This window comes from Dicentrarchus labrax, unplaced genomic scaffold (assembly GCF_905237075.1).
Source record: "Dicentrarchus labrax unplaced genomic scaffold, dlabrax2021, whole genome shotgun sequence".
Lineage (NCBI taxonomy): Eukaryota > Metazoa > Chordata > Actinopteri > Moronidae > Dicentrarchus > Dicentrarchus labrax.
The window spans coordinates 13,848,111-13,920,199 of NW_026136703.1; the positions used below are offsets into that span (position 1 = coordinate 13,848,111).

General features: G+C 41.2%; 3 protein-coding genes across 4 annotated transcripts; 1 reads left to right on the forward strand and 2 right to left on the reverse strand.

The window, feature by feature from the left end:
- Positions 1–3,918: 3,918 nt before the first annotated feature.
- Positions 3,919–34,199, reverse strand: rnf144aa (ring finger protein 144aa). Its single transcript, XM_051382464.1, has 8 exons — positions 33,618–34,199; positions 17,058–17,208; positions 15,964–16,068; positions 14,881–14,941; positions 12,401–12,617; positions 10,643–10,790; positions 10,144–10,233; positions 3,919–8,020 (listed from the first exon to the last, which is right to left on the reverse strand). Exons 2-8 carry the CDS (start codon positions 17,190–17,192, stop codon positions 7,889–7,891), a joined length of 888 nt encoding a protein of 295 aa, XP_051238424.1. The 5' UTR covers positions 17,193–17,208; positions 33,618–34,199; the 3' UTR covers positions 3,919–7,888.
- Positions 34,200–35,554: 1,355 nt separating this feature from the next.
- rsad2 (radical S-adenosyl methionine domain containing 2) lies at positions 35,555–38,893 on the reverse strand. The gene is made up of 6 exons (XM_051382432.1): positions 38,472–38,893; positions 37,372–37,533; positions 37,024–37,253; positions 36,785–36,934; positions 36,269–36,301; positions 35,555–35,954 (listed from the first exon to the last, which is right to left on the reverse strand). The coding sequence occupies exons 1-6, from the start codon at positions 38,821–38,823 to the stop codon at positions 35,790–35,792; spliced, it is 1,092 nt and encodes a 363-aa protein (XP_051238392.1). The 5' UTR covers positions 38,824–38,893; the 3' UTR covers positions 35,555–35,789.
- Positions 38,894–40,045: 1,152 nt separating this feature from the next.
- On the forward strand, positions 40,046–44,214 carry cmpk2 (cytidine monophosphate (UMP-CMP) kinase 2, mitochondrial). 2 transcript variants are annotated; one of them, XM_051382452.1, is made up of 5 exons: positions 40,046–40,747; positions 41,013–41,079; positions 41,527–41,728; positions 41,927–42,160; positions 43,488–44,214. In XM_051382452.1, exons 1-5 carry the CDS (start codon positions 40,160–40,162, stop codon positions 43,606–43,608), a joined length of 1,212 nt encoding a protein of 403 aa, XP_051238412.1. In that variant the 5' UTR covers positions 40,046–40,159; the 3' UTR covers positions 43,609–44,214. The 2 variants fall into 2 exon arrangements, with proteins under 2 accessions (XP_051238412.1, XP_051238405.1); XM_051382445.1 differs by having other exon boundaries at positions 40,048–40,747; positions 41,013–41,127.
- Positions 44,215–72,089: the final 27,875 nt, after the last annotated feature.

The following is a 72,089-nucleotide window of genomic DNA, read 5'->3' on the forward strand; positions in this document are numbered from 1 at the left end:
CAATGTGTTGATTAGGTTTTAGAGGTGCTCTTTGGTGATATTTTTTGTTTTTATTTTACTCTTGGACAGATATGAGCTAGTTCTTTTCCCGAGATTCCAGTTTATGATAAGCATAACTGTCACCCAGCTGTACCATCATTTAAAGGACAGACATGAGAGTGGTATCGATATTTTCATCTAACTCTCAGCAAGAAAGCAAATGTGTTTTTCTAAATGTTAAGCTATTCTTTAAATAGATACAATTTTCATCTTATTGAAGTCCATAGATGCTCTCTGTGTCAGTGTAGCTGTTTGTTAGAAATTAACTTTCTGAAGTCACAATCCAGGCAACTGATTGTTAGAAGAACATCAACAAATAACTTTATTGTTGATTTGACAGGCCAGAGCCTTGTCTCGCTGAACCACAGGAAGCTAATGAGAGCTAATAGGTGTCAGAGGCTTAAGGGACAATGAGCAGTACAACTACATGCTGGGATAAAATAGATCAGAGGCGGGACCCTGTCATCTTATGTCAGTCACCGACTGATGTACGATGGCCCCTGGTCACAATTAGAGTTGTATGTGTGCTGTGTGTGCAAGTATGAGTGAATGCACATGTCTATTATTAACCCTTAACCCCCATCGAGAGCTGGCAGGGAACTCTTAGCTTTTGATGTCAACGTGTGTTTACTCGATTCTTTCCTCAGCAGGGGCAAACGCTGCCCGTCAGCGCGACATGTCAGGACTGAGAAAAGATCGGCATCAATGCTCAGTGGAACAGAAAACAGTATATGGTTGTATATTGCTGTATACTGCACTGCCCTCAGTGACACTTGAGCAAACAAATACAGGATGAATCCCTGATCTGTGTGATCTTAGCTCCTTTGAAATTTTGGGGCAGCCTTCAAAAATGTGCAGAAGTGGATTCAAATTGCAGAATGCTTGGAATGGATCTGCATCATTTCGCCCCTTTCAGTATTTGATGTATCAAAAGTCAGTGTGTGTGTGTGTGTGTGTGTGTGTGTGTGTGTGTGTGTGTGTGTGTGTGTGTCATTATTGACAAACACACTGTGCTGTTTTTACAGCACTCTAGTTCCCTCTTCTGGCAAGCGGATTTACCATTAACATCAAGTAAATCATAATATTACTTACAACATAACTGCTTAATGACCTTATGCTACACCATAGTGCACATGGGAATTCAGAATTCCTGTGGGTACTAAGATGTCTCCCTACTGAATTGTGGTCATGGAAGGATCATCACGGACCATACTAATAAGCTATTTTAAGTAAGATGAAGCAAAAACATTCATCCAATGATATTCTTAGACAGATAATGAGGGAAAGCCTTTGTCTATCCTAGCGTTGAAAAGGGAAAAAAATATCACCACTAACTTAGGGATACTAGTGTAAAACAAACACTTCAGACAACAATGGTAGATTTAACTGTGTTTTTTTTGGAAATGCGTGTTTCCTGTGCAGATTGCTGAATGGCTTCAAGGAGGTAAGATTTTTTTGGCTCTATCAAATGTCACTTTTGGGTCTTACAAAGACAAGACCAGTGGTCCCCAACCTGGGGGCTGAGACAAAGGGTCATGAGATTATTTTAAGGGGATGTGAGCTGATTACTGGTAGGGAATAAATATAATAAAAATATAAAAATATAAAGAAAATATCAAAATTCTGCTACACAATGTTATTTTTATTTTTCAGACCTTTATTTAAATATCTCCTCAAGACATGTGTTAAGACATAGTCAATAGTCTGCTTGGAACAATAGTGTGTGTTCTGCAAAAGAAAGTATAATTTCCACATTAAAATCCTAAAAAAGACTACTACTTCATTACTACCTCTATTACTACTACTACCTCATTAAACATTCCAGACTCTATGAATATGCAAATTTAGTTCATTTCTAAAGATTTCCTGCTGGACAGAAGATGTCTTCTACATCACTGTAAAGTCCATTCTCAGTGTATGTGCACTGGTGGCTTCAAGTTTCTGCATCACACTTCTATAAATTGCAAATTGGACCAGCACTGACTTCCAAACTATTTGTGATATCACAAATCCTGCTGGTAGGCCATGGCCCTTAAAAATCTGATTTTCAATGAGCACAGAGAAACCTTCCACCATCTTTCGAGTGTCAAACTCTGCACTTACATCACTCTGTACAGTGAGTCAAATATCTGTTGGAACAAGAAGAAAAACATATTTTTGAATTTAGTATTTATTTTTGGTGAAATGCTACATAGTTTTATCTCTTCTGATCTCAAAAAAGTACAAAAAACAGTATAATAAGGAGAAATCTGTCTTGATTTAACTTGTCACAGTTTGGAGTCATGCACCCTGTGATGAGGGTTCACAAGTACGTAAATGTTGCTTCATATTATGGGATCACAATCAAGAAAGGGTTGGGAACCACTGACACTGTGTCAAGATATTTTATGCTGCATGGAAGAGATGAGCAGACATCCCCATGCATAGCACTACTAGGTCAGCTCTACCATGCATTCTGCCTGTTAAATAGTTAAGTAAGTTTTCCTATAGTCTCGTGCATTGATGCTGTAGTAAGAGGGCTAAAAGGTTAAGAGGTTGTTGGTTGGTTTGTATGTGCAGAGCAGCAGAGGAGAGGATGCTGATAGGGAGCAGGAGGAGGACTTGGCAGCAAGGTGTTGGAAGGTAAAGCCGGAGCAGTGCAGCCTGATCGGCCTGCAGCCAGCACATGTGTGATAGCAGAACCTTGTGTTCTATACAGAGCAGGTGCAAAGGCCTTGTCTCTACTCTTTTCATCCATCCCCCTGTCAGCTCTGGAGCTTGGCTCTCTGTTTCCTGTTTCTCTGAGGTGCAGCGCTTTGTCCTCCAGGTGATACACTCCCTGTGTCTCTCTGTCCATCTCTCCATTTCCGTCCCCACAACTCCTGCCCCCCCCTCGCCTCCCCCCAGCCTCCCCCAGCCTCCCCTCGCCTCCTCTCTCCCTGTATCACACTTCATTTGCTCCAGATAACACATCAGCTTCAACGCCCATCAACAAACTCTGTCACCATGATGCCCACAGATGGTAACTTCCTGTGGTCCTGCCCAATGATTGGTGGAGAGACTTCCAAACAGAGAACAGCTGGTGAGGGATGATATATCACCGAGCGTTTGCACTTTCATTTTCAGGGTTGTCTTGTTAATGCTCCCAATCCAGCATCTGGCAGGAAGTAGACACAAAGGCAGAGAGAGGGAGAGAACAACCTGTTCTTTGGCAGACCTTAACAAAAGGCCGACACATGTCTGATGAACAGACAGAGCTGCAACAGAACAGACAGAGCTGCCATGAATATGAAGGAAAGCTGCTTGACGCAAGTAGAACAAAGGCTAGAAAGAGGATGTGAACATTTTCTACAATAGGTCATTGTGAAGAGAATAAAATGATGCATACGCCTCCTGAGGATCAAAAACCGACATTAGAAAAAGTTATTGTGTGTCTCAAGCTATTAATCTGGCCATGTAGGAAGGTGAGAACAATGATTAAAAGTCACATATTCTTGTGACTGTGACATCAACAGCCTTTCATTTTTAATCATGTGATGGTACATTGTTTTGCTTGCCTGGTTATGGTTTATTTATCTCCATGTAATGGTTAACACAAGAAAAATTATTTTGTAATCCTTGAAGTATAGACAACTCAAAACTTAAATATATATATTATTTTCTCATATCTTATTTTTTGCAGACTGATTCAGAAATGGTCTCTTGTTTAACTGATTGATGGTTGCTGATGCACATATTCTTGTACTATAGATCCCTGTTCACGGAAAGGAGAACTATACACTTTCAACACCAGAGGGAGCCATTTTACAACCAAATCGGCCACAGGACTTTAATGGTATGTTTGAAATGCAAAATTGTAATATTTCAGTACATTGGGTGTGAATGAATGACAAGAGCAAATTCACAAAAAACAACAACCTTTAATACCCGGTGTCACAGTGTTAGTGGAACTGTAGATATACTGAGATGCAGAGTCTAAGTTGTACAGAACTGATCCAAATATGCCATTTTACAATGCTGATATCTTTGTATCACCCAGGTCAATTAACTTTCAATTATTGACTAAACTAGAGACATTCTTTACCATCTCTAAATAAGTTGTGTGTACAGACAAGATTTCCTCTGACAATAATCCACTTACTGAGTTGACTGAAATTTAACTGACCAATCATGCCTGAACAATTCTTCTCTGAAAACAAGTAATGCGAATACAACAAACTATGATGTAACACAGGTGTATATAAAAATACTCAACAAAAACGTAAGAAATACATGAAGCCAACCTGCTGAATTGAGGAAGGCGAACCAACGCTGTATATCATATGGCTGAACATCAAAACATATTTTAAAAAAAAAGGAAAAAAAAGAAAAAAGACAGCTGGGTGATAGAGGGACAACGCTACCATTCCAAAGATCTTTAGAGGCTACAATATTGTAATATTTAACATGTAGAAGTCAGAGAAAAATCATGCAGCTTCATCTCTTGACACAACAGATTATAAAATATAAATTGCTGCTCGTAACCAAACTTGATCTTTAGGATAGTTGCAAAGTAGATCTTGAGCCTTTGTAAAATAAACGCTACCTTGCTTCCCGTTCAAGGTCCAAATCTTAGAAGCAAGCCCTTTTACTCAGTCAAACTGTCCTATTCCAACACCTGTGCTGATGTTTCATCTGCTGAAGTGATTATATAGTATGCCTTTATATCGAGCCCTGACAAGCCTCTTCTGGTCCTGGTGTAGAAAACAGTTATGCAGTGACTGTAATGTTTGCTGTTTGGCCCTTTTTATGTTTGTTGCATAATACAGTACTACCTGTTCAGTGGTGCCAGCAAACATAAGTTTAAAACAATAAATAAAATGGAAGTGGCCATGATTTTGTTCGACTTTAGTTAATGTATGCCAGCCAAGGCTTTGATGACAGTGATATTTCTGTGTTTAAATGATTATTTTGCCTTATCTAAAATGTATTTTTTATCCTGGTGATATCAGAGCCCTGATACATAACATTTTTAAACCCCTTAAAAAGTACAGATGCAATCTCTCGTATGTATTTACTTTGATGTTGATTTCAGCTGCTAACCTCCTCCATTAAACACAGCAGGCACCATACCACACACGTCACAGATCATATCAAGAAGTAAAACAATAAAACCCATATACAGTGCAGCGTTTACATAAAGAAACATTAAAATATTCTCCAAACCTGTAAAAACTGTTAATACGTTACAAATACGTGGTCAAAACGCACATACAGTAGTCAGCTCTGTTTCCTTATCCCTTCCAGGAAATCTGCTTGGCACGATTGTCATAAAAACAACAAAAGCTTGTGGAATTGAACTATTTTTGGGGAAAGCACCAAACTTCAAAGGTAGAAATTGGACTGGCTGTGGTATCAAATTATCATGCTCATACAGTAGATGAGGTCAGTGAAAGCAACACAGGCTACAGGTAAGGTACTCTAAACTTAAGGCTACTAATAATAAGAATTATCATACTGAGTATCGGAGCTAAATTTAGGACAGGAATGAGTTGCGGATGATTAGCTACTGTTTAGCTTATATTAGCTACTGTTGTTAAGTATTGATAAACCTTTTTTGGTAACTGTAGCCACACTTGAAATGCTACATTAACACTGATATATTACACCAGAAGGGAGGTGAAAGTAAGCAGTGGTAAATGGCTTATTCAAAACATTAGAATGGCTATGCAAGAAAAAAAAAAAGATTTGACAGACCTAACACAGGTAGACAAACTAAAACTAAATGGTTTCACCTTTTGTCCTGTATTAACTTAACATAAACAGTTTTTGTGAAGTTTGAAAAGAAACTTGAGATTCCCCCAAAAATTAAGACATTATCATAAATGAACAATGGCCAAATTCTGTCCTGGTTTCAAGCTCGCAAACTTTAAATATAGCTAAAAGACAGATTAATAACAATATAAATGATGAAAATAAAATGTACTAACGTATGATAGTTTCTCAATAATTCCCTGATTAAATAAAAACCATGATATGCACATGTATGGTGACATTCTGCAGCTTTCACTATATGAACCTACCCATGACACACAGTTGATTCTGACCAATTGATAGCCTTTTAATAATGGTAATGTACAAACTTGCATAGATAAAGTGATATAGTAGAGAGCAGCTTCGTAATTATGTGCCCAGAAAGTGGAACATTCTTTTATATTGACTCTATAGGCTTTTTCTGATGTCCCTGCAAGGAATAGCTGCTTGTTGTTGGAGGTCTAACTACCAACAAAACAAAACATCGACACTCGGACCACTAACATATGCAAGTTTGCAATTTGGGCCAGCGGGTATTCGTTAAGTCTCAAAGAGCGGGAGATCTGATCGGGGTTGAGCTTTAAATCATTTGTGATGATGGTTGGGTGGACGCCGATCAGCACTCCTGCTCCAAAAGGCTTAGGCAATACAAGCCCCAGGTCACACAGAACATCAGTTTAGGACAGTTGTTTTTTTGTTGTTTTTTTACAGTATGGCTATTAACAGTGTGGCATATGGATGACATCATAGAATCATCTGAATATAAAGGGCTTCACTGACTGTCTGTAATGCTCTAAAATGCTGTTAAACATGCTTTCCCTGGGATTATTTGGATTCAACTTTTAACTCTTTTTAATGCACAGGGGGAAATGACTGATTTTGGCTATTCTCAATTTAAGGCTATTCATTTCTATTTGGCTACACCACCACCTGGGGATTGAGAATTACAGGAGTGACATCTCTTTTAGCGTAGTATTAAAATGATTCCACAACATGTGGATACAAAGTCCTCGGATGGACTTTACATTAACTCTGAACTTAAAGGGGAGTACCACTCAATTTGGGTAATTTCTGGATCTATCCTAAAATCTGTAACATCTCTCTCTCTCTCTCTCTCTCTCTCTCTCAAAGATGACTCCAATATATAATGTCTGGATGTGTGTCAAAGAGAATGAGTTAGAGAGATGTAACAATGAAAAAAAAGAACATCTGGGTATAAAACGTAAGCTAAAAGCTGAATAAAACTTCATTGTCACTTGAGCACAGGAAATAAGCGTAGTTTGAGATTTGAGTGGCAATCCCCTTTAATAAGTGTACCTTACAGTTTGGAAAACACTCAAAAGTACAACACATAGACACTACTCTGAGCACAGTTCTATTAAAAGCAACAGGTTATAAAACATTGACATCATCAAGAGGACGTGCTGTACATTGAGTTGAGAGTCACAACAGCCTCCCGTCTCTACCTCAGTCGTGAACATGACATGGAAATCACGTTCTGTGTGCAAATCGAGTGAACACCAAACATGCGTGGTGTAACTCTAATGCTACGGACTGAATCTGTAGAGCTACATTGAGTGTGTGGTGGTGGGGGAAAAAGCTTTTGTTGCGTACGACAAACCGACAAAACAGAGCGATAAAGTAAAAGTTTTTTTCTAAGGTGGCTCCTGCATGATATTGTCCATACAAGAGAAAAGCATTTCTTAACTCGGATTTTTTCTTTGTTTGTAATGAACCGCCAAAAGACCACACCACATGACTGAAGACCACTTGACGTGGCCCAGGCTCCCTCCACGTTCCCAAAACACCAACGTCTCACACACATGGACACAACGGTCCATCGACAAAGTCTGACGTCCTCTGACCTTTGACCCTGCACCTCCTGGGTCGCTTTCTCCTACCACGCCTCTCTCATGCAGAGCAATGGAACCCGAAGCGGCCGGGGCTAGTGCAGGCTTACCCCAAAAAATATGAAGCGCTCAAAGCTGGTGGGAGGAAGAGAACGTAAACAGGGTGAAAAGGAAAAAAAGATGGCCTTTCCTTGAAGCGGCTCTCCGCTCCAGCTCTGATGGCGTGTTTAGGTTGGCAATGGGTCGTCATCGCCTTTGCTGCACTTGCACTTGCAGCAGAGGACGATGGGAGTGGCCAGAAGGAGGAAGGGGGAGGCAACCAGCAGGAGCAGCCCAAAGCCAGCGAAGATCCCCACAACCTGCAGGGAGACATTAGCAAAATGTGGCTTACTTCAGCAGGTAGGGTTACTTGCACCTTTTCCACAATTTCCAAAATAACTTTTATTTATTTATTATATCTATTTACTTTTATTGTGCAACTTGTACAGAACCAAATAAAAGAAATATATGAAAAAGAGGACAGTGGTAATTTAGATCTTAATCTCATGGTTTCACGGACACAAGCCTTGGATCCTTCCAATCGACTGCAATACCACATGTTGGCCTGCAGATGGCCTCAAAACAACAAACCTGTTTCAGCACAGTTGTTTCAAAATGCTTCAGAAAGCTTTGTTTTCCCAGTAACTTGGCAATATAAGGCATGTTTTATTTAAAAGTAAATAACGTATAAATTAAGTTTTCATTCATGCTGCATGGACAGGTAACAATCATTGTGAGAGAGAACACAGGCGTACACAAAACTATGGGAAGAGACAAACCCACGTGATCTAGTGCTATGGAGTATATCAGCACCAATTTGAAAAAGCTACTGTAAATCACAGAACAAAATATTGCCTTGCACAAAGCTTGACAAATAAACTGACTGGGACATTAAGCTTAGCTGTGACAGCCATGTTTGAAGTGGTGTACAAGATACTGGCAACTACCACAAATGATCTTGGCAAGATTTCACAAATGTCTACAGATGTATTGTTTGTTTACTTGGAACTTGAAATCTGGTTGCATTTATGGAGTGAGAGTGTTGCTAGGGATCTCCCAGATCTTGTGTCAGTTTTAAATGTTAAATTGTCAAATCAACTAACACAGAGACTGTCTTGCAAGAAGATTTACTGGTCGCCTGTCCCAGCATCAACAACAGGAGAGCTGTTGATGGCAATTGGTCATTTTTGTCAGTGACTATATGATTTTCTCAACATTAATGTATCTCAACTAATCATGGATTTAAATAAATATGCTGGCATTATGAAGGTAAAACTGAGGTAAAAAAGTTTTAATTTTTAATTTGATCTTCTCTTTCCTGTTATGAGCATGGTAAGTTAGTAGATTTACCACATGGGGGAGCCAGACACCAGCAAGTTCAGAGCCACAAAATGGAATACATAACACGCAGTCACATGCAACAGTGACTTATCATGGCACAATGCTTTTCCTCACGTTTTGAGGGCAAAAAGACAGGATATCACATGCAAACAGGTCTGTGCCTGTTCTTTAAGAACAGATATTACGATTACAGCCAGTATTACAGGCTGGAAACAGGGTGTTGTGCACAATTTGCTCTGATTAACAGACCCTGGTGATGCCTACACGTTTAGGACATGACCTTCCTTCTAACTGATCGTACGACTGTCGTGGAAACAGACCCAATGTTGTCACAGGGAGAGAAGATATTTTAATGCAGGATAGGTTTGCCCTGGTACATCTTGTATTTATGAGGGAGTGAGAGGGAGGCTTTTTGGATGTGAAGGAACGAGGGGGTGAAATGAGGGGAGCAAGAGAGAGACAAAGGCACACAGAGCAGTGAAGCTATAGCTGGCTTCTACCAGCTGAACTGTAATCATATGACTCAGCCTGCCCCACTGGGCAACAGATGCCAGTGTGTATGCTAATGTTGACAAAATAACAAGTATGTTGGACAAGGGGACATACCACCCCATGAATAGATTATTTGGCTAAGATACTGGGGCGAAATCTGGACAACACCTGACACCATTGTAGACTTAAAAGGCATCGTCACATGTGGGAAATTTCATGTCATGTGTAATCCTTCATGTGTAATCCGCCACTTCACATGTTGGAAATGATATGTCGTATCCAATCCTTTATATGTAATCCGTCATTTCATTTGGTTACCTATCAGTAAAGAAGGACCTTGGTTATGTAAAACCTTGTTTTTTTTTAAGTGAAAGGTGTCCTAAAAAAAAATAATAAAAAGCAGGACGCTGACCACCGGACACTCGTCGATGCACGAGGATCAAGCTGTGCTTTTCCTATTGGGCTGTCAAGATAATACAAGCCTGTCACTGAATTTGAGTGTGTAAGCCAGAAAGAGAGAGAGGGACAAAGAGCACGTGTATGGCCACATGCTGCAGTGTGGTTAAAGGGGGGAGCCCTGAGTCAGTGTGAGAGATGGTAGGTTTCTCACCTGTGTTCTGTGCCAGATAACAGACGCCCTGGAGTGGCCCAGTTTGTTTCGACAGGGCCCTTTGTCATAGTGGATCAGGAGAAAGTCATCCTGTCACACACACACACACACACACACACACACACACACACACACAGATAAACATTGACCATTAGCAGTCTGAAAGACACAGGCAGCTGTTTGGAGAAAATTGTTTTTAAATGACCTGTGTGGCGCAGTCGCACTCACAATTAAGATTACATAAGACACCACGTCTCATAAAATCCCCCAAAAACAAATACATCTCATTCCTTTCTTGTCAAGACCAAGGTTAAGCAACAATTTCCTGATAATGAAAGCTATTGCTGTCGCAGGGAGACAAATGTCTACATCCAGGATTATCAAACATTACATTACAATATTAAACTGTAGAGATTTTTATAGCCGATAAAAAAAGACATAATCTTGCTCTATTGCAGTGAATATTAAGGAATAAATAAATAATGAAGACCCAACTCACATCCAGGGACTCCAGACAGTACCAGCAGAAGGCATGTTTGCAGTTTTTGCACATCATCTGCGCGCAGCCCTCGTCCCTCTCGATGTAAACTTTACATTTAGGACAGCGCTTGATTGGTGCGTCATCCTCCTCGTTCTTATAGAAAGAGCTATGAAGAAGAGACACAACCAAACATGACATTAAATCCAAAGTCACTCAACATTCACTTTACAAAAATTGCCGGGGATGAGATTGCTTTAATGCAGCAATCAATATTTACAATCTCTGGCGTAACGGAATTGTGTGAGACGGTGGTTAGCTTCTCCTCTAAAAACCATCAAACTCCCTCCCACACTCTTCATTCTTCCCTCCTATCGGTGTCAGTTTGTCTGTATCCATTTCTCCTGTTTCAGCAAATTGCTGACTGCTGAGATCTGGAGGCGAGCAGGTAGTCGTCATTCTGGGCATTGTCCTCTAGGACAGCAAACAAGCCTGTTAATTTTTGGTGGAGGGGGCATTCAAAAGCGGAGGCTCAGAGTTTCTCCTGTCATCCTCCTCCTCCTCAAAGTAATAATAAATAGTTTAGGGTGTAAAGAAGAATAAGAATTCAGCTTATAGAGACATCCTTCCAGCGAACAAGTGTAGTTCAAACACAGAGGCTCTTTTACGACTAAAAGTCGACCTGTTAATCCTCTCTTCTTCCCTCCACTGTGGCCTCCGAGCTTGGTTCTAAACCTGTGCAGATAGAAGAAGTCTCCGCAGAGCTAATGACATTTCCAGAGTAAGAGGATATCACAAAGAAAGGGGTCAGCTGCACATGTCTCCGGGCAGCCCTCTTCTGCCCTCACAGAAGGATCCTGTATCCTTGAAATGAAGAGTACAACCATACCAGACTGCTCTGGCTGATGCTCAACTGAGCAGTGGCTGCAAAACAGCCAGCCAGACTGGTTGTCAGTCGCGCTGAATGAATCCTGCTGTATATTGACAAGTGGTTCAAAACTGCAGTCAGATGAGCTGAACATGATGTGTGGATTGCTACTCTGGCAATCATATTTCCAGGGATTTCCTTTATAGCAGATTTCCTTCAGAGCATGTTAAAATGCAATAAAATATATTTTTGAAGGTTGAAGTAGTAAAAGCATTCTGTAAATTATTACTGTACTGGATATTTCTGGTGTGTAACACTTTTAATTGATGATGTAATAAAAATAAAGTCATCAATTGATTTACTTGTTAAAAATATCATTCATATTTTAGTTTTAAAAAAATACACATTTTAAGTAGGCTTATAATCAGTTATACAAATAAATGTATATCTACCATTTTTGACCAATTTCAAGGGTTATTTTTATTACGTTTTGAATTCAGTAGTTAATACTAGGGCTGCACCTTATTCTGATCAATTGTTTTCTTGATTATGGTAGATAAAATGCCAGAAAATGCCCATTACAATTCCTGAAAGTCCAAGTTGACATATTCAAATTGTGATCAAGAGTCCAAAACCCAAAGATATTTAGTTCAATATCATAAAAGACCAAGAAAACCAGCAACATATTCACATTTGAGAAGCTAAACCCAGAGAATTTTGGCATTTTAGCCTTAATGGACCACCAGAAGAGTAACATATATGAATGTATTTATTAAATTATGTACGTAGAGGTCTAAATATAGAGACAAGACAAAAACATTCTAACATCTGATTGAGAAATTGAAAATACAAGAATTTCACATGAAATTGTACATTCGATTGTAAAGGGATGAACACACAAAAGGCAGTACCTGTTTTCTCCTGGTAGGAAGGAGGTAATGGGCAGGTTGTTCTCCTGGCAGGCCTGCCCGGGGTGCCAGTTGGCCTTGCAGGCCGAGCAGAACTCGAGGGCACAGACGGCGCACTGAACCAGCTGGGGCAGCGCTGGAGAATCTGCTTCCTTTAGTTGGCACACAGCCTGGCAGGTCGAGGAAGGGCACCATGTCCGGCATGGGTCCAGTAGCACCTCTAATGGAACAAAAGAAGTGCCAGCGTCATGGACAATAGCTGTCTTACAGGGTTAGTTAATCTAAATCAAAAAAACTTTTTTTGAGACAGGTTTTTTTTGCAGTCATAGTAATGGTTTTGCAAAGCTCAAGAATTTGTCAGCTCTAGTATTCCGGTGGTAGCTGATGTCTCTCCAAATCTCAGCACATAAAACCAGAACAATGTGCATAGCTAGATACCACCTGGAGTAAGTAAGAAAATATATCTTTTGTAATTTTAGGGAAGACATTTTAAGGAAGGGATAATCAACTTACAACCTTGCAAACTGGTAAAAGGTTTCCTACACATACATATTTTATATAATTAAAGGCATACTATGCAAGATTTTTACCTTCATATAACAGCTTCGAAGTAATTTCGATGGTAAACGAACCTGTAGTATAGCGAATCATCCCGATAGCAACGCTGGGGAAGGACGCCGCTGGCAGAACCAGCAATGCAAGTCTGAAAGGTGGCGCCCCGCCTAATCTCCCCAGAATCAAAAATTGCTTTATGGCACGACATACATCAGCGACATAAGAAGCAGCCTCAATGGAAGACGTTACCTTGTCAGTAGACATCTTCGGAGTCTATCTTTGCCTGTTCGATGTCCGACGCTTCCATCCTACTGAACATGTACCGGTACACAGGGGGGAGGGGATCAGGCCGTGAGTGCAGAGACGCAGAGCCGTATATAGAGACGGCTCTGGTGAGTGGCATTTACGACAGTTAACGTTAAATACAAGTACTCCGCAGCGACTCTAGGGGTAGCTGTTTGACAAAACCGGAAAACTGCATAGTATGCCTTTAATTTTCAAGGTTCATTTTAGGGCCTTATGTTGGAAAATTGCTTCCATACAATCATTAACTTCTGTCGTCCGTATCAGTGATTGTCCAACTAATTCCCATGACTTGTCCAACCTCAATTTTAATATGTGTGATTATTTTTTCGGTGGTTAGAGACCAGTTTTTGTGTGTTTCGCCAGTTCGGTTCTAAGTTCATACTGAGATGCACTTGCCCTTATATCCTCTTCGTCCTTCCTCTTGCCTCTCTGCCAAGAACTCGGAGCACACATTCCACATGCACTCCTGGCTCAGCCATAGAAATATGGAACGGTTACAGCAACTGTTCTGCCTGACTGGATTGGGACATTGATGAGACGGCTGACTGCCCTTATCCAGGCGGCATCAACAGCTAATTCTGAGCCATTCTGAGGATTTTTATTCATTTACAGGACCCCCCTTGTCTTCCTATACATGTTTTTGCTTTTGCATTCGTATATTTATTTGTGCATGTGAGTTCTGCATGTTCTGTGCACAGTTTGTGCCGTTGTGTAGGTGGAGAATCTGCAGGGCGAGTACCATCAAACAGTAGTTCTCTTGTAGCGAGGGAACTCTAATATTACTGATTAGCATGTCTACGTTGACAGCATGGAGCGAAGCGACACAAACCTGCCATTATCTTTCCCCCACTGATATCCAAGCCTTTTATTAGTAGGTTAACATTTATTCTCCAAACAGTGTAAAACACAGACTGCACACTGAAGCAGAGATAAAAAGGATTTAACTAAAATATCTTGCTATACTAAGAGACCTGCTTCCATCAGAGTCAGACAGTTTACGAGTCTAGAGCTGAACCAATCCAATTAGAATCTCTTTAAACAAAGTCTGGGAGGCTTTCCCTTTCATGCATATTTGATGGGAGCTGGTATTACACTTTGATGAGGATGACAGGGTTGAGTCAGAATACTACAGTACAAATCAGACAAATGTTAGGCCTGAGCACCTGTCATAAGAATATTCCTTGCCTGCATGATTATTTGCAGTCCATGAATGGTACTGAATCCGGAATTTGTGGTGTCAGAAGTCAAATTTGGAACAGTGTTCGATACAGACTTGAAAACAGAGAACCTGAAGACACCTGTCAGTGTTGAAGATTGAAATTTACAGAGCAAACAAGCATTGTTCAAATCTTTTCTATCTGCTTTCTGCAGATACCCCATGGAGTAATTCAATAGCAAAAATGTCCACAGGGGGTGAATGACTGATTCCAGACAGAGTGAGCAGCAGTTCGGCTACACTCGCAAGACAGGACTGTTGTCATCCTTTTGTGTGTCACAGTAAAAGACAGTATCCCTGGAGGACAGGAGGGTCCACGTGTGTCTGTGACACACATTCATTGCCCACACATCACCCACTGAGAAATAACACTGACGTGCTGCGGCTGCTGTTTGCATTGACTCACCTCTTTCAAACTGAAGCTTCTTGTATCTCTGCATCATCTCCGTGGCCACCATGCACTCAATCTACAGGGAGAGAGGAGGAGAGAAGTGGGAGGGAAATAAGCAGGTCATTGTGCATATTTATAGACAGAAGCTGCAAGGAGCAATTACACATTCAGTGTGTGAATTTCATTTCCAGAACAATGTCAAATTCAAATTTATACAAGATCAGAACTTGCCATTTGCTTACCAACAAGGCCAGATAGAAAAAGAGAATCCAATTGCCAGGATGTATTCAAGGTGCATACACAGGGCCAGTCAAGGTTAAATGTACTCATTTATTGGGCAATGAAATGAGGATTCGGGCTTTGTAAAAGAGCAGTCAATTACAAGATGAAGGCATTGCTGTCAGAGCAGACAGGGATGAGGCATGCTCTGCCTGACTGGCAGGAGTAGCTGGGGTTCCATTAAGGGCCTGTGACACTGATTGATTAGAAACATAAGGCCGTGGTGTGCTGAACCGCGCCATGCCCACAGGCCTCCGAGACCAAGTGAGAGAGTGAGTGAGTCCATCAACCAAACTGCCCGGAGGATGTGGAGCGCTTTGCCCTCAGATTGACCTCTGATAGGAAGACAGCCACGCTCAGTGTAATGGAATAAACACACTGGCAGGTGAACTCATCTTGAGTAAAACTAGAGCTGTGAAGGGTGTTAAACTAACTGCAGACATGTTACTTTTTACCAAAAAAAGAACAGCATGGTAGGAGGTTCACGACATTGAAAAGAATCTGTAGTAATTTCGTTTTTTTCCATTTCAAGCACATGCAATACAACTGGTAATACACATGCTAGATGTGTATGTACATACAGTAGCTTGTGTAAGTTCAACGCAAAATTCTGTACACCGCTGTGTGTAAACAAAAAGTGACAAAGTTTCTGGAAATTGCTACAGTGATCCAGAATCAGTCCAACCCAGAGCTGAGACATTTGGACATTATTAGACACGATCCTGTGTGTGCGGAGTAGCAAGGGACCCAGTCGCCACATAAAAGACAAATTCATCTAATGACAATCAAAGTAAAAATCACTTTTCCTTTCATCAATACCTCATTTTCCTGCAAGTGTCCTCTTTTGGGACAGGCAGAGTCTGGACAGCTAATTGCAGTTTCAAGGCCTTCTTTAATCAGGAGTTCCACATACTGCTTCAGGCACTGAGTGAGGAAAAAAAAGAGAGACAGACAGACAGACAGATAAATACAACATTGACCCAGTTCAATAACCAGTCAGTCGGATGAAAAGAAGAAAAACAAACAGACCATGTATCAGAAAAGTTGGTAAACACACAATGATTGTTATCTCGGCCTGTTGCATCAGAAAAAGAGGAAGGAGTGACAGTATTTGTTAAAGAGGTTAAAAATAAAAGCTTCATACGTTTATACTAACAGGCTAAAGGCTAAAATACACCCACTATATACCCGACACCAAATGGCAGACACTATTAGCAGCTAGCTGGTGATGAAAATGGAACATTTAACAGTTAAAGAAAAAGATATTCCCCCTCAGGAGCTGTCAATTTAATAGTGAGCAAAATATAAAAAAAGATATTAAATAGGTGATAGAAAAGCAGCTTAAGCTTGAGAATCTGTGTTTACATTGGGGTTGACCTCTGTGGAATACGCTGTACTAATTGAAGCAGCCGCCACCCAGACTGTGTTCTAGGAAGTAGCTTCTATTTTTAGTGGTCATTCTTGGGCATTGTTTCCTAATCTCTGGACTATATTGGTTAAGATCTGACAGCCAGTGGGTGTGACTTTCCTCCGTCCCAGGCTTTTCACATGGGTCCAGTGTTACACAAGAGGGGTGTGAGATTTGTAATAGATCCTGAAGCCAGTACTGGTTTTAATATAGTAAAAATCCTGTGTGGCTCTTATTAAATTAAAATCTATCTGAAGATCACATTTACTTTGATGTGGGGACAGCTCTGAAATGCTTGCACTGCATATAACAGAAATGTTGGTGACTTCTGCTCTTTGAAGTGTACTGGTAACTTTTTTTTCTGTGTATCTGCTTTGAATATTCCTCAATAAAATGTTTTGATGTTCTATAAATTTGATTTGCGGACCATTTATTTTTTACTTAAGTCATCATTCTGTTGGCAGCTGAAGGAAACTCGTCGCTGTGTGCAGAGTGTCCCGCTCACCAGTGTACAGAAGACACATTGGCACTGTGTGATGGTGGTCATCTGCTCCAGAGGGAACTCTCCAAGGCACAGCTTACATGAGACCAGGGGGTCCACGGCCAGCTCCCAGGTGGGACGGTACCGTGCCGTGGTCATCTTCACCGCCACCGAGCTGAAACACAAGAGGAAGACAGAAAGAAGGGAGGGGAAAATAAGTGAGAAAAGTTAGAATATATATGTGGCTCAGTTTTGTTTGTGTCTGTCATCACATAATAAATCTAGAGTCCAAGATGTGCTTTATTTGTTGTGGCACCATAAGCATGATGGTACGAGCACAGAATGAACAGTCCTGCTGTATGCCAAATGGTACCGGCTCTCTAAATAAGTGGCCCTTGTCAGTTGCGTTCCTTTTTATTCCAGGTCTCATGCATTCTGGCAGAAAAAAAAAAAAAAATATATATAGTTCAAAAGCTCCTGAAATTCCTGTAGCTATCAGATATCTCAGCTCCTTGTGAAATTTTCACTTGGGATGAAATAACACTTTTTTCCCCCTCTTCTATGCGTCATCTTGTCTCCTTTGTGAGAGTCAGAGAGGGTTATTTTAGGCCGTCTCGTCTCACTCTCTCCTTCCCTCTGTAGCTGAGAGCAAAGAGCACCCACTCGGCTGTTTACAGGAAGTGGTCCCGCGCACACAACTTCAACACTGTCAAGCTCTCCCCGTGCTGCTTAGCAACCAGCTGAAGGAGGATTTTTGGAGGTGGGGGGGGGGAGAAGCATGACAGAGGAGAAGAGATGTGGAGAGATCCACTGGTCATGGTACAGTCTGCCTCAATGTGCAGCTGCCTGTTCATAGACATACAAGAGGAGGAGTGGGAGGAAAGGGGTTGAAGAGTTCACATGATCGCTCTATGGACTCTTGTGCTGTCTACATGTGCCACCCAGGGAGGGGAGGGGAGAGAAAGAGAGACAGCCAGTGTGTTCTGGTTTAGCAAAGATATGATATCACTCTACACCGCCCCTCTTAACAACACATTTAATCTTTTAAAAGGAGTAGGAAAAATACTGGCACTTGCATCAACTATGGATGAACAATAAAATTAGACTAAACCAGGCAGTCATGTGATGGGCTGTAGCCTTTGTGCATTAAGAAGGACATGTCTCCATCTCATTTGTTTGATTTAAAAAAGAATATTGGGTCTCCCATCTGTAAGGATGTCTTAGTTTAAAGCTGCTCAGTGGAGCAAGTAGAGGAAGATTCCCAAAGGAGTGAGGATACATGAGAGCATCCTATGTGGAAGTCTATTATTAGAAAGATACTTCATTGGAAATCTGTGAGTGACTGGATACTGCAGCTGATGAAATGAAGTGCATCGCCACACTTCACTACAGTTTTGTCACTACAACTGCAAGCAAAGAAGAAATAGCAACAGAAATGTGAAGGTTTTTTTTTACCTATTTGTCATTTAGGACAAATGTATTGGATGTGTTAAGTCGCGTTTAGCTTCAGAAGCAAGATGGCATCTTCTTTTTAAAACTGTAACATGCATCCTAGCACAGTCAAGGAGAGTCCATTGATTTATTTTTCCTTACAGGCAAATGATTTCATTTAGAATATCTTTAGACGATCTCATTGCTGACTCCCGTCTGGTGTCTTCTTTCAGCAATATACGCATTTTGTCTGCCAGTGTTGTTTCATGTTTATTCCCAATGGAGAGCTCAATCATACTGAGCAAAAACACCATCAGGTAAGATGCAAATATAAAAAAAAGTCAACTAGCACAGGGGAAACTGCTTGTCAAAAAGTAACAATATGCTAAATATTTCATCACATTATTTGCAGAAATAAGATGACAAGAATGTACCGAGCAGCTACAGGCCCATTCTGAGGCAATCCAGCTGTGCACCTGTTATCAGTAAATGTCCATTCAGAGGACGCTCGACCAGGAAAATGTGTCATTTGTTTGCCTCGATTCTTCCTCCTCTGCAACTCTTCCTCGTGTCTTAAGTAGGAGGACAGAGGAGGACAAATAAGAAAAAAGAAATTAGATGAACCTCATGTCTGACTCACTCAAATCACCTGGCCTTCATCCATCTAGCCACCACCCATCACACTGACCAGATCTCTACTATGTAGGTGCCAAGCATGGAAATAAAAGCTCAAATGGCACGACGGAGCTTAAGGTCTTTAACATGACCGTCAGGGGAGTGTGTGGGAAGGTGTGTGCTTTGGTGGTCGAAAACAAAGAGAGAGGACTTCACCACAGAAATAAATAAATCACAGTATGCGGTATGAGTCTACTTTAAATGAGTGATATTTAAGAATTCTAGTTTAAAACATTCAAAAATGAACTGTGAAATCAACAGAATATGAAGAAATAACAGCTTTGATGTTATGTCTCAGACATCTATGTACGTATGTCTGCGTTGCAGCGATAGCTACTGAAGTTAGCATGCTAACCAGCTAGCCCTGGTTCTTCCTGTCTCGTAATACCACACACGACAGTCAGTCACTGAGGCGTCCGGTCCGCACTCAGTCCAACATGACAGGATAAAGAAGTAGCGTTGCACCGAAGGCAAGAAACCACATTTGGCGGCAAGGCAAGAAGTGATAGACATATGAGAAAAACAAGCGTTAACATTAGCCTTCCACTGCTGGAGAAGTGAGAACGGACAAACCAAACACAAACCTAGATAATGCTGTTTGCGTTTTTTCACAGCCATCGCGTTCAATGAAGTGAACTACACCACTACACCGAATGACGCCACTAAATCCTATACACCGGTCATTTAATGTAGCATTATTCTGACAAACTTCACTGGCAATGAGGAAAACATTAAAGTTCAGTTAAGGAACTGTGACACACACTTGGTGCTAAACACTAAAAACTACATCGACGCCTCTGCGGTAGAGTCTCAGAAATGTATAGCTGACAACTTGATTGACAGCGGTTCGAGAAGGACTGAAATTACTCTGTTTCTTTATCTGCCTCCTAGTCTAAGCTGCTGAACTCCATTAGCCCTGTGGCAAAAACCCATGATGGTAAAAAGTAATTCACACTGTCAGAGCCGGACTCTTTAATACATTTGAACCAGTTTCTCTCCTCCGAGACTTTATGTTGGCTGTGCAAATGCTGACAGACTGGGTCGATGGGGACAAATGAAATTGTTTTGTAAGGATGGCCTGAGGAGAGGAGAGGGAGGGAGAGTGACGATGGGAAAATGAATTTCCATGAGAAAAGGTGGTGCAGTGCCATCCCTCTTCTGCATTATTAACTAGATGGCCCATTATCACTGAGAAACACATATACATACAGTGTATTCCAAGCAGTGGGACTGTGCATGCAGGCCTCTCGTTCTCTACGTACGCTACTATACTTCTGGAAAGGTTGGGACTAAAAATCAATAAGTGAGTCAGAAGTCAAACATCCATCCTGAGCAGTGGTCACCGTGTGTCAGTCATCAGGCTGAGGGGGCTCCACTCATAGTTTAAATGGCTACAGCAGCACTCATGCGATAATGACTCCATATCCAAGAAACAAAGATGCATACACACACACACACACACACACACACACACACACACACACACACACACACACACAGTCAGAGACAGAGACATGCATCAACAATCCATTGCGTAACAGGGGGAATGGTCACGGAGGAGCAATTCAAGAGAATTTCTCTGGGGAGCTCGAACCAAAGGAGATTTCTTGCTGCAGTATATATACACGATACCATCCATTAAAGCTTCTTCTACAGCTACATAAAATAATAACATGAATAAAGGTCACTTACAACACACAAAACATAAAGATATACCAAACCACTCATATGGATACACATGCAGGAACAACAGTAAGAGGCAGTAGACTTAGCTTGAGCTCCAAACCCAAAGCTAAATGGCCAGGAAATGTCCTCATTCCTGTGATGTTATCCTTTAGTGAAACTTACAAGACCAAACACACACTTACACACAGACATTGCACAATACTGTTAATTTGTTGATAATGCTCGTTTCAAAGAACCAATATAACATTGGCAAACTTTTGCCAAAGCCAGGTGAAGAGCGAAAACATATTTTTCATCGAGAGAAGCCTTCAGTGCTGTTCTTTGCTCTTCTTTCAATGTAGAAATACTCTCCAGGTCTGACCTAACTGATGCTGGCAGCATCTATGCTAACGTCTTTAGCAGCTGCCATTGTTGTTTTTGAACAGTCACTTCTCACACACGTTGAACCACGCCTGTAGCTCATGCAAAAATGTTAAACCTTCACTGGTTCCAGCTTTTCAAATGTGAAAAATTCATTTTGCCATTTGATATTATTGTAAATTGAATACTTTGTTTTGTTGTGGAGGCTGAAAACCAAGCAATTTGAAAATCTGTGAAATCAAAAAAATAATGAACATTTTAATCAATAACGAGATGGCATGGATACAAGACTTTTTTAACACAGCCCTTCTAGTGTTTTTGCTGTTACTCTGTCAGTGTCCACACTTGTGATCCGGCCCCACTCTTCATTAAAATAATGCAGTTTCCTTGCTTACAAAGAAAACAATAAAATTATAAATTCTCACCTGAATGAACTGAGCACGTTTTCATACGGTATAACATGAAGCCTCACACTGCATAGTGATGCAGATTTTAAGTGCACAGTGCTCTCAAAGCACAAGTGTGTATAATCTATCTCGCCATTAGCTCCTATACAGGAGACAGAACGCTGGAAAAATGTGAGAAAGAGGGGGAAAAAAAGGGATGAAACTATCTTTCGGCTCTCCATTTTCACCTGAGTTGACAGCTTTTACTGTGTGTAATTATATAATGTCACATAAAAGCATTGCGTAAGACTCTATTTATATACCTCACCTATGGCTGATGTGAAAGAAAGCTGTTAACAACTTGATCTGGGGAGCAACCCACACATTTTTCTCTCTCTCGTACACACACACACACGCACAAAGCTGTCCTTCAGCTGATTTACAAGAATGTCAAACAATTAGAGACTAGAGTACGGACTGAGGACCGTGCTGATGATATTCTACCTGAATTCTGGGGACGAGCTAGAACAGTAGATGTTCAGTTGTGTCGTTATCTGCTACAGCAAAATTAATGTAGTGAGCAGCATGATATGATACTAGCTGACTGGAACAAACGTTTTTCCAATCGGATCATCTCATCTAACCTCAAATTTACTCTTGTCAACATTTCTGTCTGGCATACTGCTACAATGATTATGATTTCATTAGCCTTGCAGCTGTAATTGCATTCCACAAACACATATGGATGCTCACAAAACGTGATTTAATTCAAACTGAAGTCCACATATACTGAATCACCAGAAATTTGCAGTTACGTGAAAAAAAGAGAAATCCAAGTTGTTGTCTGCAAGGTGATCAGAGTGAGCACTTAGTGATCCTGCCGTCTGCTCCTCATTCCCCTGTTCTTTCCTTCCTTTCCACCCTGGTCATTTAGTAGGGCCTTTAAGTTTCAATTCAGTCATATCCTCTATGTGTCCACTGCTGCAGAAGAAATGACAGAGAAAGGGGGAGAGAGGGCAGTGGCAATGGGCCAATTCCGTCCATTTTCCAGACTCCCTTGGCTCACCTTTACTGCCTGCGATTACTTCTTGTCACCTTGTTGTGAATGCTCCCACTGGGCAACGGAACAAACAGGCTGAACAGATCACAGAGAAAAAACACACACAAACACGGTCAAGCACATGTGCATGCAGGCAACACATGGATCTACTACCTCAGAATGTAGCCCTCTGATTCTTGATCGTCTGCCATCGGATTAACAATCAATTGATCTGCAAAAGCTTATAATATACAACATTGCGATTTTTCCTCTATGAAAGCTTTATTACAAAAATAACATTATTGTATAATTTAGAGTATTGCTGCAAGGTAAGTTATTAGAAAATGTCTACTCCTGCTCCACTCTGCCTGTTTTTCAATGAAAGGCTGAGCAAAATTCTAAAGATATATATCAATATAACATTTTGCAAAACTTGCAGTGTTTCCTGGACGACATGAATTTAAAGGATGAGAGATAATAAATGCACTTAAAACGAAGCCCAAACTATTTTTATGCTCACAAAATGGCTGTAGGCTACAAATGTACCAAAATGTGATGTGCTGCCTTAATAATAATTTAAGAATGTGTCAGAGTTATTAAATTTAAAGTAATACATTATAGTGTTGTACTGCATTGTAGTAAAATGTATTCGTATTATTCTGTCAGCTGGTGTTTACATTTGTATTATTGCAAATTGTTTTGCTGCATTATTTTATACAAGCTGTTGTGTTCTTTCTTGTGACAGCACAAAAGCGTGGTTGGTAAGTACACAATGTGACCAATGTAGGGTACAAATTACACCAACCTCTATACGAAACTATTATTATTAAATCCTCCGCATCTTAAAGTGAGCACTGCAGTGAACCTACAGTAAACCCTGCTGATGCTCAGTCTTGTTAGAATACAAATAATATGCAACACATAACCTAAACGTTCACCTTTTGATGTACACCTGGAGAATAACTGATGGCAATCAAATTTGAGTCCTAACACAGGATAAAGAGGTTTACAACCTTGACCACAGACACACACATTTGTGTGAAAATAGATCTCCAAAATAATGTTGTCCCATGTTATAGCCTTACAAAAAGGTGTACAGCACATCACCTATTGTTAAATACACAACCACAAATTGTGACACATATTCTGCCCTTGCCTGAATAATAACAGACATCCTCTGTATTATTCATACAGCAATACATGATTCTTCTCAAAGAGTAGGGCAAATGCAAAACCAAGCAGGACTTTCAAAAGGTAACAGATGAGTCACACTAAAAAAATGAATAACCTGTCAGTAGATTATATCTCCATCTGAATTATAACACTGGCACACTATTAAAATACACTCAATGTGGGACATGTCACTACCAACATCTCCTGATGAAAAAATAACATTGATAAATCATGCCAGCATCTATTTTGAGCAGGTTTATTGCAGGCAGGATGTGGGTCATGGGTGTATGTGGGCCATAGGTTGATGTAGATCGCACAGTACTGAAACAACACTTCAACCATAACTTAAGCTCTCACGATTCTCTTGATCAACTATCAACTAATCCACACTCTTGACCCAAAGCACACGCATGGGGACTTTATTTTTGGACAGCTCAATCACTGAATGTGAAAGGTGACATGCCTTTGTAGAGGAACAGCGGTTGGGGACAGTCTCCATCTGTCCTTGACATGGAGGGGGGACAGCTAAGAGGGTAGCTAAGGCCTAGTTTTTCCATGCCCTGAGGAGTTACACAATCACCCAGATGTATTTTGGCATCATGAGTAGTGTGGAGAAGCTGTGTGTGTGTGTGTGTGTGTGTGTGTGTGTGTGTGTGTGTGTGTGTGTGCGTGTGTGCGTGTGCTGCCTGGCAAGTCAAAGTCCATTTGCAGTTTGGGTCAGACAGACGCTGACAGTGGTCATGCCTGGGTATGTGGGGCAAAAAAGCTGTAGTCTCATGTCTCTTTCCATTTTTCTGCTGCAATGCAAGCTAAATATCCTCTCTCTAAGCAGAGTACACAGTTACTGCAAGAACTGTGATTGGTCTGCTTGAGCTGGTTTATATTTGCTTTACTTGCCAGTTTTGCTGATAGCGAAGACAACCCTTAACAGGCTGAAGAACGGCTCAGTGTTGTTTCTTCTGATCTAGGAAACTTAATCTCATCCTTCTCCTCACAACCATTGCTATTGCCTTCCATCAATAAGTAAATGAGTTGAGGTGCATGTGTGAACCACATTGCATTCTAGTGCTGCAGCAGTGCTACAATAATTAGATAAGTCCTGTGCTAAATTATATAAAAAGTCAGTTCATAAACCCTAGAAAACTACAGCATAACCACTACAATACTAGGACAGAGAAGTATAATGTGGCCTCAAGGATCAGTTTATACTCTTATCAGTAATTCACTCCCCTGTGGACAAAAAAATGGCAAATCTGCAGAAGTTACTATGGCCAATCTGTTTTGCAACATTGTCAACAGGTAGAGAAAACTGTGAGCTCTTTAAACACAGCAATGCTATACCACATTTACCACAGTCTGTCAGCAGAGATGACGCAGTGTTGTTTGCCACCTAATCACAGAAACCATAAAGCTGCCCGAAGACAAAAGACAGAAACGCAAGATATTGTGTGAAATTTTAATTAAAAAAATGACTCTTTTCCACACCCCTGTAAGCCTGCTAAGAAGACCCATTTGGCAGTACTTAATGACTGACTAAATATTCATGGGGTTCAGTCATATTTTAAATATTCTGTGTTCCCTCCTTGAAGTTTTAAAAAGTCTACACTGAATAAAAATTCAATGCTTGCCTAACTGGACCCAGAGTTGGGCAACACTTCGCTGACTTCTAAGTTCGTGAAACTCTTCTTCCATTTAGAAGTAGTTTTTTCACTTGAATTAGTTAATTTACACACCCTGGACAATTTCTCAGTAACTGCTGTTCTGATTTCACAACAAAGAAACCACCGTCTGACTCGATGACATATTGGTGAGCTACATGCACAGAGCCAAACATTCAGACTAATGTGCTGCAGCAAGAAGCAACCACAAAGACTTATTGTCTAATGTGACATAGCCAGACTGTACTGATCAAGGCTGACAACATACAGTTCTCTACAACACAAAGAATAATAAAGAACATAAAAAAACAACATAAGACAGCCAGAAGAACGTCCTTATTTGAGATATATGACATCGCATCTTGCCAACTCCAGAAGGCTTTAAGCAGTGACAAAAGGCTTGCTCTCCCCTCCAAAAAGCCATCTAGACTCACATTAGTGTCTCGGAAAGCTAAGTGAAGACGACAGGCGCGCCACATTGAGCCTATTTCTATTGACAGATGCAGAGAGCCCGAGCAAAGGGTCGACTTTGCTGGCAAACTGTTGTCACTCACTGCTTCACAGCTTCAGTCGTTCTGTTTTACATGTAGACCATAACCAGATTACAGTGAATGCGATCTGATTAAACTCTCAGGTCATCGTTGCGGATGTTCTGACAATCTTGAATACCTGGACTGTATTCATAGAGGGTTAATGTTGTTTGTTTTATTTTGTTTATTTCATTGTGAGGGGTTTTGCCAGGTTGTTTTTGTACTTTCGGTGTCATCAGAATTTCTTGTGAATTTCCATCCTAAACAAAATGTGTGAAAACGGCTGCAGTGAAACCTATTTGGTTGTTTATAAATGGTGGATACATAGCTTTACTAAAAGGACAGTTCTACCCCTCCCTAGAAATCTTAATTTTAATCAACATAGTAGGTAAACAAGGTCAGGCCCACCAAGGGCAGCGGCTGAAAACCAACAAACAGGGGCTGCATTCACAGGCTGTCTGAAAGTGACTTAACTGGTGGACATTCTGGCAGCGTTTCTGAAACCAAAAAAAACAGACTCCTTTTGGCTGCTGGCCAAAAAAACGACTATAGACAGACACACTAGTGATTGACAGTTGATTAAAGTCAAGTAGAATGTGTGGCAGCCCACAAAAAAAACTCTTATTAGAGCCAAATACAGCACATGCTGTTATGCTGTAAAGCCACACTGCAATAAAAAAAAAAGTACTATAACTTTATGAATTCATGACTAATTCAAGTATCAAAATCCAGGCATACTTACTCTATGGAGAAAGCTGGTTTATTAAGTTAAATCAGAACACCTGTGTGTACGCTCAGCGTCTCAGCAAGATGAAAGAGAAAGACAGACGAAATGAGGGTTCAACTCTTATGGAATCAATTCATGGACCTAAATATTGATCAAAGAAGTGTCGGTTTTGGTCGGCCTATTGATGATGGAAATACCTGTTATAGCTTTTAATGAAATAATGATTGATCAGTAATAATGTTTAGCAGCTTGCATATTAGTCTGGCTTGTTTGAACTGACCTTGATTATGAGTTATGAGTTATGAGTTCTGTTTAAGCACAAGGCTGCAGACAAACAGTTTTTGAATAAGCACAGGCCTAAATAATACACTGGATACTGGATGGATATACTGTAAAAAATAAAGCTCAAAAGAATAGGTAAATAAAATGCATCATTTAAAAAGCAGATGTCTTTGATTGAAAGTAATGGCATTTGTTCCCACTTTTTTTTGAATTTCCACTTTTATTTGTATAGCACCAATTCATAAAAAAACTTACCTCATGACACTTTTCAAATAGATCAGGTCTAGACCATCATTAATCTCATTAAACTTAAGGATATTTGGACCATATATTATCCTCAACATTTTCAGTGAATATGTATTTGATGCAGTGTATGACCTAGTGTATATATAGTATATTTTTCTAATAAATCAAATCAAAGCAAACATTCTCAATATTACTTTTACTAAGAAAAGTTTACTTTACTTCGGAATAATATCCACCTTGTTAACCTTTTAGTATATATTGGTCTCACTGTGGCTACTGTGAAAAGCACATAGACGCAGATCTTCAGAAAGACATTTATATAAGTAAAGGTCACTTGAAACGGTGCGTTAACACTCAAAGAAATCTATTGCGTGTGCAAATTTTTATAACATGCCATGAGAAGGTTGGACATTCAGTGTGTGATTGACATATCTTCACTTTTAATGTATGGATCCTGCAACACCCCGGGTATAAATCCACTATGCCACTGTGCAACCCTACCTGTTGTAAAGGAACTGAGCAGATCATGACGAGATCTGCAATAAGCTTACACATAACGAGTAAAAAAAACCATATGTGCCATTTCACCTCACTTTAAAAGTAATTGCACAAGTACTGATCCAGTCACTTAAAGGGAGTTCTATCATATCAACACTTACATACTTTCACTGAATTGACTTCAATTAGAACACTACATAGCTGGTACTAAAGTGTGACTGCTGCACGGTGAGGACTGCTGTTACTCCACTGGACAATAGAGTTTTCATGGTCACGGGAGGAGAGAGCCACTCCAACAGAGAGGCACTCAGAGCTTAATCTGCAGGGTACGGTGACACCATCACCAGCAGTGGGCTAAACAATTCACAAGCAATTTCAGTAATCGCCCAGTTAGGGTAACTCACATAAAACAAAAGCGTACAGACTCAAGAATTTGAATGTTTTGTGTGTCATCTCATGATCTCATGCACCCACTTTTGCTTACTTGCTCCTTCACTCTCTCCATGGCCAAGACACTCCCAACATATCATCTTCCTCAGAGGGCTTTCTCACTTCTTATACACCTCATGACGACAGCACATTCAGTCTTTCATTCTGCCCTCCAGCCTTTCATCCTTGCTGTTGGTGAGCTACTGCTTTGTAAAGCTAACCCAGCCTCTTGAGTACCATTGGAAGGAGGAAGCAAAAAAAACTAGGTAACTTAGGAAATGGGAGATGTCCTGTTGTTGGGTTTAGTGCAGATACACAAAGGATGTAAACCCACTAAAAGTGAAGAGAGGAAACACTCCAAAAGCAGATGTCTCCGTGTGACTTCACATATCAAAAGAGTGAAAGAAAGAGAAGTTAGAACAACTTAAAGGAATCGCTATGAGCAGTGCTTGCATTAATCTATTTATCTTTTTCGCTGATGAAATTACATTGCATACACCAAGAAACCATTGCTGGTTGCTTGACCTTATTATAGATTTTACATCCCATACTCAGACATGTTATATTCTTTTCAGGTGCTTCAGGTTTTTAAAGATTTCCAGTCCGGCAGAGTGTAGGTAGAGCTGCCACAAATGAGGCACTCACTGTCAGGGTGGGGGGATAATGGATTATAATACAGGAATCTTAGACAGTAATAAGCATGGGAGGAAAGTGTTATCAGAATTACTGATAAAACTATTATTTTCAGACAACCTGACAGACTGCAGTGTCATTCTTCTTCCTAGGGTCCTGAAACTGGAGGCCAAACTCAAAAAAAGATACTTTATTGATAAAATTTATGATCTACAATAGCTTTATAATCCAGTAATCATTTTTATACATAGTCGTTTTTGTTGGTAGTGGCAGAGTTTCTAATTCTTTTAGATTTAGATTGCCTACCAAAGCAGCAGAAAAATGATGCATTCATGTAATCCAGCACAATTTTATCTCTTTGTTAACAGCCACACTCCTCAACATAGCAGAGCTGTATTAAGTTCCTCATAATGCAAACACACCATTTCCTACTCGTGCTGCTTCATATTAAAAGTCTTCTGACCAAACGTGTGACAGCTTTTATTGTGGAGCAGCCGCAGGAAACACAATGTGCTTGTCACCACGGTTAGCACTAACCACAACTGGTTACCAAACATGTGTCTGCAAAACAAAACTGTTTTCCGGAGAGCAACCACAGTGAGCCGTTTCCAATTCTCAGTAAGAGAACAAAACGTTACTGTGCCCTGCTCGTGTGGAAACCTACTCTGCAGCATTAATCAGATTGCAGTTGCAATCACTTTCGACTGACTTCTTTATTAAGACACCAGAGTTTGTTTAGCCGAGCTGTAAGCAGAAACAGTAGCTGCTCTTCTATTATATTCCTTAGCTGCTCCAGGGTTGTCTGCTGTTGTGTTAAACTGTACTTGCTGTTACCACGGTAACCACTGATGTTGCCAAATCAACCAGGACTGAAATCTTAAGGATTACGGCTTTAAATCTTTTGTTTAGTTTAAGTAAGTAAGTCTTGCTAGGCCGCGGGTTCACCGGGGAGTAAAAAGCCCAGTGCTTGGACCGTTTCTGTGTTCTAGTATTAGTCAGGCCCTTCCAAAAGGGAGACAAAGTACGAGCAAGAAGTTAAGATTTTTGGAGCATATGCCCAAAGAATGAATGCATGCTAAATTGTAAAGTAATCAGATTTCTCCTGGGCACTTTACATAGTCACTTTGCTGTTCATCTGCTGTCTTCCCCCGTGGCATTAGCTCGTGCTTTATGCCGCGCCAGGTTGCACCAGCTTTTGGCTCATCACTGGCACTCCCAGATCCTTGCCTACCTCCTGACTCATCGTACTTCTACTTCAGTTAGTGATTTCCAACATTTCCGAGAATGACTTTCAGTGTACGAGTACGAGCCGGAACACGTTGTATTGTGCTGTTTTTATGTGTAGGTGGAGAGCATCAGTGATTGAGACAGACATAGTATGAGCAAAGGGTTGGTTTATTCCCAGTTGAGCTGAAGTGTGAGTTGTAACCCTTTAATGAACATGAAACATCATTTGTTGTTGGACTATAGTCTACTGAGGCTACCGTGGGTGGAAAAACTGTCTCCTCCAACAAAATATTTCTTCTTGACTTGTTTCCAAATTAGTAACTTTAGAAAGAAGTCTGTGTACTGTGAATGCGTGGGACGGACACCAAAATCAGAATTGCAAATGTTTTAGAAAGCTTTTCTAAATTTTGTTCCACCTGTAAAACTCCATTATAGCTGCACTGGAAATATCTGGACATAATGATGTTGCATTATGTATATTCAGGTAATTTTCTGCATAAGTCAGTAAAATCTACCACCAAATGTATCCAAAGGTGCAGTGACATCTGTTTCTAAAAACATTTTGGCTGTGGTCCTCATTAGGGAGTCAGTATGTATGGATGGTGATAAAGTAGCACAGCTCGAAAGTGACTTGACAGTTGGTATGACACAATACAGAGTTTGTGTCCTATAAGAGCTGAAATAGCTTTTTGTTTCAATGTCCGGAGAAAATGAACACATAATTGTGAGTTTGGAGGCAAGGCCTGAATGTTCGGCTGAAGTTTCTTCTTGTCTAAAATGGCTTGTGCTTGCTGCTTGTTTGTGTGGGACTCACTCAACTTGAGAGGAATTGCTGCAATTTACACATTCCTGAAATGCTAAATCTCGTGAAGTGTCAGACGGTCAGCAGAATCTTTGGTGCATTTATTACATAACAGCGTCTCACTTTACTTGCCCTACCTGTCTGACAGAATGGAGCCTGCGAGAACAGTTCAAAATGCCAGGCAGCCGTTTGGAAGAAGCACGGCACACAGGAGGATCACATAATGCTCTCATAACAATCCCTATCTCATTCCAACACAATCTTAACTGGCTGGATACAAGCCATAACACACAGAGCTAAAGCGCTCTCTGAGCAATGAACATCATTTTCAGGAGCTATTCAGAACTCAAGTGGTCGCATTGTTGATTGTCTGGTGTGAACACTACCCTGCCCTCAACCCCAGCCCCACACACAAACACACACAGTACACCTGGAAAACAGCACCACCCTGAACACTCACACACAACACCCTGCTGAAATGGCATTTAAACTGTTGCATAATCCTTGGCAGCCTGACTGCACAAAGGCAGACTACAACCCCTGGAGTCAGATTACACCAAAATCACTTCTCTAGGCGTGGAAATTGTACTAGAATAAAGAAGTGATTCAACCAACGTACACTGCAGTAGTGTACTGTATATGTGAGACAGCTAAGTCTATTTAGAAATGCCAGTTACCTAACCTCAAAAACACTTACATGTCCTGTGCTCACAGACCCTCCTCAACTCAGTGAAACCACTCTAACAAGACTTAGGTAATGAGGAACTGACTGTAATTGAGTTTTAATCGCAGGTTAAGTGTATTTAAACAAAATGTGTGTCACATTTCTAGATCCACTCCGTCTCAGGTTGACTAATCTCCTTAACATTAGGTGCTGCTGTGTGATCCACAGTAGAGCTGATGAGGTTTATAACTCTTACACAGGCAGATAGCTTCTTCAGGAACTGGAAAATTTGCCTCAGACTGATTCAGGCCTAGAAAACCAAAGCACTTTCTTTGTTTAATCCCCAAACACACTTGTGTGATTGCAACAGAACATAAAGTGACATGCTACACATCGAGGAACAGAAAATATGTATAGTATACAGGAAGGTGGTAATGTTGCAGTTACTACCCTTACTGTATTATTTGTATTCATGCAGTGCTAATAATCCATCTTCAAAGCAAAAAAACACCGATCTGTCAGAGGCCTTGTTTTGCAGTACTGTTTTATGGAAGCTGAGTCAATGTAAAACAAACCCAGGGACAGACTCTTCCCCTGCAATCAGAATATCTGTTAGGTTTACCAAAGTGCCTTATCATCAGCATCATAACATTCAGCAGAGATCTTTTTTTCTAAGCACAGCAGTAATATCTTTCAGTATGTGGCGTGGCCAAGGTCAGGCAGACCCATGAAAGGCTAAGATAAGGCTTTGCTGAGAGATGTGCCTGTGCTGTGTGTGAGGCTAACACAGCATGCTAAAACAATCATAGGCCCTCTATGTCTATATAAAGTGCTCTTCATATATGTGCCTGCATGTGTACACATGTGCTCCTGTGTACACTCCTGTGCGTGTATTTTCTGATCGTGACAGTACTCCCACTGGACTGGAATGGCACGCCAAGTTCTGGGCATCATAACCTCATTCCTTCTCCCTCTTAAGTAAACTCATCTCCACTCTCCTCTGGGAACGGGTTGACAGCTGCAGGTCACTCTGAGGAATGTGTTACTGTTTTGTACGGACCATCTTTCTCTTGTTTTGAACAAACATGCAGCAGCAAGCACAGTGGCTTGTTGCACCATGGGAACAGGCTCTTTCTGGAGAGGAGAATGGAAAAACAACGTGCATCACAACATCGCCTGTGAAATTCCACAAGGAACATTTCCCTTAATGTGTGTCCATGTGGGTGTTTCACTCCCTAGCTCCTGCAATATGGCTCAAAGCATGACACTGGAGAGAGAATCAATAGCACACAATGAGAGGGATCTTAAAAGCCAAGGTTCATAATGGGGTGGACCTCATGTGTGCCTCCCTATATGTTGAATGCATTTCATAAAAGCTTTTTTTTTTTTTTTTTTACATGATGCTGATGACATTTTGGCTTCCTTTGCTGTCATGCAATGTAAAATACAAACACGTTTGCCTACCTGAGAGGAGATGATACAGCGTGATAGATGAGAACACTGTGTACAGATGCATTAGAATTTCATGTACCACACACACACACACCTACCTACCTCACAGCCTTGACCAGCGCTGGCTGCGAGGAATGCTCCGTTTGTCTAGTAGCCTGGTTTCATAGCTATGCCTATAATCTGACTGTACCCTGAGGGGGGACCTGCTGCTTAAAATGGAAATAGCAGGGCACCAAGTGACCTTTCAGAGCTCGGTGGAGCCATCCACTCTGAGCATGTTGTGCTCGGGGAGTTCAGATGCAACACTGTGCAGCTGCTGTATTGGGAAACAAATATGATTTAGGGCTGTGGTAAACAACAATTACAGCAACTCTGATCAAGTGTCAGCAACACACACACACACACACACACACTTAGAGCTACCTGCAGCCAGCTTGGTCACCTATTCACTGCAGCTGTTTACTCCAAAATAGGCCAACAACGAGTTATCACCTCAGACATCACTAACAGTCGGCCGGCTGTGAGCCAAGTAACCTACAAAACATCCTGCTGTCAAAAAGAAAACGAGGAGATGGCGAAAATAAAATGCGACAGCAGTTTATAATAGAGGCTGGGAGATCATACAGCTCATACCGTGTTACACTGAATTACATTAAAAAAAAAAAAAAAAAAGCACAAAACCTTACCTGGCTTTCTGAGATAACGCCGTCTTGATGGTGTAACCTCGGGAAAGGTTGAGAAGATGATCTCCTGAATTGGATTAACGAAGACGCGGCCAACCAGTCAGGCGGAGAAGGAGGAGGAGGAGGAGGAAGAGGATATCTCTGAAGAGATGATGCCCATGTTCATAATTTGCCCCTCCGACAGCGGGGTGGGAACATTTGACCCGCTACTGTCGCCTACAGCGCCTGAGAACAGGCCCCGGTGAAACACTAACAGCCACCATCGGCGAAAACAGCGTAGATAAATAAGCAGAGCGGAGGGGAAGCTGCAGCTGACACTCTTCTATCTGTTTTGCTTGACAGTCGGATTGTTTGTACACCGGAACAGCGCTCTGCTCTCGATTACCGAAGAGTGCGCAACGTCCAGCCGTCAGCCTGGCGCACGAATCCTGCGGCGTTAAAGCGAGAGGCTGTGTGGTTGCAAAAAAAAAAGATCCGAGGGCGGTGTGTTTACCTCTCCGCCGTCCCTGCTGCCGTGCTCGGGAGGAAATCAGCTGCTCCGCACTGGAGAGACGCCATTTGTTCGTCAGAGGCTTTCCCGTCTGCCGTGCTGCGCTGCCGCTTTAAGAAAGAGCTCAGCGCCCCCTACCAAGCGTTTCACAAACAGCGGCGCCCCCTGCTGGCACAATACTGCAATCGCTCGATTCTAACAGTCAGAAACATAATCCCTCCGGCAGTGGTGGAATGCATGTTTACTCAAATATTGTACTTCAAGTCCTTCTCCACTCAAAGCTATGGTTTTCTTCATATTCCTACAGTTGGGTGTTTGAGCTTCGCTGTGCAGAATGATGTATGTGCAGAGTTTGACACGAGAAGGAAAAAGTTTCTCTCACTGAAAATCTGATTTTTCATTCAAAAATAGTTTGGAAGCCAAGCAGACTATTAGTATATGTCTTAATGCATGTCTGGAGGGGATCTTTAAGTTCAGAGGTTAAGTTGGGGTAACTGTACTTTTAGTCTTTTCATGCCACGTTCTTACAATTCACTTCACTACAAATCAGAGGGGAAAATGATCTGAAAGCTTCAGTTATATATTTGCACAAAACCTAAAAGATCGCTAAAGAAATACGTTTTCTTATAAATGAAACCACCCAACAGTATACTCAGGTACAGCTGAAATTATTAGTTGATTAATCAGTTAGCCGTCCATTAGAACATCCATATAAAATGTCAATTTACCAACAAAAGGCAAGGTAGAGCAATATGAATGTATTTATGTTGTCTACCAGGTTGCTAAAACAGTAGAGCAAGTAGAGACTTGCCTTCAACAGTAGAGATAACAGAACCTGTATGTTAAGGTTGGCAAGGATTAAAATATCCACTAAATGGCATGTGTTAATAGCACTTGTTGGGGTGGGTGTCTGATGCCTTGGTGACACACTGAACGAGTAGAGAGAGTAGTTCTCGCTCAACCTGAGGATTACATGGTTAGAATTCTTTTCAGTTGTCAAAGTCATGAATGGCATCTTTACTTTACTGGAAGTCACATGTTGTTACGAGAGCCAGTGTGACCAGTTTACTTACTACTATGCAGAATCTTTTAAATCACGTCACAAAACTTAGGTCTTAGGTTTTCATTGATGGTAGCGCACTGTTTTATTACTAACACGTCTTATGTGGATTACTATTATTGTTTTTATCTTATATTGTTGGATTTCTTAGTCCATTTTATTTTTGAATTAGTTTTACTGATTTAAAAGTGCTGTATAAACAAATATAAATTACATTTAGTTATATTTAAGTTTAAATGAAAGTGATGTATAATGTATCTTTCTTATAACCGTTTATCTTATGCCTGGACCTTCAGGCTGGTCTTCAATCAGCCATATTGGAAGAAAGTGATTTTTCATGATAATGTAGCGTGCTACATGCTGACTAAAACAAAATAAAAACTTTCACAATTTTCACAAATAAGTGTTTTTATTAAAATATATTTGGTCACACAACTGTCTGCAGTGCAAGGAAAGAATAATCTATAAACCAATCTATCAAAACAAGAAAGTGCAAAAATTGTGACTTTAAATTCAACATGTCTTAAGTTATAAAAGTAGCACACACAAATAAAGAAAAAAACACGAGTACTGTACAAATTATGAGTGCAATCTCTCAACAAACATAAATCAATCATCCAGATTTTCACCATTCCAGCTTCATGTCGGCTTTGCTCCACACATATTTGCCTCCTCTCTTTAAAAACATCTTTTCATCAAAGCCACTAAAGCAAATGGCCTCCTTAACACCAACATCGAGGATGGATTTGGACGGGTCCTTTCTTCCATCTCGACAGTCCAAAAAACGCATCTGAAAAACGAAGAAATGGTAAATCTGTAACAAACATGTTTCAAGCAGTTATAAGAAGATGAGCCAAATACCTAAAAACCTGCAAATTTAAATTATCTGAATGATGCCAGACTTAAGCCTTTGAACTCTATTCAAGCTTTCACTATTTAATGACTTCCCATTCTAACTTCCCTAAATTTGACAAAAATAAAAACTAACTTTAGCAAACTTAATGGCCTAGTTACATTAACAATTAAATAAGGAAAACTCATATGGCCTGTGTAAGTAGAAATAAGAGGACTGTGTTTAAATCTTAAACAATATAAGTTACTTACATATTCATCCAGGATCAGGTAGGAATTCCTCATCTGTGAAGACAACCAAGACCAAAAACTTTAACATGGGATTCTCAACATCGTCACACTATTTGCTCCACTTGCAATAAGAAATGTCCTACAAAAAGGTTCCTGCCAAGATGCAGGTTGAATTGGACTCTTGTTTCAGTTCTCGAAGTGCACCCCCGTTATGAGTTTGCTATCCATCCATTTTCCATTCACTTCTATCTGTACAAACTGAGTGCACAGTGATAGGGGCACATTCGGATGACAATTTGGCAAATAACTTTAGCCACAAGTAGTGTTGTGACCACTGTTTATTGTACCCTGGTATTGTAAAATCAGAGGGACTAAAGTGCTAAATGTGGACAGGACAACTACATAATGGGAATATTATGTAGGAATGGACAACAGGGACATTCATTTCCACTTGTTCTTTAAAATGTGATATAACTTGCTATCAACAAATGTCACAGTATCTCAATATGGGAAATCTTACTATTAACAACCTCATACCTTCTCATTGGACTCAGGAACGAGGCAGGAGACGCTGCTGTGTCTCTCCAGAAACTCCTGAAACTGTTGGTCACTGATGACGAACCTCTCCGCCTCTCTCAGGGCTGTCTCTCCTGCATTTTCCCCGTCAATCAACAGACACTGGAATACCTGAACACACAGGGAGCACAGACAGAGAGGGTGAGTATGTGTGCCAAGAGACTCAAACACACAAACATACTCTCACTTTTTAATGTTACCTTCCAGCGTACGGGGCCAATCCGAGTGATGTTCTCCCCCATGTCTTCGTCCACGTTGAAGGTGTTGATGACCGAGTTGATTTTGAATGCCACTTTGTACTGCTTGCACCAGTCGCAAATCCTGTAAAGGTTGTCGAGGTGGCTCTTCCTGCCCTGAGCTCTGCCAATCAGCTGGTTGGTTGCTTCGTCAAAGCTGTCACAAGAGATGGCCAAGATGTCCAGATAGTCACCTGATGGGGAGAGAGAGCGCATCATTTTGCATAACAATGAAGCCCTTCTTCTTAGACTAAAAATAAGCTCACACCTAGTGTACAATCTGGTAAAGAGAAGAAGAGTTAAAAGTCTTACCATATTTCTGGAACCATTTTTCTTTGATCATGCTTCCGTTGCTGACGATGCTGACACTTGGGAGCTGGAGGTCCTGTTTACAGAACTGAACTAACTTCCCCAGAAACTCTCCTTTATCGTGCAAGAAAGGCTCTCCGCCAGAGAAGTTGATCTTTTCCATGCCTGATGAACATAGAGATGAATTAAACTGCATGCTAGAGGTCTGACACCACACAAAAGACCAATGACATTTAATCTTCTACTTAAGAATTCAAGGTACTTGTATTTTACCTGAGTATTTACATCTCAGAGGGAAATATTGTACATTTTACTTCCACTTAATTTCTCTGACAGCTTTAGTTATTAGAATATTTCTGATGAACTTAAGGATCAAGTGTGCGTTAAGAAAATTCTATTCTATTAAGCTAAATAAACTATTTAAAAACCCTTCTGGATTATCTGGAAGATATATAAACATATATATATATAAACTATAAACATATTATGATCGTACAGAACAGGATGTATTGCTGTAGATGAAACTACCCAACAGTACATAAAGTTGTTAAAATTAGCTCAAGCTTAAACATCTACAGTAGTAGTACCAGTATAGAATAAAAAAATATAATCATATATAATATTATAACACTGACAGGGATCATTTTTCTGCATAATGATAATATCTACTTTTAATATTAATACTTTAATATTAATACTTTTAATACTTAAAGTACAGTTTGCTCATAACTTTTACTTAACTAAGGTTTTGAATGCACTACTTGTAGTGGAGTTTGCGCACAAGATAAGTAACCTGTGCCAATACGATAATAACTGGTGCGCACAAGACACAATTTTTTTTTTACCTTTTGGGACTTTAGGAGCTGAGTAAATAACATAGCAAATTGACTGCTTAAATAAAGCAATGAACACAGCAATGTTTCAAACACAGAGGCGAAATCAGCAAACATATGCCTATAAAGCTATAAATGCAACTTACCCCCGTGGTCTACAAAGCATAAATTATCCCAAGATAAGTAACTTGTGCCCATAAGATAAGACACTTGTGCCTTTTGGGACTTCAGGGGCTCCGTAAACAGAATATACTGATGAGTCCAAGTTACCTGCTTCCTTCAGAAGTTTGAGCCCCCTCTTGGCTTCCTCTAGAGGAAGGACGAAGGATGTTTTTGCAGTGTGGAAACAAAACCCACATTTGTAATTACACTTGCGTGTAAAATGATAATTGACACTTGTCGGAGTCGTCGCGTTGTGCACGTTGCTCTGGTCCAGTTTGCTGTCAACGGGAGACACAGGTGAAGTTATCGTCCCCTTGCAGGCTCCCACTGTCCACTTACGAACTTTTAAAAAGACGCTCGCCAGAATACCGTGCAGGGTGCTGATGCAGAGCTGCAGCAGCTGCTTCGGAGACCAGACAACAGAGGATAACTGCATCTTCAGACCGACCCAATCAGACATGCTCTGTTCGGACTGTGGATGCCTCTTAAATAGGTGGCTGCAGGGCGTATGTAGGTCGGTAAAGCTGATCAGCTGAGCAGCTTTGAGTTTCTGTTTACTAACAGCGAAAACGAAACCCAGCCGAGTACGCGACAGATGACTGCACACAATATGACACTGCAGGCGAAGTTCTAAATCCATCATTACAAGTAAACACACCTTCAGTCATTATACAGATGCAACAATAAGTGTGAACTTTATGGTAACTAATAAGTTATTCAATATGGACATCACTGATATGAGATGTCATTATATAATAAAACTTTTGATGACCTTTAAAACTTGCACAGAGGCAAAGTGTAAATGGTTGCCTGCTGATGTTCATGCTTGCCTTGTTAGTGTTTTAGCACGTCTTCAATAATATATTAATTACTGTCAGTAAAATCAGCTTTTATTCATCTCTGCTTCATTACTTATTACTTATTGTCTGACAGCTTTAGTTACTAGTTACTTATCAGATCAGAGGTTTTCACACCCTTCCTGTTCAGTGAAAACCACGTATCTCCAAATATGATTGTATTGCATTTCTGATCAACTTAAGGATCAAGTGTTCCTTTATGGGTTGGGCAAAGTCTCTTCCTAAGCTAAATAAACTATTTAACAACCCTCTCGTGGAGTATCTGGAAGATGCATTGTCACAAAGTTGAAAACAGTTTTTATGTTTACAGATATATTTACAGATATAAGTGATTAAATATGGATATTACTGATATAAGATGCCATAATATAATAAAACTTAGTTGTAACAATGCTTTTGATGACCTTTAAAACTTGCACAGAGGCAAAGCATGTTTGTAAACGGTTGCCTGCTGACGTTCTTTCTATTATTTCATGCTCGCCTTAGTAAGTGTTTTAGCACGTCCTCAATAATTTATTAATTACTGTCAATGAAACAGCCTATCAGCTTTCAGGGCCATCCAGAGGATTGTGTTTCCTCTGCAAGCCTTCCACCTTTATCCATCTCTGCTTCCTTAGTGATAATCATAATAAAAATAATAATAACCCTGGTTTCTTCTCTTTCCTTCCTGCACCCAACACCCCCGGCACGTGCCAAAATGATGACACAGGCACCCTACTTTAGTGTGACACAACCAGCAACTATTTGAACCGGTTCTTCCACAAACATAACTCGGACTCAAGGAAAACATTCCCCGTTAATAAGTAGCACAACTCATTAGGTTTCGTTTTCGCGCGATAGGGGCCAGTTAGTTTCGTTTCCCCGGCAGCGGCCACTTCATGTAATGCCGCAGTAAGTATCATTGGACTGGAAACTGATCACAACTGGCTCTGCTAGCAGATGGCACGACGCACAATGTCTCTCCTTCCCCAGTGGTCCACGCGTGTTTTTTCAGTGGAGCTGGACGGCGCAGCGCACTACTTCTCGATTCAAGAAAGGCACCGGGGGGAGGAAGCGCCGCGGGTGTTCAGCAAAGTCCAAGACCATGACAGGTGTTACTCTCTCCTCGTCTGCGGCGGCGACAGAGTCGGACGAGCCAAGTTTTACGCGGAGCTGAAAGAGAAATTGTTGAGAGACTTGCCACCGGAGTGTGATGTGTCTCCCATGTCCTCATTTCTGCCAAATGTCAAGGATTCTCTCATCAGGGGGTACTTTCTAAAAGACAATTCTGGGAGTTCTTCCCCGTCAGAGAGACTTTTGCGAGATTTAATACGGCGTGATCCTGTGCTTGTGTGTTCCTACTTGAAAGGCAAGGACGGCCAGCTGTGTCAGCATCTGTGGTCTCATGCAGACAGCCAAACTGTGGAAATGTCAAAGGGGTACTATGTGGTACCTTCACAGCCGCCAGAATATCACCCATCTACTCTCAACATCATCAACTCTGATGTTTTCTACAGCTTTGAAGATGCCTGTGAAGTCCTGAAAGAGGTTCTTATCCCAGCCTCGTTATGATATGCACATAAACAGATAGTATAGAAATATGCTTTATTTGCAAGCTATGGTAAAAAATGGCACCCTCATGCGGTAGATAAAGGTATAGCAGCGGACACCAAGCGGCCCAAAGTGGCACTTGATTATTCCATTTATCTATCAGTGCCAGGTGGCCCACAGTGGTGCGTGTGTTCATGTGCGCAGTGTATGACTCCCCCCTGCCTCCTCTCACAGCAGAAAACTGATTGTGTCTGTTCTGCAGTGCGGTGACATCATCCCAGAGGCAACGTCTGTTATGGAGCTGCTGCCCAGCAGAGCGCCGGCCAGAAGTAAACCAGACTTCCCTGTTATTGTCATAGAGGGCCTGGATGCCACAGGTTAATGCCATTACCTCATAAATAAATATGGGATCAGTTTGATGTATAGATGTCTTGCTAAAGTGATGGCCAGTTGTTCTCTGCTAAAGCCATTATCTGCCAGCGAGCCTCGCTTAATGGAATATCATGTATCATGACCTCAGAAAAGTTACATCACTGTGAAAATGGTTTATTGAAGAGCTTGCTCATCTAATACTCTTTGCGAAACCTCATGAAAGCTCAACCATGTAGGTAGGATGGGAGTTTTAGTTCAGTCAACTTTTCCCACTGCAGTCCCTTATTACATTTAAAAAATATGATGAATTCTGCCTTTTGCTTTCCGAAACTGTACCCAGTCTTTGTGTTTCTTCTTTGTTTGTGTCTTTTCTTTTTTTTCCTCCCTCCCTCTTCCCATCACAGGTAAGACCACTCTGACTGAGTCTCTGAGGGATACTCTGGGGGCCACTCTTCTGCAGTCCCCTCCCCAGTGCCTGTCCCCCCTGAGGGCCCGCTTTGATCAGGAGCCGCCCCTTGTCCGCAGGGCGTTCTACGCTCTGGGGAACTACATCACGGCAGAACAAGTAGGCCAGGAGGGCATGAAGACACCTGTCATCGTTGACAGGTAAAGACAGCTGAGATGTCACAAAGTTGTGTGTGTTGATGTGCGAAGTTTGCCTGTTTTGTGACAATAGATATATTCTCCAGGGATCTAGACCTACAATTGAATGCTTAACATCTTCTGCTCCTGCGAGGCCAGTTACCTGATCATCCATCCATCCATCATTCACTTTTCAATCCACCATCCATTATCTTTCCCCAGATTCTGGCACAGCACAGCAGCATATGCCATTGCCACAGCAGTGGGCGGTCCAGTGTGCAACCTTCCAGTAGAGGGTTCGGAGGTTTACCGTTGGCCCAGTGACCTGCTCCAGCCCAGCCTGGTGATCTTACTCACCCTGGATCCTGAGGAGAGGAAGAGGAGGCTGAGGGACAGAGGTCAAGGAAAGACGGAAGAGGAGCAAGAGCTGGACCACAACCAGCTTTTCAGACTCAAGTGAGATGTTTGGATATCATTTTGTACATAATATATGTGTAGGATACATATACATAAGTTTGAGTTTACAAGTTTACAATCAGGCATGTGAAATAGTAGAGCTAATTATGTTGATTAACAATCTGTTGATTGCTTCTTTGAATGAATCTTCAGAAAATGGTGAAAAAAATGCCATCACATTTTACCAGAAACCCAAGGTGATGTCTGCAACTGGCTTATGTGTACTTGCTTAATGTCTCAGACTATTAATTGATCAAAATTATAGTAATAGTTGATAAAATAGAGAATTGACTTTTCGGACGGCTAAAATACTGAGATAACATTTCTTAAAGCAAGAGAAAAAAACCTCTGGCAGTGGTTGAGTTTGCTTAAACTATTAATTCCTTAAATTGTAAAATAAAATTTCTGAAATTGCACTGGAATAAACAATTTGATCAAAAACTTTAACTGTAACTTTTTAGTAGCCATACATTTGAACATAAATGGAGTTTTCATAATATAAGTGTCTTTAGGATTGCATTACATTGTATGCACTGTTCTATTAATATGACTGAGGTCCAGTATGACAGTACATCTGTATGGTACCCAGAGTGGGTAATGATAGAAAAAGAAAGAAGAAAACCCATTTAGCGATGTGACGTCTGTGGACAAATGTTCTGCAGTCTGTGATGAAAAAAGTTCTCTTTGAGTGTAAAAAACATGAAACCACAGATGGGATAAAAACCGTACTGCTCGTTTCACTGAGTCAGGTCAGCTCAGTCTTCGTCTGATCCATCAAACACTTAACAATCAATTACTGTCCCGTGGGGGAAGCAGCTGATGAGAAAGAACAGGTGATTAGTTGCTGAGCTGTTGTGCTCCATTAAGCTGGTCAAAACTCACAGGCACTGCCAGCCCAGTTAGTCGCTACGCAGACAGGTCGATGGCTACTTTCATTCATCCTCTATCCTGACATAATGGCCTTTCCACACGGGACAGCCAGATGTTGGGCCAGCAGAATTAGAAAATGGAGCGAGTTGACTGTCTGCCGCTGAGAGAGTGAGAGATTCTGCAGTCTTGGTCGATCACTATCACAAGGACTATTCTTCATTTGTCTCAGGAAACGCTCTGAGCCATCTGTGTTCTTTCTTATCATATTAAAGTTCTCAGATGTTGTGCATTTTTATCGCTCACTCCTCACTGTTCATCAAAACTGCAAGCAGTCAAAATGCTCAAACTTGTCCTGAAAGCAGATTATTCGGTGTAATGCAGAGTGTCGTTTGCTGTGTTTATATGCTTATTTTCCGTACTTGTTCACCAGTGTGGTTGTTCATGTGTGTCTCTGCAGAGTGGAGGAGGCTTACCGGAGGATCATTGGCCCAGCTTGCGTCACTGTGGATGCTAGTCCTTCTGCAGACCAAGTGCTCCAACAAGTGCAGCTTTTAATTAGGGGCAAATGCCACTTGTAAGCAGTTCTCCATCTCCCCTGCTGTCAGCCAAGCATCAAGTGGATGCAGTACCTCCTTGCACCACTGGGTGCCAGTAAGGTGTTGTGAATGCAATAGTAGGAGGGATGGTGGCCAGATTGGAGTGTGGAGAAGAGATTCTATTCAGAATGAGTAAAGGTTGAATGGCCAGGGGCCAGAACTGCATGCTACAATCAGAAATACATATTCATGTAGACACACACATGCACACACAGATTCTGACACACACACACAAGTATTGTTAAGAAGTGTGCATTTAACTGCTGTTGTGACCTCTCAGAAATAGACACAGTGTAGCCTTCAGACATAGTGTCGCTGCACTTATTGACAACCACTTATATTTGGACAGACACCGAGAAAATGGATTGAAACATTCATATAAGCACCAGTCAGTTAGGGTGATGTCATTTCAGGCACACAAACATCCACATTTCTAAATATGCAGTAGACCCTCAAGAATGAAAACATTGAAAGAAATTATAGAATCCAATTTACATTCAAATAAAGCACTTGATAATAATAATTTGTGAATATATTTTTGTGAATATGTTGAAAATATGTTTCAAATTAAAAGAAAATGACCCTAAATATTTGTTTGGGTGAGTGATTAGGTCTTACGTAAGCCTTACAAAGACGTTTTTTATGCAAACTGTATACCAGTATGTCTGTGTTTAAGCTTGCTTATATAAGTGCATACGAACTTCTGTCTGTGAACACATTGTTTGGCTTTTTACAAAAAAACAGTATGCTACAGTTGGACTGTGATATTGACACATCTGATATCACTTGTATTGATAACCTGTGTGGCTCGCAGTGGAGCTATCGAGTGCACTGAGAACATATACTGCTGTTTGTACTTGATGTTCTCATGGGCACAGGCATTAACAAGTGTGCACACATAAATGTACACATGCACACCTACTTGTGTAAACACACACATAGTCCTGCGCATTTACTAAGAGCATAGACTGTAACTCATTTATATATGGAGGAAGTGTATATTTGCCCTATGTGATGGGAAGATTAATTGGAGGTTTTAGTAATTATGAGCTTGGCAAAGCTGCGGGCTGGAGAAGACAGAGTGACCCATCTCTTTTACTGTGATGCATCAGCAGAGCGCCAACCACTGCAGACCCTATTCATATGGCAATTAATGGAGCGCTGTATATCAATGTCATTCCAGTGCTCCCCCACATAAGCGCATGGATTACTCCTACTACCAATTACAGCAATCCAGTGTTTTACTGAGTGGAGAGGTGCTGTGGATGCAAATCATACCATCACATGTAATCAAATAAACTAAAATAAGTGTCATTATGTTTATGGAGTATGGATTCCTACATGAGGTAAGTATCTCCAGACATTTTATTGAATTCATAGCTGCCTGGTGTGGCTGCAGATGTGCGGTTTGACACAAAATGAATGTAGCACAAACCTGTGTGGAATTTTGATTGCCATTAACACAGTAGCCTCTGTCTCAAGAGAGCCCAAAATTTATGAAGTGGGAGAGCAAAGCAATTAGGCATTACACCATACATCATACCTGAATGCAAAGTTGTAGTGCCTGTGGTGTCAGCCATATTTCCAAGTCAGATGTTGTTATGGTTTGTTATTCTTGGCAACAAAAAGTGAGTGGTGATATCATGCCATTACTGCCCCTCAACGCAACTGTAATATGACATTAATGGCCCATAATCACAGTACATTACACATGCACTGAAATAATTCTCTTTACATTTGTTAATGGTGTTTTTCCTAAAGGATTTGTTCGGTTGTTTCTGTCAGATAGCCAGGAAACACCCAGAGGTCTTAACAATAACAACAACTCACACATTCACACATTGAACATGTGTGTTTCGAAGTTGAGCTGTGGTTTCAGGGAAAAACTTAATAACTAATGCAATCTGCTTCCAATCTGTGACCTCACTACTGAAGTTGCAAGATAAAAGTCGAAACCACATTTTATGGAAAAACTAAGATCCGTCTGAGAACTGCAGGAGGAGCTCAGCCTTAAACACACACACACGTCCATGCACACAAATATACAGTACAGTACACAGACACAAAGTAGCAAATGAGCACGCACACACACATGCACACACACCTCACCCTGTATGGGGCCACTTTGCACTACACTCCTCAACTTCAATATTTCATCTGCACAACAGAGAAGGAGCAGCGGAGAGGAGGAAAGCCCTCCATGAAATAATTAAAGATCCAGCAGGGATGCAGCAGCACAGCAGCCGCCGTCCCATCCTAAGTAATAGATCAAATGAAAGCTGTCCCTCAGATCATTAATAATGAGTGTGGTATGGAGACTGAGGGGGTAGGGGTGGGAGGGGAATGGGAGGGCATAGGGCTGGTACAGGTTGGGGGAGGGAGAGAGGGCATCGGGGGAAGCACAAGGTGTTTGTTCGTGTGTGTGTGTGTGTGTGTGTGTGTGTGTGTGTGTGTGTGTGTTAAGAGTGTGGTCGGGTGGGGGTGGGTTTGAATAGTAGTCTGGGTCCCCTGGCAAAGACCCCAGTGGGCCTCTACTTGGCAGCCACATGAAGCGGCATGGCAAGAGGAGTCATGCATATGATTTGGCACCAAGTGTCTGCCAAACTCTAAAGACCTTACAGCAATGTCTATATACATCCCTTGTCAAATAAACAGCATTTTACACAGTGAATGGACAGGTTAGCAGGGGCTAATAATGCTCCTTTCAATCAGTGGGGCCTTAGAGCGGTGACTGGATATGATGGTGGATTTCAGGAGAGCTGAGTTCGCTTGGTAGACAGGCGAGGATGGGCTGTCTGCGATGGGGGAAGGGTGGGTGTAAAAGAGGGAAGAGGAGCCGAGGGGAAGACTGGAAAAGGAGAAGAGGATGGTGGATAGAGAGAGGTGGGGGGTGGGGGGGCAGGCAAAAGTGAAGGGAGATGCTGCGGATGCTGTCAGTCCCACCAGATTCCTCCAGCTGGCAGGTACAGCACATTTTCCAAATACTATCCTCACCTGCGAATACTGTACTGTACAGTATGGCATTCCCCAAGCAGCTTTAAATACCATCCTTGTATTTTCTAAATATTCACTAACTCCAGCCTCCTAAACATCCTAAACAACTGCCAGGGATGGTGTGTAAAGGCATTACACCAAATTGGATTAGAAAAATCAGATTGAAACAGAGTGACTGCAAAAACAACATTTCTAGCCTACTTAAGTAATTTCTCAGTCTTCTCTTTGACTCTCACATCCTTCCAAAATCTTGTGCATTTAGCCCAATCTCCTCTACGCACACACACACGCGCACACACACACACACACACACACACACACACACACACACACACACACACACACACTTCCATAGTTGCACACATAAACACACACCAAATGCATACACAGCACTGCACCTTCCCTCTGAACACAGCAGGTGGTGGCAGACACCCCAGCGCCATTCTCTGTGAATGACGGGTGGTGGGATGTAAAAACATGAAGGGTGCAGGAGTTGAACTGATCGGTGGTGAAATGTTTGTCAAAAACATACAGCAGAGCTCAAAATGAGGTGGAAAAGGCAAAACCGTGGCAGAGATGGGGGAATTACTTTGTCGGAAGAAAAGAAAAAAAGTTTTGAAAATATCCCATCAAAAAACAGATGTATAATTCAACAGCTTTTCATCATCATCCTCACCCTTTGTCATGGTGTCGGAATACTTATTTGCAGGGGCAAAGACAGCGTCTCTGTCGATAGGTGCGGGTATTAGGCACAGCAGGCTGTGTATTCAGGATGCCATTATATATTCAGGTTGTGCTTATTTTCTGATGTTTTCAGGGGTTAGGTGCTGTATAGTCTGTGATGATTGCATGAAAACTCACCAGTTTTGCCTGGCGGCTGTTGGGGAGGCTTCACCAGGAACGGTTAAATATTTAAACACTGCTGTGAGATCTCATTAAAAACGGCACATCAGCCCCCATAAGGCCCCTACAGCACTCCCTCACACACTCCCGAAAACCCAGTTAGAACTCAGTGGAGTGTGACAAAACAGTTATTGTCTATTTACTGTGGAGAACTTGTGATAAATCATCATATCCTGTCAAATAAGGCAGCTGGCAGTAGTGTTGACAAGTGGTAAGTCGTCATATCAGGGAAGAAAATGATTGAGATTCAGTTCTGTTTTGACAGCTGCAAGCAAGCAGAAATATGCCAAAACAAAATAACATGACAACTAGACCAGACTAATATTTCCATAACACACATATGAAAACAAGACAGAGAACAAACTTTGGCTCTCTGGAGTCTTCTTGCCTTCTCACAAAATCTGGGCAATTAATTCCAACTCTATTGTTTGGGGCTTGCCTATTTTTAGCCTGGCTGCCCTCTCAAATAAATTGATTTCCTGTGGCGAACTTGGAATGTTCCTTGTGTGCCATGTTTTTTTCCCCCTTCCAAACACACAAATACCGTCCTTCTTCCCCCTGAGGAATAAATCAAAGGCAACCCTGCCAAGTTCTACGCAGCTGTGTATGTGCATCTCTTTTTATACTTGAAAATGGTTTATTTTTGTTTCAGTTCCATTAATGCTTAGGCATGTCTCCTACTTCATCAGGCATCAGCAGACAGCTGAGAAGCTACTTGCTTGACAGGCAAGTGGCTGACTGACTCTCAAAATACCTAAACTGACTGACTCTCCCTCTCTCTCTCTCTCCCTCTCTCTCTCTCTCTCTCTCTCTCTCTCTCTCTCTCTCTCTCCCTCTCTCTATCTCTGGTCTTACTCTTTGATTCTGATCTCTCATGAGACACAGAGGTCTGGATTTTTTGTGGTCCCTACCACAGAAATAATGGCTGGGTCAAAACAGACTAAGCTCCTCAGATCGCAAGCAGATATTTAAACACACAGCACTACACATAAATAAAAGTAGAGCAACTTGATCCTGGATTCTTGTAATGGTGTCAGGGGAGCCACTGGTCTTTGATGAACACTACCAAAGACAGATGCATAGCAGTTGGGGGAAGCTGTGCTTGCAGGGAGAGGAGAAATTACAATGCACAGACTGACAAAGAAAGTGAGAATAATACTGAGGAATATGAATCATTAAGCAGAGCAAATGTTTGCTCAACGTCAGTGGGGCAACTCTGTAAAAGTGCACCGCATACTGTCAAATATCATATAACTTTTTAATTATAATGCTGTTAACTCAGTGTGCCAAATGCTTGCATGAGTTGAGAGCATATTGTCAATTCATGAGTGCATTTTCTAAAACCAGATGACCAGGGATTTGGTGAGGCTTACATTTCAATTTCTGTTACCCACTGCCGTTGTCACCGACTGCAGTGTGAGAAGTAAAGGATTGTAAATAAGGCCTATGGGGTGTGAAAACAGACAGCGGTAGAGAGAGGGAGAGAGGCAGAGAGACACAAATGAGAGAGACATACCAGTAGATCCCAGTCCCTTATCCTGACTAAGCCATCTGAATCCCTCTACACCCATTTAGCTTGCTCACTGTATGGCTCTCCTGTGTGAGAGCCGCAGCATTTGCCTACTTTACAGTCTTCTCACTGTGCCTTGGAAAATATTGAGTTTATAGCCGCTCATCTCCATAATAAACACTATATACCCAGAAGCCTACAGGAGGGACTACCAGCTAACAGGGGAAATGGATTCACACTGGCTTTACCTCCCAACTCTTCCCACAAGTAACTCCTCATGCCTTCTAGTTTAGCGAGCAGTCCTCAGGGGATGATATAAAGGCAGAATTGTTTTCACAAGTCTGGGACATACTCACTTTGAGGCACTTCCGATGCTGTCCATCTCTGATAAGAAACTTTAATAGTCAAGCCTGTGGTCAGCCATGTGTAGAATACGATATGGATAATGGATATTACTGTAAAAAGGGCTACCATCTGATCCTTTCAGTGTGGAGTCTTAATTTGCAGCCATTAAAACATAAAACAGTTCTTTGAGTCTCAGATATTGTGCTATGACAGTCAATCTAAGAAACCTCACTTTAAGAAAACGAGACTTGAGACAGCAGCGGGTTTCATACAGGTACACCACACTGAAGAGAGGTAAACTAAAACTGTACCAGTGACAAAAAAAAAGAAAAGAAAAGAAAAAACATCTTGCCTTCCAAACACCCTCTACAAAGCCAAGTGATGATGTAGCTGGCCAGAGCCTAGCTGGAGCAGTTATCCATCTCGCCCTGTGCTGCCAGCTGTCAGAGTACACAGCTCCAGCTAGCCGCCAGTGGCAGGTGTAATCAATATGGACTCCACAGAGAGTTGCACTACCAGAGGCCAGTCTCTACTCTCTAACCCATCTCTGTCTCTCCAGGGGAAACAGTAGGCAGGCGGGCAGGGAGAGTGCGTTTGATGTCTCCTCTGGGCCAAGATGGAGCAGCCCACTATAGCTCTGTAGCAGGGAGATGATTAATCCTGCCTACTGGATGCACCATCATGGATGTGTTAGGGTAGACTGTTTTTTATCAGACTGAGGTGGGTATTGTGCTACTGCAAAAAAAAAGTTGTGTTGTTAGAAATACTGTGTGGAGAAAACAACCGTTACCTAGTGCCTAAAAAGAGCATTTGAGCTGAAGCACATATGCAGCAAAATCAGCAGTGTTGTATAATACATGACTACGATAACATTGTTATCATCCTCACATAAAAAAACAAAACTTCCAAAATAAAACATGTAGCAAAAAAAAAGCTTAGTACCAAATATGTTTTTTCAGAGCATTATCATATCAATATTGTATCGAAACCTGACAAATTGCACATTCACTATAACAATTACAATTACAGGGTCACGCTCCTCTTCCAATGATAGATGCAATGGATTTTATTGGATTCTACAGTTCATGTCACAGGCAGAAAATATTTTTTTGCTGGTTTTAAGTTTGTGCATGCACTTCATTTTGTATTCTTATCCAGCTTATATACTGTATAGAGTCATTAGTATTAATGGTATTATATAGTGACAACAGTATACACTTATTAAATATGCACTATGCTGTCAAGTTGTGTAGGAGTTTTGACTGATGCATCATTAACACTAATTTGAGCGAGGGACAGACAGACAGTTACATGAATGCACACACGCACGCACGCACGCACGCACGCACACACACACACACACACACACACACACAGTAGCAACCCTGGAGGTATTCACTTCTCCACCCAATTTAAAGCGCTCTCAAAGCAGAGCAATGGAGAAGAATAAACTGTGAATTTAAAATGATCTCTCATTTTAATGACTTGTTGTTGTCTTTAAAAAATCATTTTCTGAAATGTTTTCAGGGGATCTGTGGAGGAGTCAGCTAATTTAAAATTGGGTAGATCTTGCCTGAAGACAAATATGTTATGTATTTGCATGTACTATGCATTTTTTTCAGCATATTCTATTCCATATGCACATATAGGAGCAAGTGAAATATTTAGGTAAGAGAACTGGGATTTCTTCTCCAAATTCTAGTGTCTCAGAGGCATTTGTTCTGTAATTACTGCGTTCTTGGTTTTGCTGTTTAGCAAGAAAGTTGGTCTAGAACTTTGTTTATATTTAACACCTACAGTATGCCAACAGTTCTGCTAGTTTCAAAGACAGCTTTTAAGTGAACTTGTAGAGAAAATTGTGTTGTATTCTGTGACAGTGGCTCAGCGGTCCAACCAACGCTAATAGTTTGAACGCAATTGAGTCATCTTTCACAGAACAGTTAAAGGCAAATGTACCTGGTAAATCTCAAAACCACCTGACAAGTACTGACCTCTATGTTACCCTGAAGGAAGTCCAGCAACAAAAGGCAGAGATACTTTTACAAGGTTAGGTCTATCTTACAGATGCATGCACTCCTACCCCTTCTCTCACACTGACACACCTACATGAACACGTGCGCACATTCATAACAAGGGAGGAAGTGCCTCAGACAACCACCCCATCCTGAAATAGATAGTTAGCTGGAAACAGTATAAAAGAGTACTTCGAGTGATAATCTACTGTAAGACCACTGACCATCAAACTGCGTTTAATATGTAAGCAAAACCAATTATAGATCAACACTCCTACACTGAGGTATGGATACTGGCCAATAGACAAGTAACTGAAACACCCTGAGGGTATAATAGTCCTCTCTCTTGGTGTGATTAATATGCACATTGCAACATTTTAATTTGAAAAGTCACTGGTCCATTGGATTTCTCTGTTACAGCCATGGCAGCTCAGACACCCACACAGCAGAATCTGACACCATGTTATTTGGCCAAAAAACACTCTCTGTCGGTCCCTCTGACTCTTCACATGTTTTCCTTTCATCTCTAGCTGTTTCTAAACCCTTTCGCTGTCTCTTTCACCCCATCTCATCTTTTTTTCTTCCCTGACTTGTTGTACAAGACCTCATGAAAGTATCAACAGGGAGAAGCAGCCAAAAAAGCAATAGATTTACTGCATGCTTTGGTGCTATTGGTGGGAGAGAGGAGCAGAGAGGAATGAAGAGAGGTGGGATCAAATGATGGTAAATGAGATGGAATAATATTTATAGTACATAAATGAATATGTTCTTTTTCAGTCTGAAGGTGTCTATCAGTATATGGCCGCCATGACATAGTGTGTGTGTGTGTTCATATCTGTGAGTACTAGGTACGTGTCTTTCTACCACTTTCACTCCTATCCTCCCACACTCCCTTTCCTCTTTCCCTCTGACCTCAATTTTCTGCCCTCCTAAACGACTGATCCTTTCCCCTGACCTCAAACTAGTCAGACTGCTCTGTGAATGATGGATTGGTGCAACACGGTGGCCCATTTAAAGTTAAGTCCTCTACTTTACAGTACGTCTGATGCAATGAAGCGCTACGCCTTGCAGTGTGCAAGTGTGTCAGCTACATACATACAGGACTCAAAGCTGTTGGGTTTATTTAAAATTCAGACAGTATTTATGGGATGATATTCACAAGCTGTTATTATTCGGCTTTAAGAAGAACCATCATTTGGATATACTTCAAGGAGAATGTGTTGTTGCAGCCTGTAGCAGAATCCTAAGCTTGATGTCTCTTATTACTTCTAACAATTGTTTGAAAGCAGAGAGGCAGAGTTCACACCTGTTCGCATGGCATAAAAAGGCTGACTGGAGGGCTGTTCCCGACTCTAATGTTTATACCATCCTCTGCGTCGTCCCCACAGGCCACTGAAAACACTGTGGATTATTTAATAGTGCCGTATACTGATGGTAGGCTACAGTTTCACTGCCACTTTATGATCCAAACCTGGGAAAGCTATCTTTCAGCTGAAAAGATGGAGAATGCATGAGATGGAGGCATTGTTCATTGCCATACAGTGTGCTTTACATGCTGGTTCCTTATTCCATTCTGAGGTGTACACAAGTCACGGGGCAAGACAACCTCCCTGTGCACATTAAATCTAGGTCTGCAGATAAATTGGTCGGAGCTTGGCCGGAGATTGCTTTGATTTACGGCGTAATTACAGAGTTTTGTTGTAGCATTGATATGCCCGGCTGTCTGTGCCTGGCTTCGTGTGTATGGTTAATAACAATGAAGCTGTCAGGTCTCAGAGGCAGGCAGACAGGTCTGATGTTACTGGTGGTATGATGTGTGTGGTGGCATATCTCATGTAGCAACCACAAGTCATATAGGCATGTTATATTACACTGCAGTCTCCAGTATGTCTGCGCATCCCGGCTGAGAGAGTAATCAGATAAGATAATGTAGTCAGAGAGAGAGAGAGAGAGAGAGAGAGAGAGAGAGAGAGAGAGCAATGACTATAACGCTCACTGGAGGGATGGGAGTGCATCCCTGGAAAGGAGGATCTATCACTCTCAACACTCAAACTCACATACAGAGTCACGCCTGACGCGCACACTTAAACCCACACCCACACACAAAGTTGAGCTGAAGAGACCAGGATGTGAGGCGTTAGTCGTAGACAGGGAGGATGTTTATAAAGCCACCGGGCTCAGTGCATCTTTCAGGTTGCATTATGGGTACTATCTAATTGGTGGCCGTGGAGGCAGAGGCAGAGGTGGGCCTCATTGGAGGTTCAACCAGAGGCTAGCCGTCTCATGGCATCTCAACAGCTCGTATTTCACTGCGCTCAGTGTGCTAAGAGGGTCAGTCTGTCTGTTGCTGTTACACACACACACACACACACACACACACACACACACACACACACACACACACACACAGAAATTGTGCACATACATCCATTTGAGTGAATATGCCTGCACACATGCAGATTCCACAAGTAAAAGTTAACAATTTAACAGATATGCAGGGACATATGTAGCCCATGGAATAAAGTTGTTTGTTTATTTCACCAATAATCCATCCCTGTTCATGTATTATTTTTCTTGTATAAAATGATATCTGTGTATATTCATTTTTGGGGAGCTTTTATTTTGTTAGTTGTATTTTTGTGGAGTGACCTTTGACACCTAAGCGCTCTCTCTACCTGGGTATTCGCGCTATTCTCCTCAGTCGGATGCAGGCGCTGTTGAGGAGAGGTAAGACTATACGGGTAATCTTGTCAATAGTGTGTTAAAACATGGAAAAACACAGCAAAAAGTTGCTATACTGATATTATTGTGTTGTACACAGGTATGTGAGCTCCCCTCTTTTTATTTTGCTATGTAAACTTAACTTTATATTGAGAGTTTTGATATTTTTATACACAGTGTATATTACTAAGTATATTCATGTTCCTGTTTAAAGTGTAATATTGATTCATAAAATATAAAATGTGCTGCTAGTGAGGGAATTGCCTTTTAAGGGTCCTTGTAATTGTAACTATATGATCACAATGAGACAAGTTTTATTGACTTTACTGAAAAATGGAGTAATAAGTGAAAGGGATTATTGTGTTGCACACAGAATAAACCCTCCTCCGGCTGGCATGGCAGCAGTTGTCTTTGTCTTATTCCTTCACAACCACACACAGCGCAGAAGAATTAGTAGAGAATGGAGTGTCAGGCCAGACCGGCTACACATACACACCCAACACCAAAGTCACACAGTCGCACAACAAACAAATTCACATTCTTACAGATGTACTGTGCATGTGCCAAGATACACATGTGGATACTGCAGCTCACACACGTACATACTCAAACTTCCAGATTCCCTCCATTGTAAGCACTTCAGTGATCTAATGCCAGGAAAGTTATTTTCTTCATCAAGAAGATGAGTGAGTCAATCTCTTTTTAATTTTGCTACTTTCTTACTTACCACCTAAATTATTTAAAGAAATAAAAAACGAGGAGTTAAACATAAAAATCTAATGAAAATTAAACTAACTCCTCAGTAGCTCAAAGTAAGAGAATGAAATGTGGACTGTTAAATATCAGGTCTCTGTCCTCTAAAGCTGTTTTAGTGAATTAATTAATATCAGATTATGATATTGATTTACTTTGTCTTACTGAGACCTGGTTGTCCCACGACGAGTATGTTAGCCTAAATGAATCCACCCCCCCAGTCATATTAATACTCACATTCCTCGAGGCACTGGCCGAGGAGGTGGAGTAGCAGCCATATATGATTCGAGCGTTTTAATGGACCCTAAATCATAATTCATATGAAAGCCTTGTTCTTAGTCTTTCTCACCCATCCTGGAAAACACTGCAGCCAGTTCTATTTGTTATAGTGTACTGCGCTCCTGGACCGTATTCTGATTTTATATTTATATAATATTTTTATCAAGTTTAGTCCTTAAATCAGATAAAGTAATTATTGTAGGTGATTTTAATATTCATGTGGATGTTGACAATGACAGCCTTAGTAACGCATTTATCTCATTAATAGACTCAATTGGCTTCTATCAGAGTGTAAATAAACCAACTCATTGTTTTAATCACACTCTTGACCTTGTTCTATCATATGGCATTGATATTGAACATTTAATAGTCCACATAATCCTTTCCTATCTGACCATTTTTTAATAACTTTTGATTTCATACTATTAGATTATAAGCCATTAGGCAAAACTTCCTACAGCAGATGTCTATCTGACAGTGCTGTAGCTAAATTTAAGGAGGAGATTCCTTCAGTGTTTAATTCAATGCCATGTCTGAATTTAACAGAGTCCTATAATAACTTTAGTCCCTCCGAAATTGATATTCTTGTTGATAGTGCTGCAGGCTCACTACGAAGAACATTAGATTCTATCGCTCCTATAAAAAGGAAATTCTTAAAACATAGGAAACTAGCACCGTGGTACAACCACCAAACCCACCAATTAAAGCAAAAAGCTAGGAAATCTGAAAGGAAATGGCGCTCTTCCAAATTATGAGAATATCTCTCAATTTGGCAAGATAGTCTTAAAACCTATAGAAAGGCCCTCCGTAACGCCAGAGGAGCCTATTATTCAGCACTAATAAAAGAAAACAAGAATAACCCTAGGTTCCTCTTCAGCACTGTAGCCAGGCTGAAAGAGAGCCACAGCTCTATTGAGCCACATATCCCCATAAACTTAAGTAGCAACGACTTTATGAGCTTCTTTTATAATAGAATTATTACTATTAGAGAGAAAATTAATCACCAACTGCCATCAACAGTTATCGTAGCTCTCCAAGTTCAGGAACTTTAACTAATATAAACTTAGATATATATTTAGACTGTTTCTCTGCTATCGACCTTCATCAGTTAACTTCAATAATTTCTACATCGAAGCCATCAACCTGTCTGTTGGACCCGATCCCAACTAGGCTGCTTAAAGAAGTTGTTCCCTTAATTGGCACTTCTTTACTGGATATGATTAATCTTTCTTTATTATCAGGATATGTACCACAGTCCTTTAAAGTAGCTGTAATTAAACCCCTTCTTAAAAAGCCCACTCTTGACCCAGGGGTTTTAGCCAACTATAGACCGATCTCTAACCTCCCCTTCCTCTCTAAGATTCTGGAGAAAGTAGTCGCCAAAGAGTTGTGTGACTTTTTACATAACAATAGTTTATATGAGAATTTTCAGTCAGGATTTAGAGTTCATCACAGCACAGAGACAGCTCTGGTTAAAGTTAATAATGACCTTTTGATTGCTTCAGACAATGGACTTGTCTCTGTAGTTGTATTATTAGATCTTAGTGCTGCATTTGACACCATTGACCATAATATTCTTTTACAGAGACTTGAGCATCAAATTGGCAATAAAGGAACAGCACTAAGCTGGTTTAAGTCATATTTATCAGATCGTTCGCAGTTTGTACATGTTAACGATGAATATTCAATAAATACTACAGTTAGTCATGGAGTTCCACAAGGTTCTGTACCAATACTATTTAGTTTATATATGCTCCCTTTAGGCAAAATTATGAGGAATCACTCCATTAACTTTCACTGTTATGCAGATGATACGCAGTTATATCTATCAATCAAGCCCAATGAAATTAATCAATTATCTAAATTACAAACATGTCTTAAGGACATAAAATCCTGGATGAACTGCAATTTTCTGATGTTATTCTTGTACTTGGCCCCAAAAATCTTAGAGACTCACTGTCTAAAGATATAGTTACTCTAGATGGCATTACCTTGGCCTCTAGCACCACTGTCAGGAATCTTGGAGTTATCTTTGATCAGGATTTGTCATTTAATTCCCACATGAAGCAGACCTCTAGGACTGCCTTCTTTCATTTATGTAATATTACAAAAATTAGACACATCCTGTCACAGACAGATGCAGAAAAACTAATCCATGCATTTGTTACTTCTAGGCTGGATTACTGCAACTCTTTATTATCAGGTTGCCCCAATAAGTCCATTAAAACGCTCAAATTAATTCAAAACGCTGCAGCACAAGTACTGACAGGAACTAGAAAAAGAGATCACATCTCTCCTGTACTAGCTTCTCTGCACTGGCTCCCTGTAAAATTTAGAATAGAATTTAAAATTCTCCTCCTCACCTATAAAGCTCTTCATGGTCAGGCCCCTTCATATCTTAAAGAGCTCATAGTACCCTATTACCCCACTAGAACCTTACGTTCTCTGAATGCTGGGCTACTTGTGGTTCCTATAGTCTCTAAAAGTAGAACAGGAGCCAGAGACTTCAGTTACCAAGCTCCTCTTCTGTGGAATCAGCTTCCAGTTGTGGTTCGGGAGGCAGACACCCTCACCACATTCAAGAATAGGCTTAAGACATTCCTCTTTGATAAAGCTTATAGTTAGGGCTGGATCAGGTGAGTCCTGAACCATCCCTTAATTATGCTGCTATAGGCCTAGACTATCCGGGGATTTCCCATGGTGCACTGAGCTCCTCTCTTCCTCTCTCTTTCTGCACTCATTCATGTCCCATTAATGCATGTTACTAACTTCACTTCTTCCCCGGAGTTCTTGTGCTTTCTCGTCTCGCAGGTTCTTATCGATCCTGGTGGAGCCTCCTGCCATGATCCTGCTAGATTGCCATTACCAGTACTGTTGTTGCTGTGCACTTGTCTGTCTGTCTGTCTCTCTCTCTCTCTCTCTGTCTGTCTGTCTGTCTCTCTCTCTCTCTCTCTCTCTCTCACCCCAACTGGTCGAGACAGACGACCACCCACCTAGAGCCGAAGGATCTGTCCTAGGTTTCTGCCTTTTAACAGGCAGTTTTTCCTTGCCCTTGTCACCAAGTGCTTGCTCATGGTGGTACTGTTGGGTCTCTGTAAATAATGTTATAAAGAGTTCAGTCTTGACCTGCTCTATTTGAAAAGTGTCCTGAGATAACTTCCATTATGAATTGGCACTATACAAATAAAATTGAATTGAATTGAATTGAATTGAATTGAATTGAATTGAATTGAAATTGAACTTAACAAACTTCAGTGTTCTTTTTTGTTGGAAAATCCCAACCTCAGCAAAAACTAGTGATGGGCAAAGCAGTTCTTTACAGTGTACGGAATCATTAGAATTGATTTATTTAAAAGATTTTTTCAAAAGATTCATTCACAGAACTGTACAGAGCTTAACCGGAGGTCGGATTGCGTGGTCCCACTCACGGAACTGAAACACGGCCTATCAACTCAGCGACTGTCACTCAGAGCTCATGTTCACTGTGCAAGTTCTGTCGAATCACTCAGTGAGTCACGGTCCCTGCACATTTCCTCGCAACTGACTGAGACCTCAACTGACTGAGAAATTAAGGAAGCGATTCAATTAAATTTGTTCACCCAAAACTAGACATGACAGGACCTACAAAGAAAATTGAAACAACAGGATTTTGTGTCATTTTAGTCTGTTGTAGTTGATATGTTTAACCCCATATTTATGAAATAGTTAAATTGCACTTACAGTTCCACTGCTATGAAAATAGACTGCATGCAATAGTAAAAAATGGAATGGAAAAAAATTTCAATATGCAGATTTGGAGCAAAAACCTAACAACAATGGTACAGCAGAGATTAATAAACAAAGCTTATTCTGCTTTATACATTTCCAATTATACTATGCAGCTAAAAATAGAGAGAAATACAATCGCCTGATGATAGAAACAGCACAGTTTCATAACTGCTTGTTCATTAAAACATTTCACTGTCTGTAATATTGGCATTTTTAGGAACACTGACTGATTAGATTAGGTTATTATAAATTGATATTGCCACAGCTCCCTGCAGGTTGAGCTCCAGGGAGATCATAATGATGCTCTCCTCTAGTCAAAGTTCTCACATGTACTTCACTCCCACCTGTAGGAAACAGACTGCATGTATTGCACTAATAGACCTCTGTCTGGGTCTTCCCTACTCTCTTCAGTAAGATTTTCCACTGCCTTGTTCTAACTTCCACTAGACAGATAAGGTTTTTTTTTTGCATCAAATATAATACATCCACTATGCCCTCTCTCTACCCCCCTTCCTTCCTCCCCACCAGCCAGTACTCTGCTCTAGTGCGAAGTGGCCAGCTCTGTCTGATCACTGGGCAGAGCAGATCCCACTGCGAGGGACTGGAGGGGCTCAACTGTGTGATTAAGCAAGCCTCGGCTCCACCAGAGGGCCACCGGAGCAGATGTTCTCATTAAAAATGCAGGCTCTGTGAGCGAAGGAGATTGCCTTGTTCCAGGCAGAACCTGGCCGGAGGTTTAAAGCTCTCATCCTCTCATGTGTAAGGCCAGCCAAGTTTCAATGCCTATACACCCTTTAAGCAATGTGGCAACCACACAAAATGAATTATGCCAACAGCATCACACAATCTTGGGTTATTCTCTTTAATTTGCAGTTAAAAGGAAAGAGAGGATCACTTGAGTTTCTGTGTTAAAAATTAAATTTCAACTTTAAGCTTGTGGTTTTTGAGGTTTTCCACTGTTTCTGGCAACCTCATCGCTACTTACAGATCTCAGTTGGGTGTACTTGTTGAACATCTTATTTGGTGACTGAAGAAAAAAGAAGCAACCATTTGAGCATTTTCAGCTTAGCAATAAAGTGCAGATGACTGAATATGAACACTCTGGGTTTTTTGGGGCTTAAGAACAAGCTGCTGATGACAGCTTGGGATATTCCATCCTTTCCAGCTGGCACCTAGACGGAGCTTGCTACAATTAACATGAAACTACAGAGCACTAAAGAGTGATGCAGCACTCCAGAGGGTACAGCTACACCTATAGTACACAGCTGGTTAATAGATTCAGGGGTATCCATCAAAAGCTTGTGTAAACCCACAGTGAGACAGCAGCGGTCTGAATTCTTTGTTGAACTCTGGGGATAATCCCCGGGCATTAAATATTGTCAACACAGACACAGTTTGGCCTATAATGCTAAAGTTGTTGGAAAGTTACAGGGGGATTTGTGCGATCTGGTGGGGCATTCTGGTTTTCATCAAACAACAGACGCTGGGCTGGGGTTTGATGCTGGGTTACATGACAATATGTATGTCTGTGTGAGTGTGTTTATGTGTGTGTACAGATGCATACGCTGCACATGGCTGTATAGTGCGTATGTGGGAGGAAAGGTTACTGATGGATTATAGCCCTCACCTTTGAGGCTGATCCCATTACTGCCCTTAACCTCACCCTCCCTTTACCTTTCTCACCACCCCTTATCCCTCTGTCCTACCACCCTAACACACACACACACACACACACACACACACACACACACACACACACACACTCCACACACACACACACACACACACACTTACACTGAGAAACCTGCCCTAACAGCAGTTGCCTCGCCAACCCAACTTGTGAACTGTTGGATTGAAGTGTCAGGAGGCAGAGCACATATTTAACCAGACATGCTTGCCAATCAGAGGTCCTTCTCTGCTGGTGGTGGTTGTAAACCAGCAGCATATGCCCCAAAAGTATTTCCAAAAGGGTAAAAAAGGCTTACAATGACTTAGCCCGTGCTATCTCCCATTTCACATATTTGTCTGGCTGTGGGTGGTGTCAAAGTTTCGGCTAGGTGTCGTGGATGTTTCACTCACACGTTAGGAAGTGTCTAAGGCCTGCAGATATTGCAGCAATAAAAGATACTGAGGGTGAAGGAAAGTTCAAATGCTGTCGTGTGCTTCAGTTTAGTTTCGACTTTTGTGCTGCATTTGTTGCCTTGTTTTATATTCATCCAGTGTTTTCTGGGATATACTTTCACACAGTGGAAAAGTATATTTTATGAGGTGATTCAGTCGAAGCTTGCTGGAAGAAATCCCGTCTGCTCTTGTGAGACACACAAAAGGTCCCAGAAAAGAGCTAATGATAACACCTTTGTTAGTAGAATTATGTGTAACTTGTCCCAAATTGGCTGATAGTGACCCAAAAAAGAAGACACATCAGCATCATTAAGGAACATGCCTGAGACTGAAGTATAGTCTAATGATACAAGCACACACACACACACACACACACACACACACACACACACACACACACTGGCATAATGCACGTGTTCACACAATTATAGACACACAGATTTATGAAACATTCTTGTTTGTGGCAGCAATCTCAATGATGCTCTCTAATGATTTACCACAGCAATATGAGGTGGGAAATACTGCCAGACATTTTACATAATTCACCTTTTTCCTCTTAAATATGGTGCTGATGTCACTTTGTAGATTATTGGGGAGGGAGGCAGTTCATTATGCTCAGCCATATCTCTCGCTGTCTGTCTGTTGCTCGTGAGTGTAACTCTGAAACGTATATAGTCCATAAAACAAATGGCAGTTGTGTAGAACAGATTGTGTTGTTAAAGAAAACACTGTTTGTAACATTCAAAGGCAAGCAGAATTTCAACATAAAAAGAGCAATAACCTGTATGTTACGAAGATTTATGCATCCCTGGATGGTGTGCTTCCTCCATACTGAGGATTGCCAGGCAGTAAATTAGGAAATGCCTTTTGGCAAAGACTGTACCCTGTACCCTGTACCCACACACACACACACACACACACACAGTCACACACACTGTACTGTATGCTTACCACTATGTTTAGCCACAGTATTGAGCAACACTATTGCCAATATGCACATGGATACACACAAGACACACATATGACCACACACACTGAAACACACATACAAACAAACGTTAAAGAAACCCGAATCTCCACCTCACCCTTGTGAAATGAGTTTTCAGTGTTATAACAATACGAGGTTTCAGTCTTTTTTAAGGGCCCATTACAGCACTAAAAAAAAGGGGGTTTAGAATCACAGTCTGGAAAAACACTCATTCTACACACACATGCATGCACACAACCCTGGGAAAGAAGCCCTTATGGCACCTGAGACAGGAGAGAGATGTTAATGACACTTGGTCAGGCCTTAAAGAGTTAATGTGAACTGAGAGCTGTTGTCTATCACGTCCACATGTGCACACTAACACATACACACACTAATTCCCAGTATGACTATGCTTTACTGATGGAGAGACAGGGCTGCATATCTAATGATGTTAGCGAGTGTGAGTGAAGAGGCTGCTGGGTATGATCCATTTATATGCATGCTAATAACAGAGCGCATTGGGGCTGGGACGAGCAGGAAGATCTCTCTATAATCGACCATCCATCATTAAGATGTGACTTTCTGGTCAGACGTGGCGCATCATTACTCTGCACACACCATAGGCACACGCACACACACCCTAAAACACTTTATCTGCAATTGTTTTCTTTCATCACCTCTCCACATACTGTTTATTTGTATCAATCAGGGAGAAATGGCTGCACACAGTGAAACTAGTGAAAGTCAGCAAAATTTAACGATGGCACGGCTAGGTTCAAAAGGGCTTTTGTAAGCCAGACTTCTCTTTCAGTAATGAAGCATGTAGCAAAAGCTAGCACCCCTCTGTAAAAAACGCTGACCTGAAAGTACACATACACACCCATTTGTCTGCACACATATACTGTACAGCTTATGAGATCACTGAGGGCACTGTGAATTCCAGTCCACAATAAATGTCATCCACGTGTTCAGAGTGAGGGTGGGCTCAGGAGTCCTGCAGTGGTTTGGGGGTCAGGGTTGAGGTTAGGGTAGCTGGTCTCTAGTGGCCCAGTGTCAAACCTCAGCTCTCACAGCCTCTCGCTGCTCTCAGAGAAGGAACTGGGTAACAGGATTTGGCTTATTGCCCAAGGAGTGAGAGCACCGTGGGGCCCTTCCGTTCTTGGAATGCCACATTTTCTAGCCACTCTGTAGACCGCACCCACCAGAACAGAGAGAAACCTAACTGTGTTGGATTAAATGAGCATAGTTTGAGTGTGATTTCACCCTTTTTACCATGGCTGGTACCCATTGCGGGCCTCCTTGTTATCTACACACTGCAAAAAGGCCAACTCGGGAAAGTCTTATTTTAGATATCCAAGATAAATAATCTTGTTGAACCCCATTTGAATAAGATGATTAAACCTTTTTTTTTTCTTGATTGGGAAAACTAAGTAATTACTATCTTTAAAGAACCTGCATCTTGAATTCAGGTTTTTCTTTTAATTGATGATTTTTAGTTCTTAGGTCAGATAATGTTTTGAAGTTGCCTGATTTTTTGTTGTGAGGAATCTCATCAAGTTGGCTCGGTATTCAAACATTTGATGATCACAGTTCTGTAGATTACATTGCGTTTCGCTTGTTTCTAAAAGTTTTGGGGTAAGAAGAACTCCAGACACTTGTGTGTGCACATTTACATCCACTCACACATGCATCATTAAAATGGAAACTCACATACTCACTCGCACTAAGACCTACATATGGCAGACTGTGAGCAGGAGAATTGGGCAGCTGGCCGGTATTAAATTGGATCCCTAGGTTCCCCACTGTTCAATGGGACTTAAAGCCATATTAAAGGCATCTCCTACAGTCCTGCACCAGTGGGAGAGCATGGACAGTGGCCAAGGAAAGCAGCCCGGTGCCAGCCACACCCCTGGAGGACTGCATCTGCTCTCACTCTACACCCTGGCCCCTTTATGTTCAGCATGACATATCGTCCCATGTGCCCATATGCCAGTGGTACCAGACTACACGGGCTTTAACACAAGACCATGGTGCTCCACACTGGCAATAAACTTAAACAAACACATCTCTGATTGTATGCATCAGGGGTTTATGTGACTTTGTGTATGCTTGCCTGTGTGTGATAGATGGACATGGGAGATGTGTGTTTATGCATGCAGAGGCCACCTTTTTGCAATTTATGGGTCAGCATATAAATGCTGAAATCACACTGTCTGCTGAGAGTCGAGTCCAAATTCGGTGATGCCCTCCCTTCCTTTAGAATTTATGTCGAGCATTATTTAATCTGTTGAAGCGCGACCAGGAAAAGGGAGTGTGTTTGTGCTTCCAGTGGCTGCTCAAGACTGGTCACTCAGTGTGGTGCAGATTGCGTGGGCAGATGCTGCTTTATGCACCAAGCTCATTTTTATCACCGGCTTGTACTATACACCAGTGACATAAAGCTAGCAGTGCAGTCATGCCTGAAGAAAGTGAGAAGGGGTGCTTGTGGAATCATTTCCCTTTGTATCTCACACATAATTGAACCGCTCTCATTTCCTGCCAAAACAAATACGGAGGCTACATTTCAGTGGTGATTAAAAATGTTCTATGAAAGAGCGAGAATGCTTGAATGAGTGGGTATTATTCCACACGAGGGCAGTCATTTGTTTGTGAAATATCTGTGTCGGACCAGAATCAGCATGCAAAGGTGTAAATCTACATTTGCGTCTGAAGAAAAGCTGTCTCTCAAACTGCCACTTTGGCGATGGCCCTGGGAGAGCAGGAAGGATAATGGGAGTAGTCTAATAAGTTTGTTTGGCTTGTTAGTGTGATTGTTTTCTCACAAAGCTAATTAACTGCCTTGGCCTTAGGGACCCTCAGTCCTATATCCCACTATCACCACCCATCCACACACACCCACACACATATATACACATTCATCTATCCATCCCCAGCTCGCTCACCCGCCTAAGCCTCCTCCTCTTTCGCCCTCACCAGCGGCAGCTCTCTGTCTCTCTGTCTTTGCTTCCTGTCATGTTTAAATTGATGGAGGGTCTAGTGATTGTCTGTATGGTCCCAAGGTGCCTTTCCCCACTACACAGGCATCCTCCGGATTCTTCCTGGTCCACAGTTGATTACGATAAATCAATCTGAGGGGTCAAACACTTGGACTGGGGCACTGTCATCTCCAGTGGCTGTGGGGGTAAGCCGGCCCAGGATAAGGGGGCGTTTCCCGGAACCCCAGTGACCCACTCGACCACTCTCGTTTCCGTGGTGAGACCTTCATTAAGGGACAAATCTGTTCCCGTAGTTAAAAAAAAAAAGAGGGGGGGTGAAGAGAAAAGTGGGGGATGCTCTTGTTTTTCATCACATCCCTCTCTCTTCTACCTCCGGTGGCCTTATTTCTCTGTCTGGTAGGGCTGGAAACTGACAGGTAACAGCACAGCAGAGCAATAACGCCATCCCCCTGGCCTGTATAGCAAATAATGCCGGAGATTTAATCAATGGCCAAGAGGAAAAGCAGGGCCAAATCAATAGAAGCCTGGCTGCATGCTTCCCTGCTTTGAAGGTGAATCCGGGCCTTGCTACATAAATTGGACTAATTGAAGAGCATGCTAGGAAACAATCCCCTTACAAAACATGTCTGTGTCAGCATGATACTTGTATGTGAATTTCATCAACTCAGAAGTGCAGGGGCGGAAATAATAAGCTGCCATGAGTCTGGAAAGAAAAGTAGAAGGGATAAACACAATATGAGGTGAATTTGAGGTGATAATATCCGTCCACACTCATTTCGGTGATAAGAGTGGGTGTACTGCAACAGCAATACCACTTGGTTGAAATTATAGTTCACATTTTATTTTCTAAGTAGTAGCATGAATATGTTTTCTTGGCAATATGTATTAAATATGTTCCCCTTCATTTATCTATCACAGAGTAGCATCAGTGATCTATGTTTTCATACTGTGTACTGTGTGTGAGTGTTAAAAGGGCCCATTGCATGCTGAGCTGAGGACATAAATCCAGTGACAGTGATTCATCTCATCAGCAGAGACAACAAATTAAAAACACTCACCCATGAGACACTGTTGTTCAATAAATTGGCCTTATTTTCAGGGGGAAAATGGGGCTTTCTCAACATAAAACAATCAATCACAGTAAATGACCCTGCTATTCACAAATCTGTCACGGTGGAGCATTGCTGTATTAACCATCAGACCTATTGGCTGGTCAAGTTGAGATCTTCTCTGAGACCTCATTCCATCTCAGGTCTCTTATGGGGGTGGGGCCCTGGGGTCTTAGTCCTCGGGTTGGCCTTAATTAATAAGTTTTGTAGTAATGGCGAGAACAACAGGAGGTGTTAACCCTGTTAGTAGAGGCATGTTCCTCTGAAGGGAGCAGGGGAGGGGGAGAATTAAAAGATATCTGCTGTGGATTGGCTCACAATGCACCAGGAAGGAGATTTGAGCCCAAATGAAATGATTGTATCAGATAGAAATCAATAGCAATCCATGCCTTCCTTAATCCTGCACTAGCTCCCAGATCACTCCCTGGTGCAAGCAATCTCTCAGCCATCATTACGACACGCAGATCGATAGTGGGCAGCAAGGTCTCTGGTTAAGTTTCTGGCTACACTGCAAAAGTAGGGAAGAAGAGAGTAAAGGAGAAGTGAGACGAGACAAGATGATGAGAGAGGCCGAAGGGTGTTAGAATGGCTTTGGGTGTCTGACAAACTATAACCGTGCTGTTGTTAGAGGTAATTAACAAGAGAAGACAGCAGAAAACAGGTAATCTACTTCGCCAAAAAAATAAACTTTAAATCCTGCCAAAGCACAAAATCTTTTGTTGTGTTATTATCTCACAATAGGGGATTTGAGTTAAGCGCCAAGCATATTCCGCTTCAAGAGATGGATGATGAAGCTTGGAACTGTGTTTTATGGCGGTAATCAGAACAGGTGCAAATCATCTATCAAGGCATAATAAAATTTTACAAAGTGCTTTCTTGTCTGCAATACTCCTGACATTCTGTTTCAGTTTATGCCTCGACCAATGAAAGAGACCATCTCATATGTCTCACTGGCAACATCTCAGGGGATCTGAGTGAAGAAAAACAGGCTTGAGTTATTAAGGGGGATTTTGGTTGTGCGGTGATTGCATTCGTGTGATGTAAAATACGAGAAAATAACAACAATACAACAATGATAAATCAGAACATTTGCAGACTGGGAGCAACACCTGCAGAAAAAAAGCATCATGAAGTAAATAAAACAACTTTGATGAGATGTTTGTGCACAAAACTCACGGGGTATTTGTCATGCATTTTCTTCTTGAAAAATTAATTGGTGTATTTATCATTAACACCAGTGGCCTGAGCAGCTGGAAGCACAGAGAAAGCGCCTTTGGGCTCAGCCTCTGCTTTCTGTGTTTTGTAGTCAAGTCACAGTGTCTGTTTAAAACCCCTCAATTAAAAACGGCGAGTTGGGCTCTGCTTTAATGATAGCTGTGATTTTAATCAGGAGCGCAGTATTCCTAGTAGGTTCTGGAGGTCTGGAGGCCTCACTGCACACATCAACTTATCTCTTTCTTAAAGCTCCCTTTCTAATTTCCCACCGCCGTCAAAGTCTGCTCAGCTATCCCAGCGCACACCTCCGTCCTCCTCCTCCTTCCCCCAGCAGACCTGGCTGTTAGGATGTACATATTGAAAAAAATACAACACACCACAAGTAATTAATTCCATTAGCATCAATATTCTGCTCATGAGCAGCAAACACAGGCAGGGGGAGCTGGTACAGGAAATCTCTGTGATGGAAAGCATAGTAAGGGGATATGAGTGGGAAGATAGATAGAAAGAGGGAGAGGAGGATTGTTTACTCTCTCCCTATTCTCTGTCTCTGTCTTACCGTCTCTCCTCTCTGAAGAAGCCTGCTGGCGCGAAGGAACTTCTCCCAGCAATTAAGAGGGGCCGCAGACGCTCAGCGTAATTACCGCCGCACATTGCTGCTGTCACAAAACTCAGCTTGCCCTCTGGTCATAAAAAAACACACTGAAGAATATTTAGAAATGAATTATTCAGAGTGATTGTTCGTACTCAATTATTCATGGGACCCCGGCGAAGGGAGATTTGCATCTCAACGCTGTAAATATTATTAATCTTGCCAATTACAAAATTCTCTGCCGCTCCAAATTCTTCAAATGATGTTCCAAATGTGTGCGGCATTTTATAGCCTTTAATGTTTAAGTGGCTTGAAATGAATGTGCTGCAGCTTTTACAAATCATCTGGAAAACAAATCAAGCTCTCTGGAAGGAGACTTCTCATAGAGTGTGAGACATAGTTACACCACAAAACTGCCAAATGTTAACAGCTCAGCTTGGAGTCTAAATTTAAACTTAATGGTTTTGATTGTAGTATCCCCAAAAAAAGAAAAAAAAAAACAGAAAGAAGAAGCTGTAAGCTATTATGTTCAATATTGGAAAAGCATAATGTAACCATATTTTTAGATTTCGAATTTCAAATCTCTGAGGATTTTTGGAAAGCACACATTGTACTTGTATAATATTAAGTTTACTTAAGTACTTTCACATTGTGATAACTAAAATACAGCTACAAACGCAGAAACACAAGAATAATGTATTCATTTCAATTACAGTACAAGATGTCTTCAAATGTTCTTCCTTGTATTTACCACTTTTATGAGTTTTCAAAGCAGCATACCACAGCTAGCATGTTCTAAACATTCCAATTAGGGTCCAAACTGCGTCAGCTAAAGGGTGGCCTATAATCTCCAGTGTTTCATGCCAACTGGTTTAGAAAGCCTCATTAGTTCAGCTGGTACAGTATGTCTGCATGTGATGTGGCCAAAATCTATGTGATAAATACAGGTGAATGAGAGACCATTTTCCAGGGCCTGGTGCAAAAAACCTCACAAATAATGTGTAAATATAAAAATTATCCCCATGCACAACATTAAAGGTCCAGTGTGTAAGGTTTAGGAGGATCTATGGGCAGAAATGGAATATAATATTCATAGGGAGGTTTTCATTAGTGTGTAATCACCTGATTATAAGAATTGTTGTGTTTTTGTTGCCTTAGAATGAACTGTTTTTATCTACAGACACCATAAGTTGCCTTCTGTGGACAAACTGAACACTGGCTGTAGATAGGGTAGTTTTCTACATTCACAGAGCGTTCAGTCTCTGATAAACAGCCTCCTCCTGCATTAGAAAACAACCAAAGAGCTGATAGAACAATGAAAAGAAAACACAGAATTTGCCAAATAATAAGCTTATTATGTCTGTGTTATTGTTAAAAATTATATAAAATACATAATACAAACAGAGAATTGTTAAAAAAGTTCCTTTAACAGGAAATGATCTACTCAAAATTCATCCAAATCACTGTTTTACACAAACTTCCTGCAGTTACCGTTACTATTTCGGTTCATTGTACAGTTTTGAATGTAATATGAAATATCTATAAAACATATCACTAGTATGGTGGGCAAATACATTGACTCTGCTCCTGCACATTTCTGTATTTATATTTCTCATAACTTAATCCATGACCTTCCCATCTGCTTTGCATGTTTTTAAACACAGAATACAACTTGTTCATTATCTTTTATCTTACCTACATTAGTCCCTCCAAACGCATGACAGAACATACAATCTAGGAAATGCAAATTGAGGCCCTTGTCCGGACACTTAATTAAATTTATGTCAACTCTGATATTACAGTAAGCCTTTCTGTTCTTGAACAATGTCACAGATCGTGATAAATGGAATACATGCTGGGCTATAGTAATCGTTTGTCCAGGCTGGTGGTGGGTTTCACTGTATATTAAGTTGGAGGGGTTGATGGCCAGAACCCATAAGTTGTGCATACAGGGATCTGTGACTTTTCTGAGTGCCCAAGACTGGACTTTCAAGTGTGCACACAAAATCTTTGAATTAAAATTAATTTTTTTTGAGAAACCAAGAAACGGGAGCCCATTTCTTCAAATGAACTATTACACACATTTCATTAATTCTTGAGGTTCCATATGTGGGCAACATACAAAAAAGCAAAACTGTGACAACTAATAATAACAAAAACTGATAAAATAATTAAATTAATTATGATTAATTAATTAAATTTGCATACCATGTATGTATGTGTTTATTCCACAAATATGTATGTAAATTAAAATGCATTCATGATGCATAAATTAAATAGCATTAGCAATGAGGCACAGTAGGGTTACAAAAATACCCTCTAGTCCTATTGACCTGTGGATTAAACTCTTTATTTATAGTTAATGGTAATGTTCAATCTTAAGTGACTCCATAAAAAATATGGCCTTGGAGGAGCATTACTGTAAAGCTAAAGGAGAGTGCCTCCCTGTTGGGGACAGTCCAACTGCATCTATCCATTCATAAATGCATATGTCCATTGAGCAGTGTGTATAGATACCAGCAATCTAGATTTTAATAGTAACCCTGTGTCTCTCGGTTGCCTGCCCGCTGCTTCCCTGGGCCTCAGGATGAATGGGAAAGTGACACTTTGTAATGCTTTAGGCTGAGGAGCTCACTCTAATAGGCCTAGGCTTAATTAGTATGGGACTCCCCCTGTACAGAAAGATAAATCCTAAACCCCCTGAAAGTAAGGCTGCTGACACACATACAAGCACAAATCTACTGTACAAACATGATATACACAAACAGAAACACACTCACACACAGATTCAGTATAGATGCACGCATTAACCGAGGCAATTTTCAGTTTTCAATGCCCTTTGAGCTCTGATGTGCAGCAGATAATACTTTAAAATTATACAGACTTCCTTCTCTTCTTTCTTTTTCTCTCCCTCCATCCCTTCCCTCCCTAGCCACTGTATCTTTCCCTCATTGCCTTGCAGGCTGCAGAGTGATGTGTCATTTTATAATCCTGCGCTGGCTAAATTACATTAGGAATATCCTCTCATTAATTAAACCTGCTATTGGCAGCACCTGAGATAAAACAGATTATAAGAGCTGAGAGTGAAAACACAGAGCACGAAACGCCAGCGTCAGCACTTTGCGTATGTGTGTGTGAAATTGTGCATGTGTGTGTTCCTGAGAGTGTGGGGAAGAGAGAGAGAGAGAGAGAGAGAGAGAGAGAGAGAGAGAGAGAGAGAGAGAGAGAGAGAGAGAGACTGCAGGAAGAAACTGCACAGTTAAGATCTGTTGGTATGCTTTTGTCTATAGATGGTGCTGCAGCAGTGAAACTGTCTGCTTCACTAACAGTCCATACACCCTCTGATTTAACATTTATCCTTTCAGAGATGGTTTATCCATAACAGGATTAGTTTTAGGGTTAATGGACGCTATTCACATGCTCTTTGACAGGTGGTATACATAGAGTCCATAGTAAAACAACTCCTATTATCAACACATTCTGAAACTCTGGCACCAGCTGGAAGTAAGATTTATATTCCCTCAGAATGGTACTAATCTATGTTATTTTGAAGGGGCTATCTCCTTACAGACATTAAATATCTGTGCAAGTAAAGAAGGTGCATTTTACTGTAGCTTCCTGGGGTCAGAAAATGAATATGAAATTAATCAGGTGTTGTTTTATACTAGTCTGGCTTTGGAGAGAGTATTCAATTTCTCTTTTGGGCCGGGGTAGAGTAACCAACACCGGAGTCTATGTAAGAAAAAATCAAAGCAGATACCCCATTAAAATGTATCAGAGATACCTCCTTCAAACAAAATTAATCATGATAAAAATTCACATTAAACACACTCCTCTTGGTAGCTGTCAAAACTGATTAATGCAAAGGAAAGAGGAGAGAGGCGAAGGCAGAGAGAGAAAACTTGTATAAATATTAAGTGAGTCCGAATGGGAATGCATGTTGCCTTTGTATGCACACCGTGTAAAAGCCATTGTGGAGTTCACCCGGGTCCCTTACAAACGAATAAATCACTGCCTTCGGACAAATTAATCAAAGTGCCCAGCTGTTGCTGTGCATGGCTAACTGGCGACAGAGCCAACAGAGGCTGAGGCTCCTTCCCTAGGTGTATTGTCTACCCTCCCTTCCTCTCTCGAAGCAGTAGACCTGAAGTGGCAGATTGGGTTTGTCTCCCTCT

Excerpts from the sequence above, each read along its gene's own strand:
- rnf144aa (XM_051382464.1), bottom strand. The coding sequence starts at position 17,192 with ATGACCACGGCACGGTACCGTCCCACCTGGGAGCTGGCCGTGGACCCC. Across the intron at positions 10,234-10,642 it reads ACTGTCTGGAGTCCCTGGAT|GATGACTTTCTCCTGATCCA; the intron begins GTGAGTTGGGTC and ends TGTGTGTGACAG. Across the intron at positions 8,021-10,143 it reads TTATCTGGCACAGAACACAG|GTTGTGGGGATCTTCGCTGG; the intron begins GTGAGAAACCTA and ends GTCTCCCTGCAG.
- rsad2 (XM_051382432.1), bottom strand. The coding sequence starts at position 38,823 with ATGTCTGATTGGGTCGGTCTGAAGATGCAGTTATCCTCTGTTGTCTGG. Across the intron at positions 36,935-37,023 it reads TTGGCCCCGTACGCTGGAAG|GTATTCCAGTGTCTGTTGAT; the intron begins GTAACATTAAAA and ends CTGTGTGTTCAG. Across the intron at positions 36,302-36,784 it reads TTCCTGAGTCCAATGAGAAG|ATGAGGAATTCCTACCTGAT; the intron begins GTATGAGGTTGT and ends TTGTCTTCACAG.
- cmpk2 (XM_051382445.1), top strand. The coding sequence starts at position 40,160 with ATGGCACGACGCACAATGTCTCTCCTTCCCCAGTGGTCCACGCGTGTT. Across the intron at positions 40,748-41,012 it reads CCTGTGAAGTCCTGAAAGAG|TGCGGTGACATCATCCCAGA; the intron begins GTTCTTATCCCA and ends TCTGTTCTGCAG. Across the intron at positions 42,161-43,487 it reads AACCAGCTTTTCAGACTCAA|AGTGGAGGAGGCTTACCGGA; the intron begins GTGAGATGTTTG and ends GTGTCTCTGCAG.